The 72089-nt window shown below is 33.6% G+C and overlaps 2 protein-coding genes across 4 annotated transcripts; one reads left to right on the forward strand and one right to left on the reverse strand.

Annotated features, from left to right (window-relative positions):
- Window positions 1-9632: 9632 nt before the first annotated feature.
- LOC115699186 (serine/threonine-protein kinase BLUS1) lies at window positions 9633-18577 on the reverse strand. Of its 2 annotated transcripts, none has more exons than XM_030626466.2 (21): window positions 18222-18577; window positions 16287-17010; window positions 15393-15647; window positions 14689-14813; window positions 14501-14545; window positions 14305-14386; window positions 14140-14208; window positions 13896-14066; window positions 13722-13787; window positions 13488-13556; window positions 13207-13341; window positions 13028-13101; window positions 12441-12647; window positions 12030-12121; window positions 11831-11907; window positions 11383-11508; window positions 11259-11301; window positions 11123-11169; window positions 10643-10704; window positions 10517-10568; window positions 9633-10043 (listed from the first exon to the last, which is right to left on the reverse strand). In XM_030626466.2, the coding sequence occupies exons 2-21, from the start codon at window positions 16452-16454 to the stop codon at window positions 9999-10001; spliced, it is 2010 nt and encodes a 669-aa protein (XP_030482326.2). In that variant the 5' UTR covers window positions 16455-17010; window positions 18222-18577; the 3' UTR covers window positions 9633-9998. The 2 variants fall into 2 exon arrangements, with proteins under 2 accessions (XP_030482326.2, XP_030482327.2); XM_030626467.2 differs by having other exon boundaries at window positions 18160-18562.
- A 30568-nt stretch (window positions 18578-49145) lies between these two features.
- LOC115699111 (probable phospholipid-transporting ATPase 8) lies at window positions 49146-55551 on the forward strand. Of its 2 annotated transcripts, XM_030626351.2 has the most exons (12): window positions 49146-49481; window positions 49602-50370; window positions 50589-51949; window positions 52338-52448; window positions 52544-52820; window positions 53001-53089; window positions 53176-53284; window positions 53359-53574; window positions 53698-53823; window positions 53972-54070; window positions 54343-54534; window positions 54671-55551. In XM_030626351.2, exons 2-12 carry the CDS (start codon window positions 49975-49977, stop codon window positions 55274-55276), a joined length of 3582 nt encoding a protein of 1193 aa, XP_030482211.2. In that variant the 5' UTR covers window positions 49146-49481; window positions 49602-49974; the 3' UTR covers window positions 55277-55551. The 2 variants fall into 2 exon arrangements, with proteins under 2 accessions (XP_030482211.2, XP_030482210.2); XM_030626350.2 differs by having other exon boundaries at window positions 49146-50370.
- The last annotated feature ends 16538 nt before the right edge of the window (window positions 55552-72089 follow it).

The following is a 72089-nucleotide window of genomic DNA, read 5'->3' on the forward strand; positions in this document are numbered from 1 at the left end:
GGGAAAAGTCAGGCTCCCAGTTACCCTGTGCCCGGATACCCCCCAGAGCACATTTAAGTATTGCACCTTCGTGGTGGTAGACTGTCCAACAGCCTACAACGCGATCCTAGGCCGACCGGCCCTCGTCGACTTTGGTGCGATCACTTCAATCCAACATCTATGTCTGAAATTCCCTACCCAGGAAGCCGGAGTCGGAAGGGGAAATCAGGGAGAGGCCAGGCAATGTTATAATGTTGCCACCCACTTACCAGTACTCATGGTCCGGGGGCCCCCTGAAATAGAGAAGGCTGAAGAGGATGAGTTGGATCCTCGCATAGGGTCCGAAAGGGTCGTGGAACCAATGGAGGACGTCAAAGAAATACCAGTGTGCGACGACGACTCCACCAAAGTACTCCGGATAGGGAAGAGCCTGGATCCGGAGGAAAAAGATAAAATAATAAAAACACTGAAGGGCGCCATCGACATCTTTGCATGGCGCCAAGAAGACATGACCGGCATCAGCCCTCATGTCATCACCCATGTACTCAATGTCAACCCGGACATGCCCCCTATAGAGACGCCCGCTCGACTCGGTGAAAGCCGAGGCCTTAGAGAAAGAGGTGGACAAACTCTTGTCCAATGGCATGATCCGTGACGTGTACTATCCGGAATGGCTGGCCAATCCAGTCCTGGTGCCCAAGCCGAACGGGAATCGGCGGGTTTGTATAGATTTCACAGCTCTAAACAAAGCATGCCCAAAGGACTGCTTTCCGCTGCCCAGGATCGACCAGATGGTAGACGCCACGTCCGGATTTAAGCTGCTGTCCTTCATGGATGCCTATGCTGGGTACAACCAAATAAAAATGCATACGGCAGACCAGGAGTGCACTAGCTTCAGGACCGATAAGGGGGTATATTGCTACCTAGTCATGCCTTTCGGACTGAAAAACGCCGGAGCAACCTATCAAAGAATGGTTAACCGGATGTTTAAAAGCCTCCTGGGACGAAACATGGAGGTATATGTAGACGACATGCTCGTCAAATCCAAAGCATGCAACAGCCATGCAAGCGACTTAGAAGAATGTTTCGAAGTCGTCCGGAGATACGGCATGAAGCTCAACCCGAAAAAATGCACCTTCGGGGTCAAGTCGGGAAAATTCCTGGGCTTCATAGTCAGCCAAAGGGGGATCGAAGCGAACCCGGAGAAAATCCAAGCTCTCCTGGACATGCCATCCCCCAAGAAACATAAGGACGTGCAGAGCTTGACCGGAAAGGTAGCCGCACTGAGCCGCTTTATCTCACGATCCACGGACAAGTGCATACCCTTCTTCAACATACTGAAGAAATGCCAAAATTTCGAATGGTCAGATGAATGCGAGGAGGCATTCAAAAGGTTAAAAGACCACATGGCCAAACCTCCTATCCTATCAAAACCCGTCCTTGGAGAAGACTTGTTCCTTTACTTGGCCGTCTCCGAGCACGCGGTCAGCGCTGCACTGGTCCGGGAGGAAGAAAAAATTCAGCACCCCGTGTACTATGTTAGTAAGCGCATGATAGGGGCCGAGACAAGGTACCCGGTCATTGAAAAATTAGTATTCTGCCTCCTGATGGCATCAAGGAAGTTGAGACCATACTTCCAAGCCCATCCGATCAGAATCTTGACCAATCATCCGCTCCAGCAAGTTCTCCAGAAGCCTGAAGCATCCGGAAGACTCCTCAAGTGGGCGATGGAGCTGAGTCAATTCGACTTACAGTACGTGCCCCGGGTTGCCATAAAAGGGCAAGCCTTGGCAGACTTCATCACCGAATGCAATGAAGCCGAGGCAACAGCCAATACACCGGAACCACCAATCCCCACTTGGAGGGTATTTGTAGACGGAGCTTCTAATGAGAATGGTTCAGGAGCCGGAGTGGCTATGATATCACCTACTGGATTGCGGCTCCAGGCAGCACTCCGATTCAACTTCACAGCTTCGAACAATGAAGCCGAATATGAGGCCCTGATAGCAGGGCTAAAATTGGCTAAAGCTGTAGGAGCCAAGAGAGTGGAAGTCTACAGTGACTCTCAGCTGGTCGTAAACCAGGTCTCCGGAGAATACCAAACTCGCGGCGAACGGATGGTCGCGTACGTAGCAATAGTCCGAGAACTGCTCCACGAGTTCACGGACTACAAAATAGAAAGAATCCCCCGAGAGAAGAACGCTCATGCGGACTGTCTGGCTAAGTTAGCCTCGGACAGTGAAATCGAAGAGCTGGGGGTAGTACCAGTGGAACGCTTGGCAGAGCCAAGCATCAAGATAAAAGAGACCACACTAACGGTTGGGCAAGAACCCAGCTGGATGGTCCCCATCATAAAGTACATAACCTCAGGTGAGTTGCCCCAAGAGAGGGCACTGTCTCGAAAGATTCAGTATCAAGCTCATCGTTATGTAATGATGGACCAAATTCTCTACCGGAGAGGACTCAGCATGCCTTATTTAAGGTGTGTATCGGACCCTGAAGCTAGACAAATCATGCTAGAGGTCCATGAAGGGTTCTGTGGAGATCATACGGGAGGACCCAGCCTCTCAAAGAAAATATTGAGGCAAGGGTACTTCTGGCCAACAATGAAAAAAGATTGTATAGACTATGTCCAAAAGTGTGACTCGTGCCAAAGGTACGCGAACATACCGAGAGCTCCTCCAAATGAGATCACTTTGATGACCAGCCCCTGGCCCTTCGCGGTCTGGGGAATAGATCTCATCGGGTCTCTACCTACGGGAAAAGGAGGGGTAAAGTATGCAATAGTAGCAATAGACTACTTCACCAAGTGGACAGAGGCTGAGCCTATGAAGACAATAACTGCTAAGAAGGCATTGGACTTTGTTATCAAAAACATAGTGTGTCGATACGGCTTGTCTCACAAAATAGTCTCAGACAATGGAAAGCAATTCGATTGCGAGGAATTTACTGACTTTTGCAACCAACACGGAGTGGTAAAAAGCTTCTCCGCGGTAGCCCGGCCTCAAACAAACGGCCAGGCGGAAGCAGTCAATAAAATCCTAAAGGTCACCTTGAAAAAGAAGCTACTGGCCTGTAAAAATAGCGGCCCGAAGAATTGCCAAGGGTATTGTGGGCCTACCGGACGACCCGGTAACCACAACCGGTCACTCGCCGTTCTCAATGGCGTACGGTTGTGAAGCAATGGTCCCGGTGGACACATTATTCCCATCCCACAGGAGGACGACTTATGATCCGCCACCAATCGAGCCTTTGCTCCAAGAGGCTTTGGATCAAGTCGAAGAACTCCGGGATGAGTCTCAAATACAGATGGCTGCTTATCAAAGGAAGGTGACCAAGTATTTTAACTCCAAGGTTAAAAACAGAAAATTCGCTATTGGGGATATGGTCCTAAGAAGGGTTTTTCCAGCCACCCAAGAACCCGGAGTGGGGGTACTTGGACCAAATTGGGAAGGACCATATGAGATCGAGGACGAAATCGGTTCTGGCACTTACAAACTGAAAAGAATGGACGGTACCACTGTCCCAAGAGCCTGGAATGCCGATCACCTCAGAAAATATTACCAGTAGCGAATTAAACTTAGATTTTGTTCAAAGGGTTTGTACCGTCCAAATGTATACCTCCTCTATATTAAATAAAACTGAGTGCCTTAAAAACAAAGTTTCTATGCCACTCAGGGGGGTACTAGGGTATACCGCACGGACAAACAAAAACAAACTAAGTAAAATATCCTGACCCAAAGGGCAGGTCAAAAAGTATGCAGAAAAATAAAAAGCATAAGTATAAAAATCCTGATCCAAAGGACAGGTTAAAATATATAAGTGCGACAAATAAAGATCGCATATAAAAAAAAATATCCTAGCCCAAAGGGCAGGTCATATACATATAAATGGCCCGGGGACAGGCCTTAAAATATAATTGTCTCCCCTTCAAATGAAAGCTGCCACCTATATGTAAATTGTTCTAAGGCAGCAGCAAATATGTACAAAAAAAAAGTTGTAAAAGAAATGGGTAGAATCTGGGTCAGTAATACGGCAGCTCAGTCGGCCCGCGGAGGAAGACGAGGTCCAATCCGTGCCTCAAGCGCGGCATCAAGCTTCTTCTTCTTTTCCCGAAATCTGGCAATCATCTCCTCGGGTTTGGGATAAAAAGTAAGCTTGATACTTTGATCATTGGTGGCCCAAGCCATATAGACACCATCATCGAAGCGCTTCGGGCACCGGGCGCAGGAAACAGGAGAAAGGAGCTCGGCCCTCTTGGCCTTCCTGGTGGATTGTTCTTTGAAATCCCTAAGCTCCTTCAACTCCGCAGCTAGAGCGGCCTTGGATTCAATGTCCGACTGGTGAGTCTCCTCTAAAGATCTCACCTTGGCGACCATTTCATCCAAAGCCTCCCTGGCCTCCCGGAGATCTCGCCTGGCCTTCTCAGCAGCCTCGGTTTGAGCCCTTAGTTCCTCCTGGTGCTGAGCCTCCATCCTGTCTCTCCGCTGAGCCTCGTCCCGGATCATGGCCTCCGCCTGAGCCTCCCTCCGTTTGGCCTCCTCTTCCTTGGCCTTGGCCGCTGCCTCCTGGCGCTCGGCAGCCTCTTGGTAGATCTGCCTCTCCGCTGTGAGGTCCTGGAGGACCTTCCTGACGTCATTCATGTCCCCGAAGTCGGACAGAGTGAAGCCATGGTTTATGATGTTCTTGGAGAGGCGGCCAGCCTCAGCAGCAAGCTGAACCATAACGAAGTATAAGGAGAAATTTCTCAAAGAAAAAAAAAAACAAAATGCAAACAATAAAAGGAAACGCGAAAATTGCAAAGTACTTACCACCGTGAGAGAATGGCTGAGGTCTTGAACCTGGAAGATGGAGTTCAGGGAAGCGCAAGTGGCAAACCGCTTGGGCGCGCAACGTGTGAGCTGAGAAGCGAACTCGCCGGTCATCTCCGCGGCAAAAGGAGCCAAGGTAGGCCCTAGGAAGCGACGGAACCAGTCCGATAAGGGGTCCAGATTAAGGTCCCACGGATCCTGGTATTCCGGGTGGTTGATGCTCGCAGAATCCTCCTAAGGGCCTCCACTTCGGCATACCCCCGGGAGTACTCGTCCATAGCATAGTTATGTTTAGCTATGCGAAGCTCCTGCCTCACCTCGTCCCCCGGAATCGGGGTAAGCTCGATGTGGGGAGGAGCAGGATTTTCCTCCATCGGGGAGACCCCGCCGTCTAGGCCATGGGCAGGAGTGTCGGCTCTCCGAGGCCTCTTCGGCTCATCCTGGGCAACCATCTTGCCCTTACGCTTGCGAATCAGAGCCACTTCAGGCTCCTCCTCGTCCTCCTGTGCTACCTCCGGAAGGGCTTGAGGCTCTCCTGCACCCTCAACGGCTTCCTCCGAGAGGTCCCACCTTTTCCCTTGGCCTTCTCCCGGAAGCACCTCCTCGTCATCCACTAAGTCAATAGTGTCGGGGGGAGCGCTGGAAGAAACCTTCAAGGAAGGGGCCGGGGGAGAAGAGGTGAAGGTCGGAGGAGCCACGGGAGTATGAACCCCGGCAAGCTGTTCCAGGATGGCATCCATGGAGATATCTGTTTCAAAAAATAAGCAAGTGTTAGAAGTCCGCGAGGAACCGCTTATACAAGATACAGCAAATAAGCTACTCCTACCCGAACTTCCTAATTCGGCCCTAGCAAAGTCCTGTACTTTAATGCTGGCGGTGTCAACTCCGAGATAACTGTCCGAGGGCCGAAACCAGCTGGACGTTATGTAAGCTGATGGACCTAAGGGAATAGGTTCCGGAGGGCCGGAGCCCATCCGGGACCGACCTAGGTAATCTCCTAAGTTCAAAAAATAAAATTTCTTCAAACGATCCCCCACCGGGTCAACGGCATCTTAAATCTACGAAGACGCTCGTCGAACCCTACGGGCCTATGACTGGTGTATTCATCAACGGAAGGAACATAGCGAATTATCAAGGGAGACTTACCGCCGGCACCGGAGGTGCTAGCACCGGGAGCACCCGAGTTTGGTTCGGGGGCCGAAGGCTGTGGCCGGGAAGTTTGCTTCTCGGAAGAATCTTCAATACGAAGGGGCCTCCTGGCAGGACGATCCCCAATCTCTTCTTGAAGTATCTTGTCAAAAAATTTAGCTTCGGACTTCCCAGCAATGGCTTGGCTCCTTCGCACCACCGGACTCCCCACGCGAAGTCCTCTCCCCGAGGCAGCCTGGGCCTTAGAGTACGCTTTCTCCTGGGCCTTCCGGTAGAGATAATCTTGGTACTTCTTCTCTGTCGTGGCAATAAGCTCGTCCCGGAAGGCCTTCTCCGCAACCGGCGCCCTCACATTGGGGCAGATGACCCGTGAGAGGTTGGAGTCATCCACGGATTGGTGAGAAAGGATAAGTTTGGCCTTTCTACAATTCTCCGTGGTGACTAGGCCCCCGACATCAAGATCGGCGTGGTCATAGGAGGCGAAGGCTTGGGCCCTTCGAAGGAAAGCCTGAGTGGGAAGCGTCCGCTGGTAAGGTGGGATCCGCACCCACTCCGTGAGAAGCTCCGGATGGTCCACGGCCCTGAACCCGGAAGAAAAGAAAAAGCGGTGGCGGTACTCCTTAACGTGAGTCTGCCTATTATACGGAACCACCCCCTCGTTAGCAGGGTGGATCCGGAACCCATAAAAACCATCCTTAAGTTTGTCCCCTTTCTTGGGGACGGATACAAGTTCATAAAAATATAAAATTTCCGCCGGCTAGGAGACCCCCAGCCACGGGCGGTGTAAAAAATAAATAAGCCTGAGAGCAGGCGGTAAGCTTGAGGAATAAGTTGGTATGGCGCAAGGCCGACAAATACAAGAAAATTAACAAAGTAATCTTGGAGCGGGAGCATGGCACCGGCCATCAAATGGGTCTGACTCCAAGCCCCGAAGCCGTCATAGTTATGATTAGGCGTCTCCGAGTCACGAGGAGGCCGGTGAAAGGTCCCTGAGGTGGAGGGTTTGATCCCAGCAACATTAATAATGTTCTCCAGCTGGTGAGGACAAGTCAGGGTGGATCGAAGCTCGGCCGCTTCCCAACCAGTCGCACGGGATTTATATCCCTCCTGGGCAACGGGTCCCAGAGAAACCTCCTCCAGCGTGGCCATATCTTTTCCTTTCTTCTTCGAAGATTTTGAGCCAGAAGCAGACATTTTGTGTTCTGAGAAAAACAAAAAGGGAAAAAGAAAAGTCCAGCAGTTAGGTCCCATACCAAACCCTAAAGCAAGAAAAAGGGAGTGGGGGTCCCCTAACCGCTGGAAAGAGGCCCCCTCCGGACACGTGTCACATGAGAAACTCTGGAGAAAATCCCTGAACAAGTGTCGGGTGCAGTGAAATCGCAGAAAGTGGTTTCGCGAAAAGAGAAAAAAAAGAAAAACCATCCTATGCCCTAAGCAACTGTTAAACGAAAAATGCATGGCTCTCTTCAAACAAAGCTGTATGATTACAACAGAGGCATGATAATGGTGATTCTACAACTAACGCAGTAAACATAAAGCAGAACTCGAAGAACTTAAACACTCACACACCCAGAAGTCTCAAAATACGAACCCAGAAAGCGAACGAAGTAAATGAAAGCATGTTAATAAGGATGCAAGGAACTTACAGTAGATCGCTGAACGGGGGGTACTGAATGTGAACAAGTGAAAATTGAGAAGAACCGGCGAAGGCAAACACTGGAAAACTGAAAGGAGTGTGTAAGTGCTAAGGCAGTTCGTGCTGCTTTGGGGAATTTTCTCTCTAGGAAATTCGAGCAGAAATGGCAAGGGATGGAAAGTAACCGAAATGAAGGGAAAGTGGTGGCTTTTATAGGCAAAAATGCATGAGGAACAGGCGTCATCACCTACCAATCGCACGGCAGGGGAGACGCACGATTCGAATTCCCGAAAACCAACGGATCAGATCAATCTGCCATAAAGGCGGTGGAAACGTTTGAGTATCCGTCTGACACCATTAATGCGCCGCATCAATCATAGGGCGTGAAACGAATCGACCTCTGCAGAAGCGAATCGCTGCATTTAATGCCATTATTAGACGCACCTCCACGCGCCCCAAGTTCGTATCAGAAGACCGAGGAGGCGGCTGGAGACATTCCTGCAAAAAGCAAATCGCTGCATTAAATGACATCATTAAATTTGCCTCCACGCGCTCGAGGCTTGAGCCAGGGAAACGAGGAGTCGACCGGAGACACTTGAACAAGCCTTGGTTTATTTTTACTAAGTAAACAAGGCTTGGGGGGTAAATGTTGCTCCGTACCCGCCCAAAATACGTGGACCGCCGAGAGGGGACACGTGGATCGTATAACTTGTAAACATTTGCTAAGTCTTTGTGCGCCACAAGGAAGCGCCGTTAGCATGGGTCCGGAGGAGGCACCGGAGTACAAGGTACTCCGGAAGCTTGTATAGCGTGAAGGCTCTCCGGATATGTCGTGTCTCTCCCGAGCAATCAAGTCGCATTTAATGCCGCATGGGAGGAAGCGTGTTGGGACCGTAACACGCAATAAAGTCCGACGGCACAACCCCCAAACCAGCCGCTACGGTAATGATCATTTAAGTCTAGCGACGGCTACTCGCGAAGAGTCACGTCAATCACAAGGCAAAAAGGACATTCTTCATAAAAGCCCTACAAAGACACACAGGGATTTGACCATGCATCACCCATGGTATATTCATTGGAAATGCCCAACTTTATGGATACTTACAGATACATGTGTAAGAACAATTCTAGGGATTACCCCACCAAAACACTATAAATACCCCCTCAAAGCTCATTTAATGGGGTCGAGAATCTTGGTTTGCAAAAGAGCAAGAAGAGAAAATACTCACCAAGAACGTTCTCTGTATTTAAGAGAAAGACATTCTCTCAAGTGTGGAATCTGTATTAAATACATCCATTAATAAGAGAGACTCGTGGACTAAGGCTCATTAACGCCCCAACCACGTAAAAAACCTTCATCTCACTTTCTTATAGCTCTTTATTATAATCATATTTTAATAGTTGCCGAAAATCTCGGTCAACAGTATGTATTTTTAGTTTAGTTTTTTTTTTTTTTTTTTTTATGTGTGTTGCTTTGTAAATATAAAAATATTTAATTTATTTTTTTGACATATTTTTTTAAATACAATTTTTTTCATTTTTTTAAAATATTAAAATTATATTGTTGTCTAATTAATTTTTTATTGTTTAAATTATATATTACTCATTATATTATATATTTTACTTTAAAATTATAAAATTTATTACTTTTATTATTAATTATGTAATAATTCATTTAATTTCTAAAAAAAAAGCATAATCTAGCTGTCAAAATTAAATAAAAAATAATTCCATAATACAAAATATTAAAAAATAATTTCATAATACAAAATAAGTAAAGAATTGACATTGATTTGCATATTACAACTAAATTGATGTTTAATTTTATTTTATTTTTTTTTAATTATTTTCTTGTTGTTGTCCATGTGCTTTATAGTTATTTTTAGTTTTTTATTTTTACTGAAAGACAAATATTTTTATAATTTTAAAACTTTAAAATAATATTTTTGAAAACTTAATTTTGTAAAAAAAAAAAATTGACAATAAAAATATAAAAACACCTTTAGTTAAGGTTAATGCCTCAACTTTATGATGGCATAATCACAAGAATAATGCAATTGTTTAAAAATTAGCCCAAGGCTATTGTCACTGCACTTTTCATTTGGGTTTGGGAGAGAACATAATTACAATATCCAGCAAAATAAATTACAGAAGGGGAGACTGAGGAAATGGATCTCAAAATTTTTGGGTTTCTGCATCTAACACACATTCACACATATGGTACAATGAACAGTATAGTAGAAAAGAATGCCCTTTATTATCTTGTGTAGTATAGCTTCGGCGACCAGAAAATTTCCATATGGTCACGCACTCGGTTTATCAAGCAGTTTCTTTTCTTTGCTTGTCATCATTCTTTGCAACCAATTATTAAAATTTTGAACCGTGAAGATACATTGCCATCAAGGTTAACAAGGTCATGTGCCTTATTCTTCCTCTTTGTGGGCCAAAGAATTCAATTGTCTTTCCAACTGCACAAGAAATAGACAAGAATGTGAACAAGTATGCCCCTTCTGACAAGGAATGCTAGGTTCATAATCGAAATATATAGACAGAAATCTTTAAATCATAACTAGTACATGAGCTGTTTTAGAGCATTTTTGCTGGTACAAGTTGTCACCAACCAGTCAGTAGGGGAGGATTGTCTCTATCAAATTTATGTAGCACACTTTTATTATTTTAGCAAGTGATATTATAAGATTCAGTCCATAAGAAATCAAGTAATGTGTGACATTTTTTCCCCAATCAGTTAATTATCTAAAAAGGCCTTATTTCAGAAAGACTTTTCCATTTCAAGAAAAAAAAATGCCAAGTTCAACAAAAAAAAATATTTAAAAAAGGTAATCAATGAACAATCCAGAAACCAACGGATTTTGTAATATGCAAACAATTAACACTAACAAACTAAACAGTCTTGCATTTGAAGACAGGTTAGTGCACAAACCTGGGCATTTTTCATTTTCTGTCTCTGCAATTCCTCAATAAGACTCCCAACGCTGACATTAAAAATGGGTATGAGTCGAATGTAAAGATAAAAGGTAAGTAGAATTTATTTGGTTCTGTTATGTACCTCTGTTGCAAATTGTTCACCTGGTTCTGCAGCTCTCTCTCCCGGGATAAAGCATAAGATGTCTGTTAACAAAGAAACTAGTTTAGCCATTTTAATAAAACATTTAACCTGAGAGCTCAAAAGGGGTTTGCGTATTAGACAGCTATAGGTTTAATTAAATCTAGTAATGTGCTACTACAAAAAAGGATTAGCAGCACCCCCAGAAAGTTTGACCATGTCCCCAACGAAAAAATTAAAAAAATTAACAATGTTAGCAAGCAATTCTAAAAATGCTGAACGATTCTATGCTTGATATAAACAAGCTTTCCCATTCCCAATCTTTTCAAAAAAGGGTCAATTATGGAAATTTTAACAGAAAAAGGTAATGCTACATCAATAGAAATTAAACAGAGGTTTTAGAAAGAAATAACAGTCAAAGCACAATAATAGGCATAGGTGCGAAATTAAACATTCAAAACAGAACGAGAGTTTGATCTATACCTGCGAAAGGTCAGAAGTTCCTACATCAGTGAACTCTGCTTGCTTGCCTATATCAAGTTAAATATGTCAAAAACAATAAAAATTATGGATATGGTTAAGGGAAAAGCATAAACAATGAGAAGATGAGAAGCTTTACCAGAGGTTTGTTCCACGTACTTCATTAATTTAATTATTTCATCCTGTTCAAAAAGAAGAAGAAACTGAGACTTAATTATCACTAGACTTTAAAGCAAGGTAAAATATTACAGTTAGTGACAAACCCTTTGCATAGTGTTCTGCTGCAAAATGCATTGCAGTGATGGAAGAACGGCTGAGGCTGTGAGGTTTGCAGATGCTGGACTGGTTAAACCACCACAGATTGGGTTGAAGTAACAATTTGTAAGACCCTGTAGCATAAACAAGAATGGCAATCGTTATACAGCCATACCTAGAAGATATATTGATCAGATTCGTTTTATCATACATTAGTCCAGCGTTAATTATTAACAGAACATAGCACGGCACTAAACGTAAAACTAAGAATGAAATCAATGTGGCAAATGCTAAGACATAGGACCTTCATGCACGTATAAAGCAATAACTTTATGGTGAAAAAAGTAACAACAGACGTGAAAACCAAAAATCACAGCTTCAGAAAAGATCCAACTTATTATACTAACACTAACAACATCAATCATGATGACTGATAACTTGTTTATGAATTTGTACCTTGGGACTCAATTCCGCTGAAGTGACTTTAAACCGACCCTTATGTTGGACAATCGCTCCGTCTGATGTATCCTCAGCTGCAAAGAGAGGATAAAACAGAATGTAAAATTTATTGTTAGAATTATGTTTGCAATATAATATAGCATTCAGAATTGAATTTCCAATGAAAAAGAAAAAGAAGATACGAGTAAAGACACACCAGATGGAGGATTATTGACATCTCGCCTCTGCCGATACGACAGTGAACCACTATAATTTCGCTCTGATTGAAATTTTGATTGTGGATAATCCCTTCAAAATAATTTTAGTATACACAAATCATTAAATATTATTTAACGAAAGATCAGCAGCAAGCAAGGCTCGGGTAATAAAACAAGAACCAGGTAATACAACAATATAACAAATTACAGTAGCACATAAGAGATAATAAACACAAAGATATTGTTTCATAGCTCCTATCATTTCCCCACAGTACCCTCTCAGTAGATACCTATCACTAAGTTTTACAAATAAACTAGATCGACGACAGACATGTAAGGGGAAAAGGATCTCTGCACTGATTTTCAGAAAGAAAAGAAAAAAAATTAATTTTAATTTAAAGAAAGCTTACCTATTACCTTCACCAACAACCCTTTTAGGTGAAACAACATTATCTGGAAGGAGTGTACCGCTCAAAAACTTTTTATGCTCAGCTACAATATGACGTGGGATAGATGAACTTTGCCCAGAACATTCACCATCAGTTCTACCATTTTCTTGGCACATAGTTCTTGGACTAGTGGCATTCTCATCATCCTCACAAATATCAAAGCAACCTCTGTATCAACAATGGAATACTTATAAGATGAATAGCAAGGGGTTTTGGAAATTACTAAAATACACAAGAAAAGAAAACAAAAATGAAAACTAAGATAGAATGCACATGGTTAACAAATAGAAGAATTTAATCTCCTGCTAACGCAAACAAATTGAAACTAATAATGCAAACATTCTATTGGAAAATTTATGGTGTAAGAACTATAGTAATGGATATGGAACTAAGATCGACACATTGATACTAATAATACATTCTATTGGAAAATTAATGCTGTAAGAACAATAGTATGCAATGTACAACAACTATGACTGCCCCAGACCAGATTGAAATATAGTAATAAAAAAACTAGCATAACAAGCAATGTAGCAAACTCATCATACTTAAGTGCCTGAAGAGGTTTAATAGGAAAGGAAGCAAGTGAACTCTCCAAATCCTTAAGATCATTAAACCCATCCTGAAAACAATGAAATGGTACCACTTGTTAATTCACTAATATAATTAAATATCAGCATAAGGGGAACATAAAAATAAAAATAGATACTTCTGAGAGTCTCTACACCTCCTGATTAGAAGTAGGATTTGATTGGTTGGCCATTTCAGGTGACAGCCTCTCTTCTGGAATCCCAACATCTTTATGCTCATCTATTTGCTTCTTCATCATCTCTTCTTCATTTGACAAGTCATCATCCTGAATCTATGGGCAATTAAGGTGTTTTTACTACATGACAAGAAAAACAGCAAATAAAAGCAAAAACAGCGTATACCAAATTTATTTTAATAAATTCCACTTAAAAAATAAAAACATGTAAACACAACTAGGTAGGTACCAACACCACTTACAAGGGCAGCCTGATTCCTCAAATCCTCAAGGTTAAAATTCCAGGCACTGATTCCTCGGATGTACTCTTGCTGCAAGGTAATAATTAAGTTAAATTCAAAGTAGACAGAAGTTTGGTAAAGTTACACCCCCCCCCCCCCAACCAAAAAAATAAGCCATGAAATATAAGCTTACAAACTTTAAATGAATTAGCCTTTGTACAATAAAATTAAAAAATAAACCACATTGGTTACAACCTGCGATAGGTGCTCCTTATCCCCATAGAGTGCACTATTCTGCACAAGAAGATCAGCTTCCTTTGCCTGAAAGAAGAAAATTTCTTCAGAAAAATAGTAGACAAAATTATTTAATGTGAGAACCAACACAGAAACAAGAAAGTATAAAAGCCTAATCGAGGATCAGAAGAAGACCTTCAATGTCCTAAAACGATCACCTAATGGAGCAAGACCGTCTAGAATGGTGCGGGCCAAATAATCAGTAGAACGTGCATGCTTAAAAAAATGGTGCTTTAAAAGCTTTTCTGAGGTTGGGCGTTTTTTTGGGTCCTTCACTAAGCATGCGCCAACAAGCTCTTTAAAAGACTGCAAAACAAATTCTCTTAATATAATAAATAAATACGTAAATAAAAAGTAAAATTAAGTGAACACCACAGACCTTTGAAAATCTCTTGTCCCTTTCATAGTCAAGACCTGGTGGAGCATTTTGTAAAGTCATCAACAAAACCTGCAAAAAATAATATAAGAAAGATTTGAATTTAATAGATGATAGTAGCCTAATGACTCAGCTTTCAATGTAAAAATCAGAAAATTAGAAATTTACTTTCATTGGTGGATACTTGGAAAAGGGGGCATGACCATGAGCAAGTTCGAGTGCAGTTATTCCAAAAGACCAAATGTCTGCTCTGTGTATGGGATAGAAACGGGGAAAGATCTTATAAAATTTCAATTAAACATATGTATGGGCACTGAAGGACATACAAGTACGTAAACATATATCAAATATGCAACAAACTCACTTAAAGTCGTATCCATGCAATTGCTGCATAACTTCAGGAGCCATCCTGAGAAGAAAGAAAGAACAAAAAATGAGTGGTCACACACAGAATTTTGAAATGTTGAAACAACCATAACAACAGGATCTAGAGTATTGGCAAACCCGTATGAAGAATTAAATAAAGAAAAAGAAGAAGAAAAGAATAACAACCAGCAAGGTGTTCCAACAAAAGTATTTCTAGAACGTTGCCTATCTCCAGTGTCAAACATACATGCTGAAACTCCAAAGTCAGCTAACTTGACTGCACCATTAGAATCGATTAAAATGTTACCAGCCTGCAGAAGAAAACTAACAATTTCAATAAGGCCAACATTTCAGTACCAACCCCAGGATAAGCAGCCGTATATATTTAATCAGGGGAAAGAACAAACATATAACTATCCAGCTTAATATGTAATTGATAATTTTTTTTAAAAAAAAAAGTAAGATACAGCAGACCATCATTGATTAATTAATGATGAGAACCCAACCCATTCCTAAACTAAGGCCAGCATTCATATAAGACAAAAATATTCCTTAAGCATATCTTTAAAAATACTAAAGTGTTAATAGTTCTAAGACTCCTACAGGTAATAGAAATCTTTAAAAATACTCCCTTCAAAAGCACTAATTAGATCAGCTCTGTGACCGTGATTATTATTATTTTAATAAATTCACCTCAAAATACTTATTTAATGTTATTCTTCAAATAACTTGTGTGAAAGAAGCCAACCATACCATTTAGACACTTAAAAACAATAGTTATTATAACATCTAACCTGCAATTACTCCCCTCCCGCGACAAAAAAAAAACATAATAAATAATAATAATAAGCCATGGATAAATAAAAGTTCAGCACATCATGAAATGATACCTTCACATCTCTATGAATGTGACCATGAGCATGAAGATAAACCAAAGCTTTGAGAACTTCACGCAATAATGTAGCAATAACAGTCTCCTCAAAACCCTCAGGAAATGAAGATTTCATTATATGCAAGCATGACCCCCCAGCCATATATGGCATCACAACCCAAAGGTGGTGGCCAGTGGTGAAAGAGCAATGTGCCCGCAAAAGATTTGGATGATCAATCAAGTTCATCATTTGTACCTCTCGCCGAATACCGTCCTGAATAGCAAAATAAGAATGGAACAGATACAAATTAACATTCTTGAGCCAATGATCACAAAATCATGGACAAGTCATCAGAGTCTAAAGACATGTAGTAGTAAAGCTAAAGACTTGAAAAATAATGTTCAAAAAGCTGAATATAACAAAATTCACAAAATCATGGACAAATCAACAGAAATATAACAGTAAAGCTAAAGAGTTGAAAAATAATGTTCAAAATGTTGAATTTAACCCAAGATCACAAAATCATGGACAAGTCTACAGACAGACAAATAGTTGTAAAGCTAAAGACTTAAAATATGATGCTCAAAAAGCTGAATTTAACTACTATCCTCACATTTAAGATTAACTCAACATGAAGAGAATAACACTACAGATTGAGAGCATCACTAACATGGAGTATATTTTTGACTATTTTTACTTTTCTCTAATAAGAATCTGAATTACAGTTTTATTGAAACATATATTTCAACAACATAATCATACATCAATATATGACATGTATAGATGCATAAACTAATCAAATATAAAAAGATAAATTTTAAAGACTAAATGTTGTTAAAAATCAAAAAGAACAATCCAAGACATATTTGAAAAAACACATGAACATCCAGAGTTAAAAGGAGGCATACATACCAGATCATTGTTACACTTCTCCAGATCAAGAACCTTGATTGCAACAGTTTCATTAAGTGGAACGCAGAGTGCTCTGTATACAGAAGCACTGACACCTTCACCAACTTCTTCATATAATTTATAATCATTTGCATCAAGCGGGAATTTCTTCTCTGAAATATACTCCATGCTTTATTCTATATAACAACGTTAAGACCCACTTTGCTACTGTGTTTTCCAGATAGCATAAATACAACGTTTTCCAAGGAGGCAGGCTTCAATATAATGCACAATTTGTTCAAAATCAGTAGCATTTTCTTTTAGTTCATTACAAAGCAGATGAACCCAATGACTTCATCAAGACGTTTCTTTATCAATTGAACCATTCTAAAGCCAAATGGATCTCAAAACATTAGATACCAGCTAATAACAGCTCGAATCAGATCTATCAACCACAAATCTGAAATCAGTTAACTTTTGATCGAGGTAATCGAACCAGCAGTAAACACAATCAGAAAAGGTATGAGGCCATAAAGAGAAATATGATCCCAAACACTTTACTAGGGAGGCAATAAAATTGGAATTAAGTCATTAAACTCTACTCTAGAATCTTCACAAAAGTGATCATCCAACTCTGAACTAGTAACTCTGCCCTTGTATGATAAAATCAAACTAAATGGCCAAACATATGATCCAAGTTCAAAAGAAGAAAACCAAGCCTTTAAATAGCAAATACATATAAAACCTACAAGAAAAAAAGCAGTGATTAGGACAGTACTAAAATAAAACGGAAGCCAGAATTAAATACGATACTCCGAAATAACAAGTTTACCATAAAAAGCTTAATTAATTAACAATGAATAAGGAATGAACATTACTGTAGAAAAAAAAATAAAATAAAAATACAATTTTCTAAAGTTAGTTGGTTCTACAGTCAATACATAATTTTCAACTTCTCCTGATAATTAGGTTCCTCTACATACTACTAGTTTTCATCCTCAATCATGTAAAGAATCTCAATTCTATAGCCCTTAACATCATTCCTGCACTAATATTAATGTGTCGTGTCAGCTGACAGCTCTTACCTTTCTACAAAGTTCAAATGAACGCACTCTCTCAAATTCATCCTACAAATTCCCCTTGAAAAACTTTAAAAGAAATCTACTCTAGAAACTCTCTGCTATGTCCATAATTTCACTATATTTCAACCCAATTCATACAGCATTGTCCCGACCTCATGTTTACATTCCTCCTACACCATGATCAGCTAACTCTGAATGTCAACACCTCATTTTTTTCCCCATCGGACTCTAGAGAGAGACATAATGCAGTTCCTAATTTATAGCAGAAAATGGACATCGGACTGAAAAAAAAAAAATACTCCAAGTAGAATTCAAGATTTTGTTTTCCTTTCACATTAACAAAATCACAACCACCTTCTTTCGCTGCTCTTGCCATAACAATCACAACCCACTTGGAGAACCTTAACACCTTAAATTTTAGACTACTGATGCGAAAATCGTTTTTCCTTAATCATATTTTTAATAACAAATTTAAATATTAACAATAAAATTGCATTCTCTTCTATTGTACCCTAACTTGAATTTATTGTCCCTACCACACAATAAATTCCAATATGAATATAATTGAAAAGAGCTTAAAAAAAATAAAAATCCCAAGTTTCAATTTACATCGAACCAAAATTCTAATTCTTCAATTTCCAACTATACTAAATATAATCGTCATGATCATATCAAGTCCCTCTGTAGTTGAAGAATGATATTTCATAAATAGATATATAAAGAGAGAAATATGGACAAAACTTGTATTCGCTTTTCATGAACAAAGCTTCATAGTAGACAAAGTCATGACAAACTATGGTAAAAATGCGTACAAATTCAATCGCAGAGTTGAGTCAACAACTGGAAAATTCAAGGGTCGGAAGAGAACACGGACCTAGGGTTTTTTCAGCACCGGAACAGAGCTCAAGAGTGAACCAAATCCACCAGTTCAGACTGAAACGATGACGATTCAAGTGGTACTACTCAGTACTTACTTGCTCATCGCATGTTCCGACATGAACGATGCCCATAAAGGTATGCCTCTCCTCTCTCTCTCTCTCTCCTCTCTCTCTCTCTCTCCCCCTCTGTATCCAACTGTCGCCGAGTCTAAGGTACCGATCGAATCACTTTGTTTTGTTTTAAGTTTTAACCCCAAAATTAAATAAATCAAAACATAAAAGCAATTTCCCTTTTTTTCTCTGCTCAGTCTTTTCCTGTTTTATTTTTTTGTGGTAAAAAGAGAAATTTTCCTTTTTAAAAATAAAAATTAAAGATAATGAAACATAATACTAATTTCCAGGCAAAACTCATCAACTGCGCAATTTGGTAGTGGGACCCGCCAAAATATTTGAGTTGGGTTGAGTAGGTGAATATATCGGGAGAAAAACTCAAATTATCGTGTTATAATTTTATGGAATGGGCGAGTCGAGAGGAATAATACTGGCATCACCTGTTGGATACTTAATTCCGTCAACGACGAAGCGTGATTGGCTGGAATTACCACCAGCGCTGTCATCTCATCTCCCTTTGATTTTTAGTTTACCCGCCAGTTATGCCTTGTTTTATATTTTTTTTTTTTTTAATTGTTTATCATACACAAAATATATATACAAATACTACCATAACAAAATTGTGTAATTAGTAATGGGAAAGTATAACAAATCACCTTAAAATATAGTATTATGTAAGTAAATAAATAAATATTCTTATTTTAAAATTTGTAAAAAAAATGACTATTTTATATTATTTATTATTTATATTATTTTTGACACATAAAAAAAGTAATAATTTTTTGGAGAATTACCTCATATGTTATTTTTTTTAATTTTTTTAAAAATTTACAGTTTGAGTTGCTCCAGTAGTTTTTATGTAGGTTGCTATACCGATTTTTGTTACGATTTAAGTTGCTCTGTTAGGCGCTATAGAATTTTCTGTATGGAATTCTGTAAAAATATAAAAAAAAAATTAAATTAAAAACTATTTTGAGTTGTAAAAATAAAAAAAAAAAAAAAAAACCCCTTAATTTTTTTCATATTTTTTCTAGAATTAGAAGCAAATTACTTAAAAATTATGGTATAACTATATTAGTTTTGTTAAAATCTTTTTTATTTTAAATTTATGTCAATTCTTTTAATTTTTATGGGTTATTATAATTTTTTGGTATATTGATTTTGTGGCATAGTATATTTTTATTTTGTTGTATGGTATATTATTATTCTTAGATGATATTTATTTTTTATTTTATTATGTATAATAGTGATATATAATTTTGTTAGTATTAATACAAAATAATTTTCTTATCATGCTATATATATTTAATTATTATTATTATATTTTTTAATTGTATGATATATTATTTATTTTTATTTTATTATATACAATGCTGGTATATAATTTTATTGTCATGATATATATATATACATTTAAATTAGGATATATAATTTAGTTAGTATATAATACATATATATTAGTAATATACATATATTTATTATTATTGTTAGTATATATATTTTGGTGAATGGTATAGATATTTTTTTGTTAAACGGTATATCATTTTTTTTAAAAACAATATTTAAGTTCTATTTTCTATTGTACTTTTGTTGACATGACATGTAATTTAATTAGCATGTTATATATTTTTATTTTTATTTGTTGTTAGTATATATATTTCTATTGTAAGGTATATATTTTTTGTTATATGGTATATAAGTTTTATTGTATAGTATATTATTTTTAGATCATGCATGTTTAGTTTTTATTTTATTATATATAAAAGTTATATATAATTTTGTAAGTATGATATAATTATTTTATGGTTGTATATAATTTTGTTAATATAGTATATATAATTTTTTTACTAATATTACATTATTTTGTTTTTTTTATTGTAGGTATATATATTTTGTTGTATGGTATATGTTGTATTTTTTATTTTTTTATGTTTTGCTGTGTATAGTATATTATTTTGTTATAGTGAAAATTTCTCACCTAGAAACTCGAGACTAGGCTCCCATAAAAATGACACGTGGACTCACTCTCCTCGAGGAGGGCTGAGATGTCAGTAAGAGACCTCTTGAGTGTAAACCTCGCCTGAACCAGACTCAGCCGGATGATGTGACCTTGACAGAGTCTAGGTCGCATTCGAATAGCTCGTTCGAAGCAGGACCGAAGATCGAGTTAAGACTCGCATATACCAAGAAATATGCGAGGACTATAAAGATCTTCCTGTGAGGTGGTAAAGATCGTTTCTATACTCAGCGAGTTGGTTCGGATGACCCAACAACCTCGATAACCCGATAAGGACTCGCATGTCTTAGATTATCGACTTATTACAGGATGTCCATATAAGCGACTCGAACAGGACGCAGACATCTCAGACTCGACTAGTCTTGTGCGCATCTTAAGCCTGCGAGCTTATGCGAGAATATGAACAGACAACTCGTACTATAGAAGTCGCATACGTTACTGTATTTAGTGAATTGGGCAGAAATTGTTCTTCATTTATTGTATTTACATTTTTTATTAATTTAAATGTTATATTCAATGTACAAACGGATTGATAATGAAATCAATCTCTGTGTAATCAAAGGACACTTGCTTTGTATATAAAGGAGTGATCCAACATGAAATGGACATGACAGAAAACTCTTGCAACAGTGGACTAAGCAGACCGTGATCTGACTGAACCACTATACTTCTTTTGTGTTCTTTATATTTCCAGTACGTCTGTGTATCCATAGTTTGAATACTCGCCATTCTAGGTTGAGTACTCACGTAATTCTGTGTATATTTTTAATATATTATTTTATTTAGTGATGTCTGAATTCTTCCAACAACATATTTATTTAATATGATATTTAGTTTTTATTTTATTTTATTATATATAAAATTTTTGGTATGTATACATATTTTAATAACGGTACATAAAATTTTGTTAGCATAATATATATATATTTTGAATATTAATTTAGTAGTTATAATTTTTTTATGGTTATAATTTTATTACTAGTGATACGATATAACACGTATATATTTAATGATCCAACATATTTATTCGTTTTTGTTACAATATATTAATATGCAATACTAAAAAAAATTAAATAAATTAATTTAATTATTATATATTTAATAGGTAGTAAATATATTTTTATAATTTTTATTAGCTAATTAATTATATTTGACTATTTTATTAATTTTTTTAAAAAAAAATGGGCATTAACTAATGACTAATTAGTAATTTTTCCCCCTGAACTTTGACATATACCAAATCATGCCCCCTGAATTTTTTTGGCCGTTAAAAATTCCCCTTAAACTATTGAGATTGTTAAATTTAAGGACTTTTGTCTAATTTCATTCAATTTTACTGTTTCAGGTACTAAATCATGCTCCCTAGACTTTGATATCTACCAAATCATGCCCCTCAAACTTTTATATATATTAAATCATGCTCCCTGAACTTTCATCTATGTTAGAATTTTTTTACTAAAATTGGATAAAAGTCCTTAAATTTAACAATCTTAATAGTTCAGGGGGAATTTTTAACGGCCAAAAAAGTTTAGGGGATATGATTTAGTATATGTCAAAGTTCGGGGGGAAAAATCGCTAATTAGCCTTAACTAATTTAGTTTCTCAATTTAAGGCTATTTTACTTCTCACCAATTAATTATACAGAAAAATATATATTTATATATATGTATATTAATTTTAAGTAGTTTATGTGATATTTTTTTTTTTGAATGATTTGATTTAATGAAATTGTATTTCTATTAAAACAATTTACATGAGAAATGTAATTTTTTAAGGATAATGAATGAGAAATATTAAGAAATATATGTGTTTGATAATATAATTATCTAGTTATATCTTATATGCATAGCACAATAATAATAATATATCTTAAAATTACCTAATTGTGTTTTACTATCAACCTCTTGTTACAATTTTTTAGTCAACTTTTGTACCTGAAAACACATGTTGAAATATTTTTTTTTAATTTTTTTCATAGTGGTGTTTGTTAACATAACAGAGTAAACTCACTGAGAAAATGAAGAGGATGATGGAGCGTCTCCAAAATAAGTTTGAGGACTAGGCAAAGTTCGATGATGACCCATTAGTGGAAATAATGGCTAAAGAACGTGCTCTTGGGCAAACTGAGACCGAAACCTCGAATCCTCGCAAGGATAAAGGTAAAGGCAAGGTAGGTCAGCCTCCACAAAAGTCTGCTCCTAAACATATTTGGAAAGACACGAATTCGCCCGGCCAACCCTTAAGGACGCAAAAGGCCACTAGTGTTTTCGAGCATGGACGCCCTTCTGCTCCTAAACGCAAAATCGTGCCAAAAGGGCAAAGTACGAAAGTATTTAAGTCCAAAGGGTGGAAAAACCAGCCTAGTGATTCTGTCAACCAGGACGGAAGGACGACTGATGGGCATTCTGAGGACAGCTAGTCCACCGTAGACCTTTGACTAGATTGGACGCCAAGTACAAAGGTACAAAAGTGAAAAATCGAGGCCATGTGGAGGTGACCTCTGAAACCACCTAAGTAATAAAATGCGAGGACGTGATCTTCTCAAAAGCAACACAAAAAAGGTTAGAGGAGCATATAGCAGCTCTAACCAAGCTAGTCAAAAAGCAGAGTGGGGCCCTCTCAGATTCTAAAGATGAGGACCCAGAACCTTGTGTGAGGAGGATCATGGAGACCCTACTTCCGGGTAACTTTAAGATGCCACACATTGAGTTATATGAAGGAAGGACGAATCTGTTGTATTCTATGTGTCTTCTGTTTTGACTATGTGGACATGTTGTATTCCATGTGTCTTCTATTTTGACTATGTGAACATGCCACATCAGGCGGACATGCCACGTCAAGTGGATAATAATTGGGATAATAATCGAATGATCGAAATACAAATATTTAGGACTCCAATCCTAGAACAATGAAAATAAAAAAATAACTATAAAACAACAACAAAACAACAAAAAAAATTAATTAACAAAAATCACAAAGAAAAAAAAAAATAAATACTATACCTCAATCATTCTTTTGCTAGTGGGCACTTCAATATCATCATCAGAGGAAACTTTTGACTTAGAAAATTTACCCTTATCCTATAATTTTTTAAAAACAAACACAAATCAACAACAAAACAACCGTAAAAAGCATAAAAATCAAGTACATAATACTAAACACTAAATAGTAAATACTAAACAATAAAACATTAAATTTATTAAAAATCTGAGAGTGATTAACAAAATTAAAAATTAAAAACTGTCAAGGAAAATCCACGAATAAAAACCCTAAAACAACAATAAAATAACATATTCCACATATGTAAAAAACAGATTGAAAACACACACACAACAAAATACATAAACAACAACTTGATGATAAAAAAAAAAAAGACTATTACCAACCCACCCGCAAAAAAATAAAAAAAATAAAGATAATTACCTTTGTAACCTTCTCTAACTCGAAATATTCATCTTCTTGCTCAAAATCAGAATCTGAATCTTCAATGATTCCTTTAGAACATTTGGATTTACTCATTTCCAGAGAATCACTTACTAACTTTCTTTTGGAAGAAATGGGGGATGCAGGGCTAGGGGGATCATATTTATAATTTTTCTTCTTAACAATACCTTCCTTACCCATTGCCGACCTTTTCCAAGTTTTTTGAGAAACTTTCTAGGGTTTTTTTACGATTGGGGAAGAAGAGCAAGAACGAGTCACAACCATTGATGGTAAAATAACTATTTATAGGGGAACAATGATCAAATAACACTACTACAAAACAACCTTTTAGAGGTTGTTTTTTCCACAACTTTTATAAAAAGGGAAGCTAAAGGGTGTAAAATACTCGCCTGTTGAAAATTGACATATAGAGGCAGTTATTTTATAAAAATCATAGCTATTTATTAAAAGCATTTAGAGGCGATTCTTAATTAGAGTAAAAAACCCTCTATGGCGTCAGTTATTTGAAAATAATCGACGACATATGGTCGGTTATTTTCAAATAATTGACACCATAGGGTGTTATATTATTTATAATAATATAATATATAGATTAAATATGTGTAATAAACTAATAATATGTAACATATGACTATATTAGTTGTCATCTTTTTGTAACATTTGGGGAGTTGTTACTATGAGTAACCTCCACCATTATCACCAACATTAAGAGTGTAAAAGATGTTACACACCTTTATTTGAAATTCTTAATGCTATAGGAGTTATGGTGTGTGTAAGAGTTACATTTGAGTCCATAACATCTATAGGGGTTATGAGTTTGAATTTCAAATGGTGATATCCTAAACACTATATAAAGGAGGTCTATGGTGCTCATTTGGGAGTAAGAGAAGAAGTTTTCTATCAAAAAAAGCACATTGCTAGAAAACCCTAAGGCTTGATAATTCCCAAAGCTATTTCCTAGAGAGTTCCCTTAGTGCTTAGAGATAGGGGGAAATAAGCTTTTGGACAAAGGTGTAATACCTTGTTCAAGTCATGGTGATCCCCACTAATCTACACTCAAGGTTGTGAGTGAGTGTTTATATATATTATTCTCTTGTTATATATATACATATATTATATTACATGTGTTGTAATATTCTCTTCTACCTTTCATATATATATGTAATATATATAGTGTATATATATGTATTGTAACATATATTTAATCAATCTCTTATTTTAATCCTTGTATTATTTTACAATAGAGTTGTAATAAATCTTGATTTTCTTCCATTGTTATAAAATCTCTAACAATCAAAAGCTTATCCCTTTTCAATGGAAGAGGTGATAAATCAAGATTGTGAGAATACAAGGATAAGAGATTTTATGTAAAAACCATTCATGAGTGAGCATGGTGGTGTATATTATGTGATTTACTATATTTTATATAGTAGTAATATATATTATGTATAGATGAGTTATATATTTGTGATCATGTGTTTATATCATATTATAGATATGATATTTGAAATTTATATCATGTTATTTTATGTATATATGTGAGATATATAATATATAACATGTATATATATGAGTAATATATATTATATATATGTAGAGCGCATGTGATATAATATATATTAGTGAGATTAAATATGTAGAAATAATTATTTTTATGTATTTATATGAGACATGCATACATAATATATGTTATATATGTGTATATAATATATATCATGTATATTAATGTGTATATATATATTATATATACGTGTGAGGTATGTAACATATATAGTTGTGTAATAAATATATATATTATGTGTATATAATATGTATATTATAGTATATATGTTATATATATATATATAAGATGTGTAACATATATATTGTGAATTTAATATTGATATTATGTGTAAGTTACATATGAGATGTGATTAGTAACATACATATTATATTAATATATGAGTTACATAGCATGATAATAATAAAATAGTGTTTATTACTATTGTGAGAATTATTATCATCTATTTTGTGAATAAAGAATATTTTAAATTCTTTTTCAATTTGGTGGTGAACATCTCACTTTATGAGATAATAAAAGATGGCTTTTGAGAAGTTACATCTTTTATTGGATTATAAGAGATAATCATCTCATATTATGAGATAAGAAAAGTGAACTATATGAGAGTTACACTTATGAGAATTGTCTTGTCATAGCAAGAACAATAGATTAAAAGTGAATCCAAACTTGTGAAATGAGCCATAAATTGGAAGAGCAATTTTGGACTCAAAAGTAAATGAATCAATGTGGATTCAAAAATAGTGAAAAGATAACAAAATTGGAGAAGCAATTTTGAATCTTAAATAATCAAAGTAGTGAACAAAATTGTTGAGAATTTTGTTAACTTTAGTGTAATATTTGGGTTAATCTCATTGAGGAGTTAACTTCAAAATAATGGGTAAAAATAATCACATTATTTTGTGAGTAGTAATGTGAGTTTGGTTTTTAGTTTTGTTGAGAAAACTAAAATTGCCAAATGATATTTTTTAAGGTGACCTTAAAAAGTCATTTCAAGAGGAAATACACAAATGTGATATTTTATATACACTATGCTATAAATGTGGGGGTGAGCCACAATGTGTTGAGACATTGTTGATTAATTTATTTGATTTTGAATTCAAATTCTAAATCAAATTTGGCTATGTGTATATGTAAAATTTTGACATATTTTGGTGTCAAAGTTAAGTGAAAATAATTTCAAGAAAGAAATTAATTAAAAGAGTTATAGAGACAAAGTGGTCTTCTATATTTTAAAATCAAGATATTGTCTTAATAATGAAATGTGAAAGTGTGGGGGTGTATACTCTAATATGAGAATTTGAGACATGCTTGGTGTCTTAAAATAAAGTGTAATTTAGACATATTTTGTGTCTAAATTAGTGTTTAATTTTGATATCCTTGGTATCAAAATTATTGAGAATTTGAGTTGTGTGAAAATTAATCTTTTATGATTGAATTTTCAAAGCTTAAGTACTTAAGGAGAAAAGTGGTCGCAAAGTGAACACTATATTTTGGCATGCATGATTCACATGGAATCAATAGTGAGAGGTTATAACAAATCGCTTAATCTCCGTACAAGATTAAAGCATGAATTTTCGAGGGATGGGACCTAAACTCCCTTAGTGTTTTGCTCATTGATGGTAACCTATCTTAACACTAGTAAACATCTAGTCTTAAGTTCAATAGGTAATAACAAGTCAATAGAGTGAATATGGTACTCAATTGTCTCATCTATGAATGAGTACATGTGGTGAAAATTGAGGGTTAAAACCGAAAGGTTTTTTAATGGAGCTTAAGCTTAAGAAAACTCACTTAAGCTTAAGAAGTGTCTAAAGAGTGGTGAGACACTAAAACTCCACCTATATGGGCTAGAGGTGGTGCCGCCTCTTATGAGAATTGGGAGTATTCTCTAGAGAGTCTATGAATTGGAATTTTGCACATGGCCATTAACGGTGCAAGAGCGAGACAAGCGGTCTCAAGTGAGCATTAGCGAGGGTGTGTGTGTTATCACCGGTTTGTACTAAAGAAATAGTGGTTCAATGCTACGGCAACCAAAATTTCATCAAACTTTGTGGTAACTACACTAAGGTAAAATTCAAGTCGAAAGACATTTTACCTAATGCACCTAAGCAAGACTTCTTAAAAATGTGTATTTAGTCAATCAAAGTGGGGGAATGTTATATTTTGATATAATATTTTTGATTGATTAAATAAATGTTACAAATGTTACAAGTTTATTACTAAAGAGATAATATTTAATCTAGTGGGGGATTGTTATATTATTTATAATAATATAATATATAGATTAAATATGTGTAATAAACTAATAATATGTAACATATGACTATATTAGTTGTCATCTTTTTGTAACATTTGGGGAGTTGTTACTATGAGTAACCTCCACCATTATCACCAACATTAAGAGTGTAAAAGATGTTACACACCTTTATTTGAAATTCTTAATGCTATAGGAGTTATGGTGTGTGTAAGAGTTACATTTGAGTCCATAACATCTATAGGGGTTATGAGTTTGAATTTCAAATGGTGATATCCTAAACACTATATAAAGGAGGTCTATGGTGCTCATTTGGGAGTAAGAGAAGAAGTTTTCTATCAAAAAAAGCACATTGCTAGAAAACCCTAAGGCTTGATAATTCCCAAAGCTATTTCCTAGAGAGTTCCCTTAGTGCTTAGAGATAGGGGGAAATAAGCTTTTGGACAAAGGTGTAATACCTTGTTCAAGTCATGGTGATCCCCACTAATCTACACTCAAGGTTGTGAGTGAGTGTTTATATATATTATTCTCTTGTTATATATATACATATATTATATTACATGTGTTGTAATATTCTCTTCTACCTTTCATATATATATGTAATATATATAGTGTATATATATGTATTGTAACATATATTTAATCAATCTCTTATTTTAATCCTTGTATTATTTTACAATAGAGTTGTAATAAATCTTGATTTTCTTCCATTGTTATAAAATCTCTAACATAGGGTTATATGAGAAACCTTTCAGCTTTGTCTTCCCATTCTTCATCTTCTTCTTCTTCAGCACAAAATCACTAGCAGCAGCACAAAACCCACTCACGACAAAAAATCCTCGCCAACTACCTCTAAAAAATCCCATATCTCCACTATTTTTACACTATTTACCCTATTTTTTTTAAATCTTTTATTTTCGATACCTAAACCTATATACCCAAAAAGTTTCGATTTTTTCTCTATTTCAATGTAAATCGAAGCCCAGAAATAATATGTTGGTTATAACTTCAGCCACCGATTCTAGTGGAAAAAATGTTGAATCTCAACATCCATTAAGGTATAAATATAATTTCTATTTATTTTAATAATGTGCATTGCTTTATTTTTTCGTTTTTGTAATTTTTTTTTTTTGGGATTTTTCTATATTATTAAGATTATTTTGTTGTGTATGTGCATGGTGGCTGAATTTCTGTCAGAATTAGTTGTCGGATTGCGCTTATAAGGTAAAAATTTAAACCTTAATATATAGTATATATGTATGTATTTTGTATTTTATTGAATATATATTGTGTATTGTATCTATAAAAATATTGTAAGTATATTGTATATATTCTAAGTATTGTATATGTATTGTGAATGAGATATGAGAGTTTTAATTAGTTTAGAAATTAAGTTTTTAAATTTTTTAGTGTGAGATATAATTTATTATAAATGTATATGTAATTTTTTAAGAATAGATGAGAAATAATAGTTCTTTTATTTATTTTTAATTTACTTATTGAATTTTATTTTTATTTATGTGTTTTTATATTTTTTTACTAACTAGTAACTAGTTATTTTTTTTTTATTCATACATATTCATTTATTTTTATTACTAACTAGTTACTCATTAGTAACTAGTTAGTTACTCATAAATGATATAACTCGTAAGTAGTTAAATAATTAAAATTTTAATTTTGTTGTATTTTATTATATTGTAGGTTGTGAGTTAATTTTCAAGGTTCTAAAGAATTTAGTGTTGATCATATTTTAGCTAGCTACAGGTATATACATTCACTAACTTTTGTTATTAATTAATTATCAATGTTTTGTGGAGTTTAAATATCTTAATTATTCATTTGTAGTGAAGTAGGTTCTGCGATATATTGTACTGCAGTCAGATGGGTATAATAATTTGCATGTTAGTTGAGTTTTAATATCTTAAATATTCAACCGTAGTGAAGTAGGTTCTGCGAATACATGTACTACGACCGGATGGGTGAATAATTTTTGTATTGTTAATATTATTTTATTTGTTTTGTATTATTTTTTTTAGTTTTGCTTATTAATTTTGACATCTTTAAAATTTTTTGGAATGTCCAATTACAGTCGTTATGCTGCCGAAATTTCGATAGAATTAGGATAAATTTTACTAAAAATGTATAACTATTAAAGGAAAAGTATTACGCATAACACAAATAATTAGTTACTAATTGTAAGAAACTAGTTAGTTAATTACAACATATATAACTAGTAACTATTTACAATGAGTTACTAGTTATCATGTCAATATTTGAAATGAGTAATATAATAATATGATTTAAACTAAAACAACAATTAGAGTAATATATAAATATTAAATAGTTGTGAAAATTCTAGTTAGTTATATTATGTAACTAGTAACTAGTTATAATTAGTCACTAAATACTGCGTATTTTTGTTAGGATTTTCATTATGGATAAATCATAGATGTGTGAGAGACACACTATAATTTTAAGTAGGATTCGATGCATTTATAAAGTTTTTCCTAAAGAATTCTAAAATCCCAAACGTATTCATTATTCATGTAGATTATTTTAGTAGATCAAAAGAAAATATTATGACGATTAAGGATCATGTGTATTTAAGAAGATTTAATAGAAGTTATACTACTTGATATTGGCATGTCGAACATTTAACTAATGATTCATATCCATTAAGGAAGCGGAGGGTAGATAATATTGAGGGTAATAATTTTGATGATCATCCAATGGACTTGCTTGACAAAGCACGGGAGGAATTTCTTAATAATCTTGAAAAATTCGATAATTTTCTAAGTGATGCAAATAAACCCTTGTTTGATGGTTGTAAAAAACTAAGATTACCAATAATGGTAAAGTTTTACAACATCAAAGTAGAAAATAGAGTGAGCAAAAAATATTTTACTCAATTTTTAGCTGCTTTTAAAGATATCTTTTCATTTGACAATTACTTCCCAGAATCTACATATAAAGTGAAAAAATCTTAAATTTCATAGGATTAAAGTATGAAAAAATCAATGCATGTCTTAATGATTATATTTTATATCGTAAGAAATATGCAGACATGGATAATTGTCCAACTTGTAGTTTATCTCGCCATAAAATAAACAAAAGTAAGGAGAATAATAAACTTATCTCCCCAAAAGTGATGTGGTACATGCCTTTGATTCCGCAACTTAAACGATTATATCGTAGTACAAAAACATTCTGAAAATTTGATTTGACACGAGACTAAGAAAGTGAAAGATGGAAAACTCAGACATCCTACAGATTTCCAAGCTCGAAAAAAAGTAAACTACATGAATGATGAATTCAAATTTGAACCAAGACATATTCGTCTCAGTCTATCTACGAATGGAGTAATTCCACATAGATCTCTAAGTAATCGTCATAGTTCATGGCATGTCTTTCTTGTTATGTACAATCTTCCTCCATGGTTAGTGATGAAAAGAAAATTTAATATGCTTTCTTTAATGATATCAGGCCCGCAACAACCTGGACATAATATTGATGTATATTTGAAACCATTGATTGACGATTTAATAAAATTTTATGAGAATGGTGTTCAGGCCTATGATAGTTTTGAAAAATAATTCTTTAATTTGAAAGCAGTGTTATTATGGATTGTTAACGATTTTCTAACTTATAGTAATTTATCAAGCTTAAGCACAAGATGTTACAAAGGTTGTTCGATTTATTGCACTAACACATGAGCTCGTTGCTTAGACAATGGACACAAGATGTGTTATATGGGTCATAGACGGTACTTGCCGAAAGATCATCCTGATAGATGGAAGAATAAAGCATTCGATGGTAGTGAAGAGAGAGAGATATGGCTCCTTTGCCACTATCAGGGGAACAAATTATCCAAGAAGTAGAACTAGTAGATTTTAAGTATGGAAAGAGGCAAAAAAAAAAAAAAACAAATGGTTATTTTCAAAGAAAGTCAATCTTTTTTCGTCTTCCATATTAGAAAATTTTACTGGTTCGACATTGTTTGGATGTCATGCATATTGAAAAAAATGTGTGTGAGAGTATTATCAATACCCTACTTGATATTCTCGACAATAAATAAAGATGGTTTATCTAGTCGTTTAGATCTCGTTAAAATGGGTATCCGAAAATCTCTGGCACCTTAAAAGAAAGGTGAACGATTATATTTACCTTTTACTTGTTTCACTTTGTCCAAAAGAAAAAAATAAATGATTTGCGAATTATTTTCAAGTATGAAAGTACTTGATGGATACTCGTCTAACATCAAAAACTTGATAAATAAGAATGAATTGAAACTAATGGGTATGAAATTACATGATTGTCATGCGTTAATGCAACATCTGCTTTCAATTGCCATTAGATCAATCTTGCCAAAAAAATGTTCGAAAGTGTTTGACACATGTTTGCATATTCTTTTATAATTTATGCGAGAAAGAATTATAAATGGATAAATTAGATACATTACATGAACACGTAGTAAAAACATTGGGCAACCTCAAAAAGTTTTTTTGCCATCTTTTTTCGACATCATGATACATCTAATGGTTCATCCAGTGAGAGAAGTAAGGTTGTGTGGGCCAGTATGGGCGAGATGGATGTATCCATTTAAAAGAAATATGAAGGTACTTAAAAGTTATGTACGTAACCACTATCAGCCAAAAGCATCTATGGTTGAGTGCTACATATCTGAAGAGGTTGTAGAATTTTGTTCAAAGTACATGGCCGGAGTTGAGGCAATTGGATGCTAGAGGTCATTGGGTCAAGAAAAATTATCCATTTAGACCCTATAGATGGCCACAAAATTTTCCAACAAATTCATGCGATGTTGAAAAGGTAATAATTTAATTACTCTTTATGTAACAAATATTTTAATTAACTAAGTTATTTATATATGTTAATTAATGAAAATATTAATATAATTTTCAAAATAGTGCATACAAGAATTTATGGGGATCAAATACGTTTATTGTGGTGTACTCAGGAATTTCACTAGTGAATTGTCCAAAACAAGCTAAAAATAAAAAATGTAGTTTTTATGTATATAAATATATGAGTGACATCGTCGCACGCGTAAATTCTAACAATTATTTAGCCGATCAAAAAGATATAAATTTTAATTATTAATTATCTTATTTATTATATTAACAAATAATCTAATATATATTAATTTAAATATTTAATTAATTTCACAGTTTGGGGAAAAGAAAACATGCGATGTAAAAACTAAATTATTACAGTTACATTGACAGTAAATAGAATAATAGTTGGCGGTGATTCACAAAGGCTTGGATTGATGTTGAATTGTATAAGAATTTTCTTCCCTTGTTTTTTTTTTTTTTTTTTTTTTTTTATGTTAACTTGTAATTTTTATATCTATTATTTTTCTATATTTAATTAGATATATTAATTTGTTGACACTTGGACTAATTTTAAAATATCGTGTAATATATTTAGTTAGAATGAATATATTTAAGTAAATTTTTAATTTATTTTTTAGTTGTATGAAATTAATTTAAATAATATTTAATTTTAATAAATTAAATTTGGTGAAATTATATTAGGTTTTGAAATTGAAAAAATATATTGATTTTTTATAAAAATCACATTTCATATGGCGTCAATTTTTTCTTAATAACCAACTCTATAGGGTCCTATGGTGTCGGTTATTGTATAATAACCAACGCATACAGCGTCGCCTGGAACAACTTCAGTAGCGAATTTTGCAAAAATTGACGCTGAAATAACTTAAAAACTACCTCCAAAGTCCAATTTTGTAGTAGTGTAAAGAGAGAAAAAGGAGAGAGAAAATAGTTTTTGAAAAGAAATATCTGAACTAAGGTGGAATGCAGTTCAAAAATTAGCAACCGTTCATAACTTCCTTTTAATCGAGGATGAAATTATCAAACGAAAAGAGAAAAAGACTGGAAAAAAAAGAAAATTAAGGAGAAGATATATATGTTGAAGATGATGAAAACAAAAAAGAAAAACAGAGAAAGAAGGTCGAAGAACGCGGTAACGTGTTTAAATTAGGAAAAAAAACTAATAATAGTGACAAATGTCACTCAACACAGTAAAAAAGAAATTTTAAAAAAGTATTATAGTATAAATGAAAACTGTACACAGTATAAAAGTAAATTATGTTGTAACTAAAAGTAAATTATGTCGTGTTACAGTATAATTGAAAAAAAAAGCCAAAATAAAGTATGGGATGTAAATTTTAATTTTTTGTTCCATTTTTTATTGTAATTGTGTTGTCACACTTGTTTAAGTTGTCTTCTATGATAATTCCAAAATAAAATTTTAAAAAAAAATTAAGAATTGTCATTTATATTATGTGGAAAAATTTACAATGCACTTTTTAAAAGAGATTTACTGATGCACTCCCATTTATTTCAGCATCTAAGATAATTTTTTAGTCTAATTTTTTTTCATAAACGTTATAGTTAATTAAGATATCTTGTAAAATTTTGAAAAATTCAAAAAGATTTAATACGACAAAAATAGAGTTCAAACAATTTATTTGAATCATATTTTCGGCGTATTAAATTTTTTCAAATCTCTTAAAATTTTATAAAATATCTTAAATAATTACAATGTAGACAATCATACAAAAAAAAAAAATACATTAGTAAAACCTTTTAAACATATATTGTAGAAACACTTTATAATTATTATTCCAAACATAGCAGAATGAGACTTTATGGAGAGACTTTATGGAGAAATACAAAATATGTTCTCACAAATAACTACTTTTTTCATCTCTAATAATAATGATTATAATAAAGAAGTTATTTATTTATAATATTTCAATAATGGATCACCCAAAAAAAAAATATTAATCTTCCAAGTTGTTAATTATAAATTAAATTGACTCTTCAATTAGCAGAATGCATGTTCTACATTGAGTTTGGAGAATGGTCAACTAGTAATGACAAATATAAAAACATAAATATATCTTAACTAATAAGTGGAATATTAACAAACATGTACATGTGTATGAAATTAACATTTAATTAATTGTTAGTCAGATCTCTCTTCTCACGAGTCTAATTTAAGATGTTAACAAGGTTCTGGACTAAACATGCAAAGGGCAAAGTTGAAAACACTCTAATTTGAGTGAGAAATTCTCAACGGTTGACCATTTGGTAGAGGAAGAAAAAGACTACGATGACATTTTTTTTTTGAAATGAACTACAATGACATTAAGTAAGAGCATTTACAACGAGGGAACTATCTATAAATGTCTCATCCAACATAATATTTGATACATTTTTTTACAAAGTTGTTCCGTAATAGATCATCTTAAAAGTTGTCAAAAGTACACACATTTTTTTTTTTTATTTTACTTTATGAAAAAATATTTCTTTTTTACAAAACAAAATAATACAAAAATACTCACATGAATGTTGTCTAATGGTGACAACACTTACATTGATTTTACTCTTATTTTTATTGAAGATTGAATTAAAATTAAATGTGGCATAGATACTTTATTGGGCAACCCCTCTTGAAGAGCTCTAAAAAGCCAAACCAATTTATTAAAAATTAGTTTGACATAATTGTATTGGGTGTTAGATTGTTTTGATAATATAATATAAATTATAGAGTAATTTGCGGCATAAATACCTAAGTTTTATGTCGAGTAGCAGATTAATACTTAAGTCCTATTTTTGGCGGTAAAAATACCTTCCGTCACTACTCTGGAACTTCCGTAGGTACCTGGCCGTTAATTGCTACGTCAGTACTTACGTGGCAGTTCCTTATAGGTCCATATCTTTTAATTTTATTTATTATTTAAAAAAATCATTAAAATCTAGAATTTACTTAAAAATTATTTAAAAAACAATAAAAAAAATAAAAAAAAATATTAAAATAACTTAATTAAAAAAGGAAAACGCTAATCTCTCTATATCTTCCCCAACACTCCTCTCCCTTTTCTTCCTCAGACACCCTCTCTTCCTTTCTCCTTCTTCTCAGCAAGCTGCAACCTTTCTCCATCCTCAGCTGCAACCTTTCTCCATCCTCGGCTGCAACCTTTCTCCATCCTCGGCCTTACTTCTCTCGGCGCCGACAGTCCCGCGTCTCTCTCTCGTCGGTTTCAATGGTGGACCACCAAGCTATTTCTTTGCTCAGGGTTGTGTAGCTGGTTCAAAAATGCAAGCCTCATAGCTCAAGTTCCCTCTACTCAGTTTCTCCCTCTCTTGTCTCCTCACCACATTCAATGGCAAAATCGCTATCCCTAAGCTCCTCTTGCCCTTCGAAGATGAGATCTACAACGAGGTCAGATCTGAATGGGGTTGTTTAAAATAAAGGTTTACATGAGAAAGAGAAGATTATAGAGGTTTAGGGTGATTAATTTTTTTTCCTTTGGCTATTTTCTTCTGTAAATAGAATATTGAACTTATGATGAATGTTTCTATGTATTTGTGTATAAATCTGAGATTTAGTTGTGAAAAATTAGTTTGAATATGAGATTTATTGGTTGTTTGTAATTTTTGGGTTTGTTTAGATTTGAGATTTTGTTTGTTTATAAAATTTGTTTCTTGGATTCTTGAAAATGGAGGATGAATAGGGAAAAAAAGATTGATCCGAAAGAGATAGGGCAAATCTTTTTTGGGTTGCCTTTTTTTATTCTTCTCTGCGTTTAAAGAAGGTATTTGTGGTTCTGGGTGTGGTATTTTTTTTTCTTCAAATTTGATTTGATGATGAAGATAAGAAATTAGAGTAAAAATTTTTAGTTAGATAATTAGTTGTAGGGATTTAATTCCAGATATTTAATTTTAATTTCATTAAAATAAGTTTTAAATCTTTTGGGTTTGTTTAGGTTTAATAATTCAAAAAAATAATTAGTTTTTGATCTTAGTTTGTTAAAAATCTGACTTTAGTTTGTTTGTTTAACTGGGTTTGATTTTTCAGTTTGACTCATTTTTCAATATCAATTCAAAGAAAAATTAATGGGAAAGAAATAAAGGTTAAAAAATAAAAAATATATTATATTTAGTTTTTATAATTTTTAAACATTTAAATAATAAATAAAAAAAATTAATGATGTGGATCAATGAACGAGTGACACGTGGACACTAACCTGACACATAACGGAGAGGTACCTACGGAAGTTCCAGATAAGTGACGGAAGGTATTTTTACCGCCAAAAATAGGACTTAAGTATTTATCTGCTACTCGGCATAAAACTTAAGTATTTATGCCGCAAATATCTCTAAATTATAATATGTAAATATGACATTAAAAAGGTTAATATATATTTAGGAAAATTTACATGGTATACTAACTTTTGTTATTTTTTTACAAAAGTACTGTTAAGCGGTATTTTTTACTTTTTTGCTGTATTTTTTTTATAAGTTTCATACTGCAGTAAACTGTGTTAAGTTTTCACTAGTGTTCTAGTGGTGTTTTTTAGTTGTTCTACTGTTGTTTTGAATTGTTCTGTTTTGTGTTCTACTAATGTTTTATTAAAATATAGTATTTTTGAAAACTTTTCTGTGTAACAGTATTTTTGTAAAAATTAATTCAAATTCTAGTATTTTTGTAAATTTCCCTATATTTAATGGGGAGTATTACACTAGACATAGGCGGACCTACATAGAGCCCAAGGAAGGCTTAAGCCCACCCTCAAATTTCAGATTAGAATATAAAAAATGGATAAGTTGAAAAATACCTCTTTTTTATTTCCATTAATCAAAAATACCTTCATATTGTTTTTTTTATTAAAATATACCCATTTTTTTTGAGTGGATTGCCTAATATACACTCACTCTCTACTTAAGTCTAGCATATAATTTACATAACCTAAGGGGTCTAATGGGGACATCATTCATAAAAGTGGGTATATCTAAAAAAATATGAAAATAGATGTAAAAATTAAAACAAGTAAAATAAAGTGGGTATACAATGTAATTTTCTCTATAAAAAAAGGGTAATTCCATAAATATAGAAAAAATAAAGTTAGTTTAGATAAATATGGTAAGAAAACTTAATAGGAAAAAATATGGTATTTAAAATAAAAACTTAACATATATAAGATTGAATCACCATAAAAGATATTAAAATTCCCTTCATATTTTTTTTTTTAAAAAAAAAACAAATGAAACTATAGTGATCGTCGGAATTGTCACAGGTGCCTGGAGTTTGCTGTCGACGCTGGGAAGGTCGCCAGAGTTGCTGTCGGCGCCGAAAAAGTCATCAGATTGGCATTATCGCCAGAAAAATCACCAGTTTCTTAGTGATTTTTTCGGTAATTTTTTCGACGTCTGCCAATTCCGACGAATTTTTCAGAGTTTGCTGTTGGTACCGAAAAAGTCGCCTGAGTAGCTGCCAGTATCAGAAAAGTCGTCGGAGTTGCTGTCGATGCCATAAAAGTCATCAAAATTGGCATTGTCGATAGAAAAATTACCGAAAAAATTACTAAGAAACTGGTGAAGAAACTAGTTTCTTCATCAACAAATTGGTTTCTTCATCAAGAAAATAGTTTCTTAATGAAAAAACTGATTTCTTGGTAATTTTTGTGGTGACTATGCCAATTTTGATGACTTTTACGAAGTTTGCTGTCCGGTACAAAAAAAAATCGCCAGAGTAGCTGCCAGTATCAGAAAATTCGTCAGAATTAACATTGTCACCAAAAAAATCACTGAGAAAGTAGTTTCTTCATCAAGAAACCAGTTTCTTGGTAATTTTTTCGGCGACAATGCCAATTGCAATTAATTTTCCGGCGTCTACAGCAACTCTTCCGGCACCGACAGTTACTCTAGTGATTTTTTCGGCACCAACAACAAACTTCAGTAACTTTTCCGACACCAGTGACAAATAAAACTACCTAAACAAATAAAAGCATTAAATATGGGATTTGAAAACCTAATTTACATATATATGACATATCAAATACCATAAAAATACCTAAATACAAAAAAATACCATATAAATTGATCAAATTTAAAAGTATCATATTTAACATAAGAACTTTTAAAATCTCATAGTAAGTGTAATTTCCTCTTATAAAAAATTAGAGATAGAAACAATACATAATTGTTAAACAACATAATTCATGTAGGTATTTGTTCGTTACTTGGTAGACCTGGTTTTGAATTTGATTCCTTAAGCTTTATCTTCTATTTTTATTTATTATATATATATAGGGACACGATTTTGTTCCGTTAGTGTACTTTCACGGAATGTATTCTGTGATGTATGGCAGCCGTTAGATGGGGTAGTTATTTGATCTAAGGGCTGGGATTGATCTAGGGGTAATTAGGGTTAAAAAATGGTAACGTACCTGGGACATATTATTACGTACCCTAGGACACATTACTACGTACATGTCGTACAACAAAATACATTCCATATTTGCATTTCTGGGTACAAAATCGGCTGCCTTATAAATCTACCCTTTTGAAAGAGAAAAAAAACTACAAAGTATTAACATAGAGTATTCAAACTAAAAATAACCTATTATGTTAAAAAATTAATATATTAAGAAATTATATTTAATTTATAATTAACACAAGTTCTCACATTAAAAAAATTAAAACAAGAATTATAAAATCTCATATTATTATTTAAATGCTAAAATTTGTTCCAATCTATATAATAACTTTATCTGAGATTTAAGTAAAAAATGTAATAAATATTTTTAAGAAATTATTATTCTAAATTTTAGTTAGTCCACCCTAAAATTATATCCTGGGTCCGCCACTATCACACGGTACCTGAAGCCACTCGGATGGTTGTGCATGGCCAGGGAAAAATTCCTAAGCTCCCATGCATGTGGTTTTGACGTGCGTGGTCGAGTTTCAAGTTTAGAAACTGAGCTCACATGCAATGAACATTACATAGGTATATTATTTACATATAAATTAATTTTCATAAAATTAAAATTACATAAAAAAATTCATATGCCCCAAATTGGTTTATATTATTTTTTAAAAATAATAACAACAAAACCTACACTCAATTATACCATATAATTAATAATTCATCACCTATCAAATATTTATAATAATATAACCATCCATTCATATACATATCACATATATATAAACACATAAAACTCACACAACATTTAATATATACATATTCATGGAACTGCTCTTGATACCAATTATTAGTTTTCTGGTACTAAATCAGATACGTAGCAGAAGGGTTTTGTATTGCTGATTATCATTGTATCATATCCCATTAAATCTCCAGATGTGTGTACATTAAATTAAAACATAAATTAACAAGTTTAGAATATAAACCTCTTGAAGACTATCAGGGTATCCTCACAACTTTTTGTATGTTGTATCCCTTAATCTAAATGATGAGGATAATACAATTTGACTCACACTAGTATCTTTCAAATCGACCTACCACACACAAGGAATAGTATAGGCTATTAGGATAGAGTGTATAATGTTATTCTCGAGTTCTTAACACATGAGAAAGATTAATTGAGAGAGAAAACTATTTCCTTTCTCCTCTCTATATTTCAAAAATTAAAGTGTAAAAGAGTGTTCTAATTCTCAAATTAGACTTCTATTTATAGTAGTTAAAATTCTTTAATTAAATAATATTTAATTATTTAAATAAATATCTATAACTGAATTCGGTTACTGATATCTATGAGAGAATCTCTTAACTATTTGAGAGAATATCTCAACAACTTTAAAATATCTATAACTATTTTTCAAATTCAAATATTTATCTAATTGAATTAATTAAATATTTAATTAACCCAAAAGAGAAACATGCATAGCGATAGGTGCCTACCCTTCTCTATTTAGCACAAAGATTGTGTCTTTTGTCTTGACAAAATTTGTCTCGACAAATTTTGTTTTGAAAAATTTTGTCTTAACAATTTTTATCTTTTCCCTATTTAATCAATTTGAAAAATTATTTATTTATTACAAAAATAAATAATTACTATTTTGCCAATTCAAAATAAATTTTTTTGAACGATATTATACTACTCTTTATCCCAACCCTTGATAGTATTTTCAAGTGGTAATTCATGAACCATGGACTTATAATTCTAAGCTCTAATAAACTAAATTATTTATTGAGGCTCATCAATTAAATAATCATTGTTTATTAATTTCATGATTACTCCACTAAAAATATGGAATTGAACTCTTAGTAATTATAGAATTATATTTACTGAGTTTCACTGTAGTGTCCATTAATATAATTAATGCTAGTGATTAGCCCTTCATGTGTTGGTTCGTAATTAGTTTTGGTCAAATTACCATTCTAATTACTTCTTTATCCTTTAATACCATTAATTTACTAGTGAAAGTATAATTTAGATCCAATCTAAATTTGTGCACAATATTCTAGTTCTAGAATTAACACTTAATGATGGGAACCAACATTCGATCCGTCAGAAAAGTCAGGATTCCATAATTGTAAATTATTTTCCCAGCCATTCACATTATTAGCTTCCCAAAATAGAAGTTGTAAGAATCATCTTCTCTGAGAAACTTTAACGAGTGAATCAAAGAAACTAGTAACATGAATAGGAGTTCATGATTACTCAAGATTTAGGCTGATCTACTATTAATTATCGTTATGATATGAATTAAGTCTTTATAGTAAACAACATGTTAATAAAGAAAACTTCATTCATATAGATCATTATCATATATAATCCATATTATATACAATACCTTCACTTTGATGTCATACTACATCAGTAATCCAAATTGAGATTACTTGCACCGAAGAACAGGCATCACTGAACCGTACTAGCAACCATTGATTAAGGATTCCCAAACTTTTATATGCTGTTGACTGTTTTAACAAAGTGGTCTTAATTCTTTGTACAGCTACGAGCCACAACCTTATATATGAATAAGAAATTTTTTGATATTTAATAATAAATATAAATAATTTAACATTCATGCATATATCAAAAGTTCAACTCTTTATTTAATAATTAGAAATGTCCTTACAGGCTTTTCAGGACATAAGCCCTAACATTGTCATCCACCACTGTATTAGAATTACTGTCGTTGTCTTCTTCCTCCTTGTTCTTCTTTTTCTTATCTCTTAAACCCAACATTGTATGATTAAGTGACCCACTCTGCAACAATGATGATTGTTTACCCAGATTTTTCAAAAACTAATTAAATGAAAGCTTTAGAAATTAAATAATTGATAAATAACTAAGACAAAGAATTTTACGTGGTTCATGCATTAATTATCCCGAGTCCATGAGTAAGTATATTGGCCTTATAGGCTTCTTGAACATATTACAAGTGGTGTTTACAAAGTAAAACCCTAACTCTGCTTCTCTAGGTTTCTCTTAAAAAAAGAAGAAACCTTATAGGATATTTTGGCAGAGCTTCGACTATCATTTTTTCGATCCCCCCTTATAAAGAAATGAAGGGGTTTATATAGGCTAAATTTTAGGCCCAAGTATACCCGTGACCTGTGTAGGGTTTTGTAAAATTCTGCTCACAATTAGGGTAAAATACATTATATAGTATATACATGACTATTGGACCCCTTAGAAGGTTTTTTCTCATGGGGTGACGGTTTTGTACAACTAGAACCACTGTATGCAGGGCACGTGTCAGGAAAAAGTCATGTCTGGCAAAAAAAGTGCTCTAAGGGGCTGTAAAAAAAATGGGATATTCAGAAGAGGTGCGCACACTACCATAGTCTGACATAGGGGACAAGATCAAATCCTATGTCAAAAAGGTAGCACGTCGAGGGAGACGTCTAGCTTCCACTTCGTAGTAGGCTTCCAATATTCCCTGTATACAAGACATCCGTCTTATCTTCAAATGGCTTCCAGGTATCTCCATGTAGACTTAGTAGGTTTAATCTTCCTGAATCCTGGAAGGCTGGGAAGGCTTTCGATCCTGGAGGGTTGCTTTATCTTGTGGCAAGGTGCTAAATCTCTCCCAAACCTAGGTCTCTTCCAGGTTATCTTAGTCTTTCTGCGACCTTTTGCAATTAAAGAAACTTAAGCGATGATTATTCAGGTCATCATCTTCTATCTTTTGTCACGTGCCCCTGTTCCGCAAACACGGATAACAATGACATTATCTGGTTTCCCTTGGTCTTGACTTGGATCTTGAATTTCCTTTTGAGTCTTGAATTGTCACTGGATCTTAAGCCATCTTAATCTTGAATTTCCTCTTCTAGGATGTCTACCTCGAGCCATTAAAGCTTCATCAGACCCTGACTCTTGCTTTATTGTCTTTTTCTAATTTAATTCAACATCCCTTGATTTCATAGTGCTCATTACATCCTCCAAAGTGAGAGTGTCCCTAATATACAATATAAAAACTATCATTTCTTTAAATTGATCAGGCAAACCATTAAGAACAATAACAACTTGATCTTCTTCTTTAATGGCTCCCCCCATGTTAGTAAGAGCAAGAGCAATTCTATTTGAATCATCTAAATTCTATCCTAATAAGACAGTAGCATTCATCGTAAAACCATAAAATTTCCCTTTTAAGAAGATCTTTATTGCTGTGGATTTTGCCATTTAAACTTGATCAAGTTTGCTCCAAATTCCTAGAGCAACTCATTGTTTGCAAGATTCATGGTTATTATAGATTGCACTTGCTTCATCACAGTATCACTTTCGTTCTTCTTGGCTGCATCGACTTCTTTCTCTATTTTCTTAACACCTTCTTCAAGTACTGAATCAAGTTTTTGGTATATCAATATTGTTGTCATCTTCTCCTCCCATAGACTGAAGTTTCTTGATCCATCAAACCTCTCCAGATCAAATCTTGTTGAAGATGAAGCCATGTTCCAATGGTTCTTGAATCTTGACAGCTTGCCAAGATTGAATTCTCTTTCTCGAAATTCTAAGCTCTAATACTATTGTTGTAAATTCTAACAACACAGAACTCAAACCAAGAACATTTCAACAAATCAAAACCGAATAAACAATGAAAAATCAATAAGAAAATTAAAACATAAAATAAAATTGCAAAAAACTAAAGTAAAGAACATCAAATTTTTATCAAGTTCGACCAAACCAAAGGGCCTACTTCCAGTTATTCTACCGAGTGATCTTCTCCATTAAAATGATGAATTATTAGCTTGAGTTGTTGAGTGCACCTAAAGAACAATTACATATGAATACCCTTGAAACTCAGCTTGAGTTTCAACTCAAAGAGCACTAATCTTGGTCAAGTTTTCCAACTCTCTTCACTCTTTTTTTTCTCTCTTTCTATGTCTCTCTCCAACTCGATCTCAATCTCGCTCAATTCAGTATAAATTGTGTTACAATACCAAAATAACTAAAGGCCTTTAAATAGGAAAAAGAAAGAATCAACTAACTAATGGGTGCATTAACTAACATAACAGAAGCGTACAACATTTCAGACAAATTTTACTGAACGAATGATGTAGCATTCGAACTCACTAACAGTTGTTTATTAAAACTATTATAATTCAATTTTTTTTCTATGAATTACCAAACAACACTATATTTATAATGTTAAACACTATCTATATCACCCAACAATAATGGTAGCATTCCTATAGATGATGTATAATAGCAATAGTTAAATTATTTAGGTAAGATATAAATAATGATGAAAAATATTGCTCCATCAAATGAGCTATTATAATTAAGGTGGTGTTTGGTTGGAAAGAATGAAAACATAAGAATAAGAATGAGAATAGAAAGAGAATGAAATCAACTTTAAAATGCATAAAAAAAATTAAAAAAATATATTATATTTTTCTCATCTTGCATTAGAATGATATTTCTTTCTTTTTTTAAAATAGAATAGTCATTTTACCAAAATGATGGAAAAATCATTCTATTAGAATGACATTCTAATATTTTTAAATGTAACTAAATAAAAATTATTTCATTTCTATTTTATTACGTACCTTTAGCCAAACGCCACATAAAAGATTTAGCTCATGAATAGTGCTTAGCTACATGTCAAGAAGCACTATTCATTGAGCTATAAATATTATATCAACTTTTTAAAATATTTTTATAATATATGTGTGAGATATTTATTATATTTATTTATTTACTTATAAAATGTATAAGATATATTAAAATAAATAATTTTCAAATAATATAGAGAAATTAAAATGTAGTAAATGTATGGGTTAACATAGAAAAAATGACAGTTTTGACAAAGTATTTTAAAAATAGAGTAGATAAGCTAATGCGAGTGCTCCTTCTACTGCTATACATTAGTAAGGGATTATTTCATAAATGACAAAAAATTTATAATTTTATAATTTTTTTTTTTTTTTATATTTTTACAATTTTTTTTTTGGTCTTATAAAAACATGGAGTGTTGTTTATTTTGGTGTTGCTGCTATGATTTTTTTACAATAATATAAATTTGTTATTATTCGTTGTTTTAAAATAATATTATTTTGAGGGTGTTACTGGGTAACGTAAAAATAATATTTTTCTTTAAGAAAACAAGTGAAACTTGAAAAAAAAAATCATAAAAGTGTAAAAAGGAATCCATTTTTAAATATATCTTGTAAATTTGAGTAAATTATATTGTATACCCACTTATCTTTATTTTTATATTCTTTAAGATATACCTACTTTTATAGATGATATCCTCATTATACCCCTTAAGTTAACGTAAATTATGTGTTAGAGTTAAGTGGAGGGTGAAGATATATTGGGCAACCCACTTATAAATTATGTGTTAGAGTTAAGTGGAGGGTGAGGATATATTGGGCAACCCACTTATAAAAATGAGTATATTTTAATAAAAAGAAATTTTATTTACACCCCAAAAATGTCTAAAGACCTCATTTTAATAATTTTTATTTTATATAAAATTTATATCTTTAATTGTACTAAGTTTTTTTTTTTTAATTTTTTTCTTCTAATTCATATTCTTAAAAAATATACCTATCAAATAAAAATAAAATTACATCTTAGATATTATGAAAAAAAAATTAAAATAAAAAATTATATGAAATTTGCTTAGAAAAAAAATAAAAAAATATATACCTAAGTCAGAAAGAATTATGAAATTGAAATCAAAATAAGAATTGAAATTAATATAAAATAATGTGAGGATTTTTTTAAAAAAATATTGGGAGTATTTTTTAAAAATTATTGGGAGTATTTTTTAAAAATTATTTAAGCTTATATTTTTTTAATAATAGGGTGTATTTTTTATTTTATAGGGTGCAAATAGAACTCCCCTTTAATAAAGGGAAATTTGATTTTCTATACTTATTAAACTTATTTTTTTTTTAAAACCAATACATTTTACACTACAAAAAATATGCCAATTTTTTGAAAACCTCCAAAATACCCCCCTCATAACTCAAACTCTTTCTCTCCCTGAAACCGAATGAAAAAAAAAAAAGCCCAGGTACGATGGTCGGACCATCGAGCCACTCTCTCTCTTCCTCTCTCTGAAAACGATTGAAAACCAAAAAAAAAAAAGAAAAGGCCTTGGTCCGATGGTCGGACCATGGGGTCCGATTGGTCGGACCCCATGGTCCGACCATCGGACCGGGCCTTTTTTTTTCAATTGTTTTCAGAGAGAGGAAGAGAGAGAAGGGGGCTGGGGCTGGGGCTTCGACCGCGGTGGAGAAGAAGGCTTGGGCTTCGACCGTCGTTGGGGTTGGGGCGGCGATTCGTGGGTGCCGTGGGTTGAGCGGGGGTTGGGGTTTTCGTGGGTGCCGTGGGTTGAGCGTGGGTGAGGGTCGTCGGGGTTGGGGTTTTCGTGGGTGAGGGTGGTGGCTGCCGTGGATTGCTCGTGGGTGAGGGTGGTGGGTGCCGTGGGTGGTGGGTTGGTGAGTTGAGAGAGTCGGCTGAGAGGGGAGGAGAGAGAAAAGGTTTGAGTTATGAGGGGGGTATTTTTAGGGTTTTCAAAAAATTGGCATATTTTTTGTAGTGTAAAATGTATTGATTTTAAAAAAATCAAATTTCTCTTAATAAAATATAATATAAAAATATTTTTGATTAATAAATAAAAAAAGTATTCTTTAATTTATCCTTGTAAATTTCCTACTAGTAAAGCATGCCTCATCTTTATCAATGGGCCGAGCCCATCATGTCACCACACCACTCACCAAAATATTTTGCTTGCTTACCATGCAAGACAACTACTCCACCCCTCCTAACTTTAATTTTGATGTTTCATTGTTCCTATTAAATTAAATATAGAGATTCTTACAAAAATATTAAATTGTGGGTACAATTTTACAATTTTATTGTCACATAATTTTTTTTATAAAAATACTGTGTTCTTATAAAACAACCGTAAAATAATAAACAAAACAATTAAAAGCAACAATGGAACAACTAATAGACAATAGCGGAACAACATATAAAACTTAACACAGTATAAAAAATACACAATATTTTAAAAAAAAATACAGTATTTTTGAAGAAAATTCCGCCCTACAGTCCAAAGAAAAGTTGAAAATTTTAGTATGTGGTGTAAAAATTCCTTAGGTATATATATATATTTTCAAAGAATGCCAATTGACAAGTCGTACTTGTTATTTTTTTAAGATTGTTTTTTACTTTTTTTTTTTAATTCTATTTTTTTTAATTTTGTTTTTTAATTCAATTTTTTTTGGTAAATAAATTTTTTGTACTTGTTATTAGTACTCTTAATATGCTTGAATCCATGCCATATGGTGTGGTACTAATTTTTTTGTATTTTTTTAAATTTATTTTAATTCTATTTTTTTGGCAAATAATTTTTTGTACTTGCTATTGGTTCTTTTAATATGTTTAATGTCATATCGGTATAGTACTCAATAATTGATTTGTAATTTTTTTTTTTTTATCTTTTGTGTTTTTTTTATGTATGGATGATCTTTGTACTATTTACTATTATTTTTGGCAAATAATTACTAATTAGTTAGTAATTTTTTATGAATGATCTTTGTACCATTTACCTTTTTTGTTATCTTTTATGTTTTTTTTTTATTAAATGGTTTTTTGTACTTGCTATTGGTACCCTTAATGTACTTATGACATGTTTACTTAAAGAGAATGAGAATTAATGGTATGGTATTAATTCTCATACAATTGTTTACTAAATTTTAAAAATGGAGAAAATAGTGGGGCCCACACAAATTAGAGAGAAAACAAAGAGAAAGATTCTCCCCTATTTTTATAGGAATACTTTTCCATTTCCTAACTTAGTTTATTTTAATTTTAATTTTATTAATTAAAAATGAAAAAGACAAATATGCCCTTTAAAAATTTATAAATAGAAAATAATTACATGTTCTAATAATGGTAATTTTATCAAATTAAAGTATTCTAATTACGTTTCGTAGTTATGTAAATAAAATTATATGATTATGATTTTCCTTCTGTACAATTTAGTAAACAGCATAATAAAATATTATTTCCGATTATTTTCTATTTTAAACCGATTTATTTCTCCCATTGATTATTCTGATTCAAATTATAGTTTAGTAAACACACCATTAATACTATATGAGTGTGGTACCCAATAATTGATTAGTATTTTTTTTTTGTTTTTTTTAAAATTTTACTTTTTATGAATAATTTTTGTACTATTTTTGTTTTGTACTATTATTGCTATGTAACACGCCATTAATTGCAGTTTTAAATTATTTATTAAATTAAAATTTATAGAAATTGATATTGAAATGCACTAATAATCGTATGCTATTATAATATTTTTTTTATTAATAATATGTACAAATCTTTATTAACTTAGAATTTATTTTTTATACATTTTATCTGCTAATTTAATTATATATTTTATCTGTTTTTATTTAAATATAGTTAATAAAAATAAAAAATATGATTAAACAATTAAATTTGACGGAAAATACCTTCTCGAACACCTAGTATAGATAATATATGATTTCTGTTGCTTGATTGTTCATGCAATTATTGGATAACCAAGTAAGTCAATGAAATCAATATAGTGAGTTTTTAAACAAGTTTAAATTGACAGTTGAACTAAAACTTATAATACAAGGCACAAAACAAATGGAGGTTGATTTTGATCATCACATTCGATTGGAGGCTATATGGGCAATATATATAATTGAATATTTTTGTGTGATGTGGATAACTCTATAATAAGTTATTTTAAAAAAAAAATCACTTGTTGAAAAAATTTAACCCATGTGGTGTGAAACATCATGGGATGCATTAATTTATTTTGTCACTTCAAATTAAACACAAAAATACGAGATACTAAAATTAAAGCAAGTGCATCATGTGATTACACAAAAAGTTAAAGAAAAAGAAAAGATGAAAAATACCAAAAGACCAAAAGAAATGCTAAACAAAGTTACATTATGCCACGCACACAATATTCCACCAAAAAACTTTTCAAATAATAATAAAAAAATTTGTAAAAATTCCAATAAAAGCAAAACAATTAAAGAAGAAGCAGAAGGCGTGAGATTGAGAGCATATTTTTTAAGATGAGAAGAAACGACGTAGTTTAGTTCAGTCAAGTGTGACATAGTAAAAACTCATAGTTAGATCGTTTGATAGAGATTGTTTTGCCACGTGTTAGATAGGGATATGCGACAGATCTTCTTCCCAGTCCTACGTCAGCTTTTCCTGGTCTTAAAGACTCTGCGTGAATCATGAGAGAAGAGAAACTCCATGAAAGTGTACGGGTTTTTATCACCTGCTTCGCTTCCTATTTTCACTTATGTACATATGTTTTTTTTTCTTTGCTTATAAAAGCGGTAAAGGCACAGAGTTAACTACTTGTACACAAAGCACGTACCATTCCTCCCTCCCTCACTACAACTCTGCAAGACTCACTCTTTCTCTCTCTAGATTTCAGCTGAAACGACAAGGAAGAGATCTCTGCAACTTGGTCAGCAAGAAAGGAATTCATGGAAAAACTCAACTCTAGGGTTTCTGATAATTCTTGACCAGCTCGTTTAAGGTCATTTGAAGTTGATTTCTGAGTTCTTTTTCTTTTTTTAATTTTTATAGCTTAGTTACAAAGCCGTAAAGGTTTCGTGAATCTTGATTCTATTCTTGGTTTGGCTGCGAATGATGATAGATATAGTTGGGACTCAGAAGCAAAGCATTTTGGAGCATATGTGACTGCCAAGTTATGTTGCTTCTTCAGCTCACCTAATGGTTTTGGATTTTTGTGAACCAAAAATACATATTAAGGAAATGGAAGGGTTGTGAATTTTCTTTTTGTTTGTAGTGATTCTTGAGTTTTCTTGGTATTTGGATCAATTGAAAAGGTTAGAAAAATTGTCGGTTTGAGGGGAAATATATAGCTGTGATTGTGACTTGTTTGGTCGTTTGTTGATTAACCTGGAAGAAAATGTGGGTGAGAATTTGAGGGGTTTTAGTCTTGAATTAGGGGAAAAGAAGCAACCTCTTTTATATTGTATTTTCTCTTTTCTCTTTGGGGTGAAAATATGGTGGAAGGAAGGAGGAGGAAGAGGATACATTTTAGTAAGCTTTACTCGTTTTCTTGTATTCGATCGTCGTCGGGAGACAGTCATGATCAAATTGGGCAAAGAGGGTACTCAAGGGTTGTGCATTGTAATGATCCTGACAATCCCGAGGTCATTCAGATGAGATATAGAGGAAATTATGTCTCAACAACCAAATACACTGTGATCAATTTTCTTCCCAAGTCCTTATTTGAGCAGTTTAGGAGAGTAGCGAATATATACTTTCTTATTGTAGCTTGTGTTTCATTTAGTCCGTTAGCACCATATTCAGCAATCAGTGTTCTTGGTCCGTTGATGTTAGTGATTGGAGTTACCGTGATCAAAGAAGCTGTGGAAGATTGGAGGCGAAGAAAACAAGTAATGTTAGAAATCTTTATTTATTTAATTATTTATACTTTATTTGAGCTACAATATTTATAAATTGGATACTTTGCTTTTGTGTTCTGTTTATGTTGTCGATGCATCTCCCACTAAATTAACCCATGCTCCTGAAAAAATGAAAAAAGAAATCTTTAGAGGTAATTTACTATTTTATTGATTGTTCATTTCTCATCTGAACCTTGGAATGGTTTCAGGATATAGAGTCAAATAACCGAAAGGTGAAAGTGTATAAGAATTATGCCTTCCACGAGACTAGATGGAAGAAACTTCGAGTTGGTGACATTGTGAAGGTGCATAAAGATCAGTACTTTCCTGCTGATCTGCTTTTGCTTTCATCAAGCTATGAAGATGGAATTTGCTATGTTGAAACTATGAACCTTGATGGAGAAACTAATTTGAAGTTAAAGCATTCTTTGGAGGTGACATCCAATCTCCACGATGAAAAATCATTCAAAGACTTCACATCAGCAGTAATCAAGTGTGAGGATCCCAATGAGAACCTTTATTCGTTTGTTGGAACGCTGCACTATGATGGTAGACAACATCCACTATCCTTGGAACAGATTCTCTTAAGAGATTCAAAGCTTAAAAACACCGATTACGTTTTTGGTGCTGTCATTTTTACTGGGCATGATACAAAAGTGATGCAAAATGCAACTGATCCTCCTTCCAAGAGAAGTAAAATTGAGAGGAGAATGGATAAGATCATCTACATTCTCTTCAGTTCTCTTATTTTTATCTCTTTTGTTGGATCAGTGTTTTTTGGTGTTGAAACTGAAAAAGATCTTAAAGATGGAAAGTATATTAGGTGGTATCTCCGTCCAGATAATACTCTTGTGTTCTACGACCCCAAAAGACCATTGCTTGCTTCCTTTCTACATTTCTTGACGGCTCTTATGTTGTATGGATATTTGATACCAATATCACTGTATGTTTCCATTGAGATTGTGAAGGTGTTACAGAGTGTTTTCATTAATCATGATCGAGACATGTTTGATGAAGAAACAGATAGGCGAGCTCATGCTCGCACATCAAATTTAAATGAGGAACTTGGTCAGGTTGATACTATACTTTCTGATAAAACTGGTACATTGACATGCAATTCAATGGAGTTTGTGAAATGTTCAATAGCTGGCACTACATATGGTCGTGGTATGACAGAAGTGGAGGTAGCACTGGCATCCAGGAGAAGGGGTGGACTGCCTGAAACTAATGATATGATATCTGATAATCCAAGTCATAACGATGATGTTGCAGGCACTGAACAATCAATCAAGGGTTTCAATTTTAGAGATGAGCGGATAATGAATGGGATGTGGGTTAATGAACCTCATTCTGATGTCATACAGAAGTTCTTTCGGGTTCTAGCAATCTGTCACACAGCCATTCCCGATGGAGATAAAGAATCAGGAGACATTTCTTACGAGGCCGAGTCACCAGATGAGGCAGCTTTTGTCATTGCTGCAAGGGAGCTTGGCTTTGAGTTTTTTGACAGGTCACAGACAAGCATACATGTGCATGAGTTGGACTATAAGAGTGGAAAAAAGGTTGACAGGTTAGTTCTTTCTCATTTCATAGGTTTACCTTTTCAACTACTTTTAGCTAATTCATCTCAAATTTTAACTTGAAACATGATTTTATCTGTTGTCACTAGAACATTTGGCTAGAATTGTTTATCCTAACTTTTACTTTTCAAAGTTTTCAACTTCCTCTAACCCCTGCCCCCACCCTTTGTTATTTATATCTGAGACAATCGTTTTCTTGGTACTACAACCCATCATCATAAAATTAAGCTGTTTTTTCTCATCATTTATGAATGTGGTTGTATATGTTGGTTTGCTAAATTTGATATTTAATCGTAAGTTAGACTCTTTTACTCTATTTTTTGCTTTAGTTTTCCATTGCAATTCAGTACATCTAATTTTTGTCTTTTTGTGTGCCAGAGTATACGAGCTACTTCAAGTCTTGGAGTTCAGTAGTGCCCGTAAGAGAATGTCAGTGATTGTAAGAAACATGGAAAATCAGTATCTTCTTCTTTGCAAGGGTGCTGACAAGTGAGACTCTTGACATCATTAGTTTATTGTTATTTACAAGAATTTGCTAGTTGGTCTATCATTTTCCAAGTATTTATTTATCCGAATATATGCAGTGTAATGTTTGAAAGGCTTGCGGAGAATGGGAGAGAGTTTGAGGCTCAAACCAAGGATCATATTAATAAGTACGCTGAAGCGGGTCTGAGAACCTTGGTGATTGCATTTCGTGAGCTTGATGAAGAAGTATATATAAATTGGGAAGAAAAGTTTAGAAAGGCCAAAACTTCTGTCTCTGAAGATCGCAATGTATTGGTTGATGCAGCTGCTGATGAGATCGAAAGAAATTTGATTCTTCTTGGAGCCACAGCTGTTGAGGACAAACTGCAAAAGGGGGTGATTATTCAACTTAAAAACTCCCATGCATTACTTCTTGAATATGGGAACATTTATGCCATTTCCAATATTTAGAACACACTTGTTGAATTTGGGAACTGTTACTGGATGCCCTTTGTAATGTTTAGAAAACATTTTTATGTGCCTTAGAGGTTTAACTTTATTTTTGTTTTTGTGCAGGTTCCTGAGTGTATTAATAAGCTTCACCTGGCTGGAATTAAGATATGGGTATTAACAGGTGATAAAATGGAGACAGCAATTAACATAGGGTACGGAAGCAATTCTAGTGGTGGATTATGTATTTTTTTTTCCAAGAAGTCGCAGTCCACAACTAATTTAAATTTTACATTTACAGGTATGCATGTAGCTTACTAAGACAAGATATGAAGCAAATTGTCATTACACTTGATTCACCAGATATTATTGCAATAGAGAAACAAGGGGATAAAGAGGCCGTTGCAGAGGTAGAATTTTCTGAATTACATTAGAGAACAAATTTTGATTTATTTATTTTTTCCTGAATCCTTGACTGTTTCAGGCTTCTATGGACAGCATAAAGAAACAAATTGTAGATGGAATTTTACAAATTCGTTCTGCTAAAGAGAGTTGCAACTCTATCACATTTGGCTTAATAATTGATGGAAGGTCCTTGGAATATTCACTCAACAAGAATGTTGAGAAGTCATTTTTTGAGCTTGCTATCAATTGTGCTTCAGTCATATGCTGTCGCTCTACACCCAAGCAAAAGGCTCTTGTAAGTTAATTGTTCTTGCTTGCTGGCATTCACTATTCTATGATAATTAATTAAGTTTTGTTCATTTGGAGTTTTTAGTGTTCATCTACAGAATAATCTGACTGAAATATAGAAGATTTGCAGGTTACAAGACTGGTTAAAATGGAAACAGGTAAAACAACACTATCAGTTGGTGACGGGGCGAATGATGTTGGTATGCTTCAAGAGGCTGATATTGGAGTTGGCATAAGTGGTGTTGAAGGAATGCAGGTCATTATATTTTTGTTTATGCGATCGTTGATTTCTGCAGTGTCCATCTCAACTTGTTTTTCTGTTCATTAAACTATTGTTGTTGTTGGTGATCCTTTCCGCATTAATAGTATACCAGCTCTGATGCCCATCAATTCTTTTGTTGCAGGCAGTGATGGCAAGTGATTTTTCAATAGCTCAGTTCCGATTTTTAGAGCGTCTTTTGCTGGTACACGGGCATTGGTGCTATAGGCGCATATCTATGATGGTAAAGCCAGGCCTCCATGTTCACATTGCCTTTACTTTTTAACACAAAAATGAAACTTGCCTTCATCGTTCCCTTATATTTTTTCAGTTTCCCTAGGAGAGTAAATAAGTGAGGCACAATGGGGATGAAGTAAATGAACTGCATAATTTTTATCTTCCTTAGTAAAATGATCTGTTCAATTTGTAAAAGTCGGTGTGGGTGTTTAGGGAGCCTGATTATAAAAGCCTCTCACCCTTTGCTAAGATGTGCACTTTGTTCTTTTATGAATGCAGATATGCTACTTCTTTTACAAGAACATAACATTTGGATTTACTCTATTTTGGTTTGAGGCCTATGCTTCATTCTCTGGTCAATCTGCTTACAATGATTGGTACATGTCATTTTACAACGTCTTCTTCACTTCGCTTCCTGTAATTGCTCTTGGTGTCTTTGACCAGGACGTTTCTGCAAGACTCTGCCTTAAGGTAACAGTTTGATATCCTTGTAGAAATTTGTAATCGCATTAAAAGGCCTAACATAAAACTACTTTGACAAACTGTGCTTAATAAATGTCATCTTGATTGCTATATGACAACACGAGTTCACTAATTCTGTTTGCAGTACCCAATTTTATATCAAGAGGGGATACAGAACATCCTCTTCAGCTGGCTCCGGATAATTGGTTGGATGGTCAATGGAGTTGTCAGCTCTATAATCATCTTCTTTTTCACCACCAACTCCACCATTTATCAGGCTTTTCGGAAAGATGGTCAGGTTGTTGACTTTGAAGTCCTCGGAGTCACAATGTATACATGCATAGTGTGGGCCGTGAATTGTCAAATGGCACTTGCTATAAACTACTTCACATGGATCCAACATTTCTTCATTTGGGGAAGCATCACATTTTGGTATGTGTTCTTAGTAATATACGGTTCTCTCCCACCGATTGCGTCTTCAACATCATACAAGGTTCTTGTTGAAGCATGCGCTCCTAGTGCCCTGTATTGGCTAGTTACCCTTTTCGTAGTGGTTTGCACTCTGCTACCTTACTTTTCATTCAGGGCTTTTCAGGCGAGGTTTCAACCGATGTACCACGATATGATACAACAGAAATTATTCGAATCCCCCCAGACAGAGAATCTGGATGACTTGTCTCTGCCAGTGAGGGACAAGGTAAAGCAACTGAGGCAAAAAATGAAACGTAGGGAGCCATTAGCCATGAATTAGAAGCTTATAGTTTTCTTATATTTTTCTTTTTGTGTATATGTTTTAAAAAAAGTCATATGAAGAGTAGTTTGGAGATATGATCTTGTATACCGCTCAATTCCATTCTTAGATAGCCATGTAAAGTTCATGCATATATACGAGAGAAACAAAGCAAACTGCATTTTGTTCATATGCTTTCCGCTGTGTGACCTCTCAGTCAGGATATACATATTATATGTTTAGGAGCTTATCTAAAGATCAGTGACAATAATGGAGTTAGTATTTAAATTTTTTAAGTCATTTTATTTCAAATTCTAGGGGCTATTATTATTATTATTATTATTATTATTATTTTCTAACTGTGACTGGCTTCGTTACTGGTGTGACGCTTGGCTTTTTAGATATTGGGATAACATTATTGTAAGAAGCTAACATCTTCGGCTGCTTGGAAAATAATATAAAAAGCGGGTGAATGGATGGTGTTGTGTTGATATATTAGTATAAGATATTTTAGCTAAAGGTGGGTTGTTGAATGATATTAATGGAAGAAAACAAGTTGGGCCGTAAGACAGTTAGATGGGTCTACATATTTATGGATTATTGACGTAACACAAAGTCGTCACAAGAAACAAATACTAAGAATATTCTCAGCAAAAAGAGCTATAAGAATATGGTGTAAGAACTTTGGGATTTGGGTACAGTTCAGACTCCAGACCTTAAATATACAATGGTTCCATTTACCACATCTTTTTTTTATCTTCTTCTGACTGAACTAGAATGTGGTTCAGAAGCTAAAAGGGGTAATACTAATACCCCTACCTGACAGACCCATAAACTGAAAACCCAACATTTTAGATAAGGACAAATTTTATTGAATACATTGTACCTCATGCATTCTATTTTAAGTTGAAACCAACCAAAGTCTTTCATCATTATTTCTTCATGGTTGGCCTGATTAAGGTTTACTAACTATAATGTGGAAAACTAAAACAATGGAAATTATGCTAGTGTATACAGCTACAAGAATATTGACAATCAATAGCAATGGGTCTTTATCAATGTAAATCGACATTTTTCTTTCCACTCACGGGGAACTTCTGAAACTTTTTCCTCCTCTTAACTTTTACTTCTTTCCTTCTTTGAAGAGTTTTTCTTAAACATAGTGGAAAAAGAAAAACACTCGTGAATTATGAAATATCTTTAGGCACTTTAACACTTTCCAGCTGATATTTTGTATTTTTATTTTTATGAAAATCTATAGTAGGCATGCCGCATGCGGAATTAGTAATTGCCAGTCATAGCAGCCTAAATATTATAACTTTAGAATATTTTATGTTCCAATCATTTTAACTACCCACTTATTTTCAAGCGATAAACATGAAATTATTAGCTTTGGATTTCTTAATGATTTCGAAAAAAGAAGAAAAAAGATATAACTTTATTAATAATAGTTAAAATAATAGTTTGTAACGCAAAGATATTTTTTTTTTAGTGAAAATACAACGATAATTAGAATTAGGAAAATGAGTTAATTAATTAGCCACTTAGTTCTCAAATCGTTTGATAAAAGAAATTAAAATAAAATTAGATGAAAAATATTGTAGTATCACTTAAGAACACTTATATTTAATTTTTTTCATCGCTCAAAAAATACAATAGTAGAAACTGTTGCAACAAATTCATTCAACCCCTTCACTTGAGCACTCAACTATTGTACAAAATACGTAAGTGCACTAGTAACAACTCCTTCCACCATAGAGAACTTGTTATTCTCAACCACTAACAGTGATTTAATAGCGAGCCATTGAAAATCAAAAAAGACGAACTAATAACGAAACAAAACAAAACAAAATAAAAATATGCCATAAAGATATAGTCAATAACGAAACAAAACAAAACAAAATAAAACTAGCTATATCATAGAGATAAGACTAATTGCAGTAACTTAAATAAAAGACACTCAAAATTATGTTAGATTAACAAGATTAATCACAATAACAAAAATCTAATCGCATTAGCAAAATTACAAACCCCAACCAAAGCACGCCTAAGCCCAACAGGCCTGGCAATCTTAAGGAATTAAAAACAAAAAAAAGAATAATTACATAAGGCACCATTTTTTGTAAAATATTTACATTTTTACGTTCAAAGAATATTTTTTTTTTACATTTTTACGGTTTTTCAAAAAATAATACGAAAATAACATAAAATCAACAAGAAAACAACATAAAAGTAACATGAAAATATCATCAAAATAACAACAAAAAAAAAATAAAATAAAAAATAACATACAGATTACAAAAAATTAACAACAAATGAACAAAATTTCAACATAAAAAGATCGTATTTTATGTAAATAAAATCAAAAAAGTCGTAAAAATGTTTAAAATTCCGTGAAACCGTATTTTTGTTATTTTTTTGTTGTTTTAGTGCATTTGTGAAATTATCCCAACAAAAAACCCTAGCAATTTATATAAATTGCATAAATTGGAAATTCTAAAAAAGGTAACAATGAAAAAAGTAGACAATATAACCAAAAAAAAAAAAAAGTAGCAATGGGAATTGCATAAATTGTAGACGATATATATTCTTTCTATTATCACCAATGAAAAATGTAGTACACGTTATAACAAAAAGAATACATGTGTTTGTGGTGGCTAATTCCCATTACCACAAATTATTTACAACTCAATGCTAGTATGACTCATTTTAGTCATCATTATATATACAATGTTCATCATATTTCAAATAAACTCTTTCGTGTACATTAAGTTGGACATTATAAGTTTTTGTTGTTCATTTTGTGTTGAACATGATATTTTGAGACATGAGAATGATATTATTCATATTCAAGGAGAGTTGGACATAAAAAAATATATCATGTCCAGTATTGCTAGATGTAACGTGGGTGCCAAGATGGCACGTTACAAGCTTAGTGATGCCCACAAGTTGGCTAAGTGGTGGTCAAGTGGTGACGCATGTTGAGGTGGATGCTGGTGGCATGCTGATGCTTAGTTTGTATGACAGTGGCATTTTTCGTACATATCTTCAATATTGTCCGGATTGGGACGAGACTTGGTATTCGCTATTTATTTGAGTCTACGAATACAACGGTGCAATCGGATTGGAGAAACTCTGTGATTTGGTATATGGTTCGACCATATGTCTACAGAGCCAAATTCATGTATGTTTCTGGTAGAAGGCTAAAAGCTCAGAATGCTCTTTAAGGGGGTACCCTGGTGTTAGCTCTCCACCACCCCCTGATACCTTGGTGCTAAGTGAGTTACTATTAGTCAGCGGGGCTAGTAGGGTGGGCATATGAGGACCACGAGGGGACTCATATGTCTCCATGAGTTGGAGTACTCATGGACATTATCGGGCTGACCCGGTAGTGCGTTGAAGAAGCTGCCAGAGATTAACGGGTACGTTTCCATTGGCTTGCTAGTATGCCGCTTGCACGAGACGTGGCCCAAACCTCCCAGAGACGTTGTGGTGCGCCTTGGCCACGAGTCTCAACACGAGATGACACGGGTAGTCATTCCTAGGGTAGTTTGTATACGCGCATGGGATGGATGCACCATGTTGGAAAGAGATAGAGGTCTAACGTATGCTACTAGTTTGGTGGCTTGTCTCGAGGGCCTGCCAACATGCGTGGAGGCATGACGCCTTGAGGATTGGTCCATGGACGTATGGGAGTCCTTGGGCGACGAGGGAGACTGTTCGGACAATATCGAATGGGGCATGATAGAAGCGTTGACACGTTGGCTTGGTGTTGGCATCTTGCCACACATGCTACCTTGGTCACGAGTAACAATGTGAGCGTCAGTGTTGGGATTTACCTTATCATAGTGGGAACCTATGGACAGTGCGAGTATCTTAGCTAGAGAGCCTTGATGCATGGATGCTGTAACGCCCTAATCTATAAGGACGCCACGTGTGTGATTTTATAAACTAGTTTAATACTAATAGAATAATTAATTATTAAAAACCGTGATAATATTAAAAACTTGACTAAAATAAAACACTAAAAATGGACATTATAACGGCATAAAAAGTGTGTTCCGGGAATCCCTGTTGTAAAAAGTTTTGCTAAAGAAATATGTACGACAACCATTTAAACATAAAATCAAAATACACAGCAGATACAACCAGTCTAAAACAACTCCTGGCAACTCGGCACGCAGGCCGGCGAGGTCAATATGTACATTGCTGGAGAAGACTGCCACCTCATGGTTGATCTAGCTTTTCTTTGCCTTTACCTGCACCACATAGCACCCGTGAGTCACAAGGACTCAGCAAGAAAAGTAATAATAACAATCATATAGCTTATTATTCGAATATTGTCATTTATACACAATAAAAATCAAACCATCACACTTTGTTCATAAGATGAAATCCAAATCACTACTGGCATCTGCCACGAATAAACATTAGTATACAGATATTTGGTAATACAAAACCATTATACCAATAATGGAATTCATATTCATTTAATCATATAAATAATATATATGTTACCTCATAAAGCAACCCTCTTCATGACATCATGTTGCCTAATTAGGCAAGTCGATGCTTTAATCTGATGATCTTGTATTGTATCGCCTAATCAGGCAAGCCCATGCCATAGCCTGGCACCCATATGTCGCATAACTGCATCACCTAATCAGGTGAGCCTATGCCCAAAATCCTGCACCCATATATCATACAATTGCATCACCTAATCAGGTGAGCCCGTGCCACAATCTGGCACCAATATATCGCATCGTCTAACTAGACGAGCTCGTACCTACGCCCGTACTTATCATGTCACCGACGCCCGTACTTACGCCCAAGCACGTTGCCGGAAAATCGCATCACCTAATCGTGTGAGCCCGTACCTACACTCGGTACTCATCATATATCACTAACGCCCGTACTTACGCCCAAGACGTTACAGTGAAAATTGCATCACCTAATCAAAGGTGAGCCAACATATCACATGCATAATATTATCACATTATCAATACTCAACCAATCAATCTTTTCAATATATAACAATATTAACTATATCTCAATATTAATCAATTCATAACAATACTAATTGTATTACATACAATGTACTATGCAAGATAATATACTTTTCAATATATAACAATATTAACTATATCTCAATATTGATCAATTCATAACAATACTAACGGTATTACATACAACGTACTATGCAAGACAATATACTTTTCTATATATAACAATATTAACTATATCTCAATATTGATCAATTCATAACAATACTAACGGTATTACATACAACGTACTATGCAGTACAATATACTTTTCTTACCTTTAATCCAGGTTCATACATTTCAATCAATCCAAGTGGAGAACTATCCTCGATGATCCCGGCCCTATGTCACAACAACGATAAACTAATAAGTGTTTATCCTAAAACACTGCTTATATTCACATAAGACAATCTAGGGTTTTCTACCAAACCCCGCGGTATAAATACACTAAAATAAAACTTATATTTCAGCTCTAAAACATACACCATATTGTAGAGCTCGTCTCAAGCTTCGAAACGGTATATAGAATATCCAAAACGGACACCCGAGTCAAAAGTTATGACAAAAATACGATTTCTGATCTCTTAGGAATTTCTATAAACTGTGAAATACGAAAATTTCAATTTTCGCACTCACCGAAACACTACCAAAACTTATCCAAATCACTCCAAACTTCACAGGGTGCATGTATGCCATAAATACTACCATCCTTACGTAACAGAAATAAAAATCGACCCCTTAAATGAAAAACGCCATTAATGTTCGGACTAAGCTTTAAAAAGTTCCAAACTCGATTTCTAACTCAAAAATCACTTCTAATTCAACAAGAAAATATCGAAACTAGTCCCATGACTACCCGAGAACAATTCTATAAGGTCAGAACCTTCATAACTATTCTAATTCACAAAACCCCTATACGAAACCAATTGTTTTTAAACTTAAAACGAAATTAAACCATACCTTAAGCTTCCCTCTTCAAAGATTTGCTATCCTGCTACTACCAGAGCTTAGATCGCTAAGTTTTGGATTGAAAATTGAAGAAAATAGATATAAGGGGAGAAGGTTTTATCGAAGGAGGGAGAACGAGGGTTTCGTTCGTCGTTCGTTCTGTTCTGTTTCACTGATAACTTAATATATATATATATATAAAAGTTAACTTACGTTAACTTATATATAAATAATATTATAATAATATAATAATAATAATAATAATAATAATATAATAATATTAATAAAAACTTTATTATTAATAATTATCTTATTATTTCTTAGCCACTAAGAAATCTCTATTTTTAGGGTATTTGGTCAACTTCGAGTACCCTAAAATACCCCAATATTTCTAAAATCAACTTATCCCAATAATCCCATCAATATTTCTAACTAAAACTGTTGTGACATTTTTGGCCTCCAATCGGGTCTCCAGGGTCGCCAAACTTGAAAATATTTTTATTTCACAAATAACTCATATTATATCCACGTATTTCAAATAAATCCCCGTAATTAACAAATTACGCTTATATATCCACTTATTGAGTCTCCGGGGTCGTCGAACCTGAAATATTTTTATTCCACATATAGCTCATATTACATTCACACATGCTATATAAATCTCCGTAATTAACAAATTACGATTATTTACTCACTTATAGCAAAATTTAAATTTTATGCTGAAATAAATTAGTAGGATCATAATCCCACTTATTACCTGATTAATTCATAATATCAATATAAACCCTAATTATTTACCATTTAACTTATCGGGATATTACAGATGCACTCATGGATGCTTGCCAGCATGACTGGACAGGAGTTGTTCGAGAGACGGAAGTGTGCAAGAGGCACACGGTCGTGCGAAAAAAATGAGCCCATTGTTACTCGAATGGTTGGAAGGTTGACCTTGGCTTAGAGAAGTCAAGGTGCCGCACGGGTGTTCCGCTGCCTGAAAAGGTGAGCCCGTGACCCTAGACATGATAGTAGAACCCACAAGAATACTTGTTTCATGCCCAGCTATGAATTTCCATTTATTTTAAAAATAAATAATAAATAAATTAAATATTGTAAATTTAATATTTATTAGAAACATCAACTATGAGATCCCAAACCCGGTAAACCCCACCACGACAAGACCCCAACACCAAAAAATTCCCACCCTGGTGAGATCCAAACCCTAGTGAGACCCTGAGAACCAACAATACTTATCACAAAAAAATAATACAAACTACACATATTCAAACTAAAAAAGATAGACCTAAATAAATTAAATTAAAAATATAAATTTAAAACATGTAGATAGGTAAATACAACAAAAGAGATACAAAGATGAAAGAACAAAACAAAAATTAAAAATTAAAAAATTACATGAACCCAACAAAGGTAGACAGAGCTTCGGGATACGCTAGAATCACATCGAAGAGACTGTCAGGTAAACTTCTGAAGCTTTGGGATCTCGTCCCCGTCGAACGACCCAGCAAGACCCCAGATCTAGGCCATGGGCTTCAGATCCCTTCCCATCGAACATCTCGACGAGACCCCAAATCTGGGCCATGGGCTTCGAATTTATCCTTGTCGAATGCAAAAGAGAGAGAACCGCGAGAGTGGTGGTTGGAAAAACCCCAACCCCATCCTCTTTTACGTCCTCTCCGGCCACCACTTGCAAAATATGAAGAGAGAAGAGAGAAGAGAGATTTGATATGTTTTTTCTAAGTGCTGACTGAATAAGAGAAGAGAAGAGAAGAAAGATTATATACTAGGGTTTTATTCTTTAGGTTTATAAAATGAGAGAAGAGAGTAGAGAGAAGAGAGTAGGTTTAAAAGTGTCGGCTGTAATTTTTCAACTTTTTTTTAAAAAAATAAAATAATAAGGGTCACGTCTAGCATTGCTGGACTTTCCCCAAAACACTTTGTCCAACAAAGCTAGACATGAAAATGGCACTAATTTTTTTTTTTTTAAAAAAAATTAAAATAATAGTAATTATTTATCACGTCCTAACTCACTTTACATGTCCAACATTATTGGACATGATAATTTTTTTTTTCATGTCCTTCAATGTTGGATATGAAATCTCCCTATAACTTTTCATATCCATCATTATTTTTGCTAGACATGAAAGGGCTTTTTTTTGTAGTCTCTATTTCCACTAAACATGTATAACCTTTTGTTGACGGTAAGAATTTTTCTTTAACTGAACTTTAGTTAGAAAATCAAATGCAAAAGGCTAAAGTTGAAAAGCTTAAGAGAAACTAAGAAGACCAATAGACTAAAATAATGTTGTATTGAATCTCTAAGCTCCATTACAAATGGTTATTTTCCAACCACTTCTTCAATGAAAGAGAAGGTATTTATAGAGAGCTCTAATGGCTCGAAAAATATCAGTGGTCACAAAAGTTGGGAGACAAAATTATTTTTGTACCATGAAAATTAGCGGGTCAGGGCTAGCAAAAAAGTGGTAGTGGGTGTCAATTTGTACCTCGAGTGAGACAAAATGGGGTGTCCCCACTACTTGTATGTTTGTATCTGTCGTACGTTTGCTCATTTCTCAAAGGCGTGCTTATTCTGGGGACTTGTCCTTTATCATGTATTCTTTTGACATCTCTTCCATGATAGCTTAGGCTCACAAGGCTCACAAGGTGGAAAAAACACTAAAATATTTAGTTAAATATTGACACCTTGTAGAGTGGGTCTTGTTGTGTAGACTTAGTAGGAATTCCCTCTTAAACCCCTCTTGGTGGTCACTCCCTCAAAACATATATATTCTAAGTATTGCTCCATTGTGTGGAACAAGTAGCGTAAGATGGGGACTGTGTGTGGGAGAGTAAGGGAGCAAGAAAGTGAAAGAGAGTGGGGAGAGGAGGAGAGAAGGAGAGTGGGAGAGGAAAAGAGAAAAGGAGAGTGGGGAGAGGGAGAGAAAAAGAGAGCGGGGAGAGGAGGAGAGAAAATGAGAGAGGAGGATGGAGGAGAGAACAGGAGAGTAGAGAGATGGAGAGAAAAAGAGAGCGGGGAGAGGAGGAGAGAAAAGGAGAGAGGAGGATGGAGGTGCTTCATGTGCGTAGAAGGCAGGTTGCGGGGAGCTCAACTCGCAGTTGATGCCCCCTCGTGCTGGGGTGCCTCCTCCTTCAGGGTAATCCTCTCTTTTTTGTCTCTTTTACACACTTTTCCTTAGCACACTTTGGGATCTTTCATCCATTTAATATTTTGACCACAGAATTTACATTTAGTAATTTTTGAGGGTCAACACTTGCCCCTAGTCTATAAGAATTCTTTCAAGTATTCTTGTAAACTAAGTTTGGTGTACTTTGTCTCCATCGCTTGGTCCCATGGGCCATGGTTGTTGTTGTGGGCATTTATGTCTCGATTTCTTTTTAAGACCCTGAGTGTTGGCTTTATGAGTTATCTTGACCCATTTTGTGGTGGGTACTTATCACATTAAAGGAGTGTTAGCTCTTTGAGCTTTCTCAACGTCTTCTATAAGTTGTCATTATTTTATTAGGGAGCCTTCTGTCACTTGGGCTTTCTCAGCCTCTTCACTTATGTAACATTTCCATTAAGGGAGTATTGACTCTTAGATTAGTCTCCACCTCTTCTCAGTACGTAACTCATTGGATATAAGGGAGCTTTTGGTCCCTTAGGTGACACTCAATCTTTTTTTGATATATGATTTTATAGGGGGAGCTTTGGCCCCTTAGGTAGCATTCAACCCCTTTCATGGTATAATATTTGATTGGGGAAGCTTTTGGACTCTTAGGCCTTGAACAACCCCTTCTACCGCATTCATGGTGCTTAGAGCGTAATTTTGAATGTTAAAAAAATTATACTCCTTAGAGAGGCATCCCTTTCATAGTCATACTTTTTTTTTTTTTTTTTTTTCATTTTTCCCTTATGTGGCCATTCAACACCGCTAGGTACTTTTATTCACTTTGAAAATTTTAATTGATTGGTAAACAAGTTGAATGGACGCGTACAGAATGATGAATGCCACATGTAAATTGAAATTTTAACATTTCATTGATATGACAAATGTATAAGTGCCTGGGTACATTTTCTATTTCTGGAGGCCAACTTAGGTGCCCTTTTTAATTTAGTACAATGTATTAAAGAAAGACTCGCCATTATCAGGAGTGCTTTCCTCAATTGATTGTTTGAAATAGAAAAACTTTACTTTAAAGAATTTCTTGGATGTTTAATGTTTACGGGTTGTGGGATGGAGGCTTCACTTGAATGTATAAGCTTATAAGCGTTAGGGGTAAGCATACCTTGTAAGGGTCTAACGAGCTTCTCAAAGAACACTCACTTGTATCGGTTCTCAAGACTCTATTACCCTCCTCCACACGAATGTACTTCTCTATTCTTTCGTAGAAGTCATCTAGGCCATCTAATTCTCTTTTTCAGCATGTTCCCCGATAGTCCACTTCTAGGGCATACTACACCGACTACGACGATCTTGAGTTCATCTTTAGACACTTTTCCTACTTTCATAACTTTGATGTTAAAGCACTGGATGTAGCTTCACAAAATTTATTGCTCTCCTTGCTTCACATTAGTGATACTTGTGATAGGCATGATGTAATAATTGCAACATGATGTTGTTGGAGGAACTCTTCCAATAATTGCTTCCAGGATGTGATTGTTCCTAATCCTAACCTTTTGAACCACTTACATGCAACTCATTTTCAGTGTAATTGCGAAGCATTGGCACCTTGCCTTGGTTGATACTTTTTTCATCTTCAATAGCTCATTAAAAGCAGTGAGATGATACTACAAATCAGTTGTATCATCATATGGTGTCATACACAACTCCTTGAAATTGGGTGGAAGTAGTTCAACTTGAATCTCCCTTGATAAAGGGGATTCTTCATCAAACTCATCATCATCCAAGTCTCCCTTCGAGGAGGTAGCTATCTTTTGACATAGATCTTGCATCTACGCTTCCATCTCCTTCATCCTTTTGCGCAAGTCAGCGAGTGGAAATTGGGTCCTATTTGTAGTTTTCATAAGGCTGGCATGTAAGACGTACTCCTCTTGTCCCATCAACATGTGGTTTCCCACCAAGTTTGAAGGATAAGGCCTTACGTTTACTTTGCTTTTGAGAGGGGGCCATAGGCAAGGTGCCCCCTAGCACGAGACCCTTTGAGTGAAGTCTCCTCATAAGGTTATGGGATGTTTTCCTATCTCGCGATGGACCCCTTCCACCCTGACCTTTGGGGGTGCTATCAACTGATGATGTGGAGTCCACTCGGCCAACATATGTGGTTGGGACCCCCTACTCCTGTCAGTGGCTTTTGTACTAAAAATGTGAGGCTTGGGTTTTGCCTTTCAGTATGCTACTCAACACCTTTTTCATGCCAACCACTGTAGTTTTTAGCCTTTGGTTCTTCCAGTAGAGGTCGTTTCTATCCTTTTCATAGTGATGAGTTTAGGACCTTGAGCTCACCAAATACACTTGTTTCTCCTTTACAGGTCCACATCTTGAAGTGTTGGGGGTCTTGTGACACAAATGGTGGAGGGTTCGCACCATAGATGGCATTCTCAGTGCTTGAATGCTTCCATTGACAAGATTAGCCATCGTTGATGTCATCAAGTCATGTTGTGTTGGGAGCTCTTTTTGAGCATTGACTTGGTGGTTCATACTTTGGTTATTCTCCCTTTGGTCTTCTTTAGCGACGGGAGGTGGAGGTTATCTTATGATGATGACCACCTGGTTTTCATTTGGGTGAATTCCATTGTCTTGGAGATATTGCGAATGACTACGCATAGCGGTTGGTTAATACTAATGGAAAGACGTGGCTATGGATTTGCCTTTTTCACAGACGGCGCCAAACTATTGACGGTAAGAGCCCGTCAACTAAACTTTAGTTAGAAAATCAAATGCAAAAAGATAAAGATAAAAAGCTTAAGAGAAACTAAGAACATTAATGGAGTAAAATAATATTGTATTGAATCTCTAAGCTCCCTTACAAATAATATATTCTAACCCCTTCTTTAATGGAAGGTAAGTGTATTTATAGGGAGCTCTAATGGCTTCAAAATACAAGTGATCCCAAAAGTTGGGAGATAAAATTTCTTTTGTACCCAAAAGATCAACGTGTCAGTGGGGTAGTGGAGAAGTGGTGGTCGGGTGTCAGTTTGTAATAGGGAGCTCTAATGGCTTCAAAATACAAGTGATTTCAAAAATTGGGAGATAAAATTTCTTTTGTACCATGAAGATCATCGTGTCAGTGGGGTAGTGGAGAAGTGGTGGTCGGGTGTCAGTTTGTACCTCGAGTGAAACAAAAGGGGGTGTCTCCACTACTTGTACATTCGTTCCTGTCGTACATCCACTCCCTTCTTAGAGGTGTACTTATTGGACTTGTCATTTATCATGTATTCATTTGATATCTCTTCTATGATAGCTAAGGCTCACAAGGTGAAAGAACACTAAGGTGGCATTTGGTTGGAGGTAATGAAATGGAATGGAATGGAAAGGAAATAATTTTTATTCTATTCCTTTGTTTGGTTGCATTTAAAACCATTGGGATACTATTCTGATGGAATGACCTTTCCATCATTTTGGTGGAATGACTATTCCATTTTGAAATAGAAAAAGAAATACCATTCCAATGCAAGATTTGAAAAATTTTAATAATTTTTTTTAATCAATTTTTTATGCATTTTCAATTTTATTCCATTCTATTCCTATTTCAATTCTCATTCCTATTCCTATTCTTACATTTTCATTCCTCCCAACTAAACGTCACCTAAAAGATTTAGTTACGTGTTGGCGCCTTGTGGCATGGGTCTTATTGTGTATACTTAGTGCTACCAGGAAGAATTCCCTCTTAAACCGCCCAAAGTGGTGGTCATTCCCTCACAACATATATATGGAACAAGTAGCATTAGATAAGGATTATGTAGCAGAGTGAGGGAGCAAGGGAGTGAAAGAGAGCGGGGAGAGGAGGAGAGAAAAGGAGAGTGGGGAGAGGGAGAGAAAAGGAGAGCAGAGAAAAAAGTAGAGAGGAGGGGGGGGGGGTGCCCCGTGTGCGTGAAGGGCGGGTTGTGGGGAGCTCCTTGTGCGGGGACACTACAAAAAAGTTTACTTTTCGTCACAACAAAAATTGTGACTAAATTTAAAAAAATTGGGACTAATTATAAATTATCATTTCTATGTTGTGACTAAAAGGTCCGTGACTAAAAGTATTAGTCACAAAAATTACAATTTATTGTGACTAAATGTGTTTTTAGTCACAATATTTATTGTGACTAAAACTAAATTAGTGATAACTTGTAGCTAAATACTATGTTTTAGTCACAAGTAAATTTTTGTTGTGACCAAAAGTTACATTTAGTCATAAAAAATTTATGTTGTGATTATAAAATTGTCACTAAAAGTAGCAGTTTTTTGTAGTGGGACCTCAACCCGCGGCTGATGCCCTCGTGCCCGGGGTGCCTCCTCCTAAGAAGTGATCCTCTCTTTTTTGTTACACACTTTTTTTAGGACATGTATTTGGGATCTTACATTCTTTTAATTTTGTGATCCTCAAATTTACATTTAGTAATTTTTAAAGGTCAACACTTTTCAAGTTCAAAAAAAAAAAAAAACATCTTTCAAAAAAATAAATAAAAAAACTGAGAAACACGCCTATAGAGTCTCACATTAATTTATTACCATATGCTACATTTTTTTTCTTCAAATTATTTTGTTATCCTTGAAAGTGTTATCTTTGGACTTTACATTACAATATATAGTTCCCATTGTGTAGACTTTTCATAGATAACATCTGGGTTTAGTTTTTACATCCCACACCAAATATTAGAAGCTTCCCAGGTCTCAATGAAAGTAACTGCTGAACTAACTAATATACATTATTTCTAAAGAGTCATTATGTCATAGCTTAATTAATATACAGTTATACATATATACTGTTTACTGTATACACATTCATAATTATTCCAAATTCAGTAGTTGTACACCACACGCTGGAGGCTGTTCATTAAATTTAAATTTATTGCCTTTCTACACCCTTTTTTAAAAATAAAAGAATAAATTGCAACAATTTTAATAATAACAAGAAATGCTTCCAAATCAAAAGAATAATAATTCTGACGATAGATTTTTTATAATTATTATTTTTTATGATGGCTTTTTTTTTATTAACTAAAAATATGCAGATTATAATTTATAATTATTGGGAAAAAAATATAGGGTAAGCAATTACGTATGCAGTGAAGTGATCCTAACGATATTAAACGGCACTAAAAAAATCCGTAAATATCTGTATTTCTTTCATTTATAAGTAATGACAATAAAAAGAAATTTGTTCAGCCAAAAAAAACAATAAAAATATTTTTTGTCAGATTTTTATACTTTATTATTATTTATTTTTATACCTGATTTTAATACTTAAAATACTGGGATAGTTATGCACCAGTCCAACGAACATTCACATAATTAATACATTTTTCTTTGATGGAACAAATTAATAATATTTTATATAATATATTTAGACATCAACTTTGCATGCCTTTGCTCTGAACTTGAAGATCAAGTTTTGCTTTCCTTGCCAACTAAGTATATCTTAAATAAATTAACTATGAAGTCATGATTTGTCTGATTTTCCTTTTATAATTAAAAAAACGATCTTGATCTTTCTTCTAGAAAGTCCACGGATTTTAACTCATTGATCTAAGCCAAAAATGTTTCATTCCCTCAAATATATATAAATAATTAAGTTGGAAATAAATTTCTACCTAAATTTGTGCTTTAATCTTTCGATTCTTTCTTCCAGACACGACAAACGGTGGCCACTTTGTCAGTATATGCATAATACTTCATTTATTCATTATTAATATTATAAGATGAAGATAAATAAAAAATAATAAAATAAAAATTAATAATGTAATGTTTGCTTACCATTATAATACATTGTAATACATCTAGAACGTCGATCATCATCATCACTGCCAGATGCAGATTTTACAGTCAATTAATACCAATATATAATAATCTTAATTAGTTGTAATAAATTATAATAAATAGTGAATGGGTGGGTAAATAGTTAACATTAATTATGGCCATTGCTTTTTTATGATAAAGTACCTAGAAGCTCGACCCATTTAGAACTAAAACACCACGTTGCTAATGTGGTACTTTTAACAAGTGTCATCAATCTAAAAAGATGTAAAAAAAAATCGTTCTGAGTCAAAAGTACTACTAATCTAAAATGTCCAACTAAAAGAAAAAATAGATACTGTGTATATATAGCTTGAAAGAAGATATTAAAGAGTATCATATTATTAAAATATAATAAATAATACTATATATAAAATGTAAAAATTATTCTACTAATTGTTAATTAATTTTGAAATATAATATCATACCCTATTACCTCATTGAAACACTTTAAATTATACACTTGTTTTACTTATATATTGATTTGTAATTAAGTTTAATTATACAATTAAAAATAATTATTGTAATATCTGTGTACAATTTTAATATAATATATATGGGTAATGTATATTATAGAATAATTGTTATTTTATCTTTTAAATTTTTTAAACTATCAAGTTGTGACTCTTATAATATATCTCTCGAAATATAATTTTTACTCTAATATAGTATTTCCATCATATTCACACGGTAGTTGATAGTTGATAAATAAATATAAATTAAATACTTTTCACATTTTATTTAATGATTAAAAAACTAAAAATATAAATATAAATTATTATAAAAAAATCTTTTATTTTATCGTTTATAAATATAAAAACAGTAAAAAGTATTTAATTTATATTTATTTATGCAACTATCATTCACTGCTCATTTCATAATAAAATTAAATAAAATATAATAGAAATCGTTAATAGCAAATCGTATATTATAATAGGCATAATTTAATGGTTTAAAAAAAATTATGTGAAAAAAATGCTAATTATTTAATATTATTATATAATATGATACCATATTATAGCCCCATATTTCTATATTTGTATCAAAATTGACCTAAGATGTGACCACTCGAATGATAATGGGTTGTTCAAAATGCACATCCACCGATCAAAAATAATGTCGAGAAAGGTAATTAGTCACACTTTATCAAAAATATATATATTTTGATAATTTATATTTATATATGCATATGCAATAATGTTGGTCTGTGTTAATGTTAATGATGTTTGATACTAAGACACAACAACTTTTGTAACAAAAAACAAAAAAAAATAAAATAACAAGAAACAAACAACAACACCACAACTAAAAAATATCATAAAGTTTACAATTATAGATACAATTAACAAACTTGTTTACAAAAATTTCGGTTTCATGTTAAAATAATTAAATAATAAAAGGCAACCAAAAGTTGTTGTTTGTTATTGTTGTTTTTTTAAGAGGAGATATCAGTTAAACAAACCAAAAAGACGAATCACCTAGTGACAGCTGATCTAATATTTTAATTTTTTAACACGAAATTGAGTACTAAAACGGTTAAAACTTTATATGAATTATATGAAACATATGATATTATATATAAAATACGGAATTAATCGAATATATACATGATGTAACTAAAGGATCAAAATACCTCCAACCACTGATTTTTTTAGCTTCACTTCCACACAAGTTTTGGATCAACAAAAGAAAAAAAAACTGATTAGTGTGGATAATCGAGTTTTCAAGCTCTCTCTACTCTCTTTAGATGGATTTACTAGTGTTTCACATAATGAGTAGTGAGTTCGGAGACCGGTACCCTATATTTATATAGGTGAGATCTTCCATCAAAGTTTCTGCCACAATTGATTGTCAAAATATTTTGACAAT

This window comes from Cannabis sativa, chromosome 8 (assembly GCF_029168945.1).
Source record: "Cannabis sativa cultivar Pink pepper isolate KNU-18-1 chromosome 8, ASM2916894v1, whole genome shotgun sequence".
Taxonomy (NCBI): Eukaryota; Viridiplantae; Streptophyta; class Magnoliopsida; order Rosales; family Cannabaceae; genus Cannabis; species Cannabis sativa.

What these genes read in the sequence shown, in the direction of transcription:
- LOC115699186 (XM_030626466.2), bottom strand. Translation starts at nt 16,454, where the DNA reads ATGGAGTATATTTCAGAGAAGAAATTCCCGCTTGATGCAAATGATTAT. An exon ending in AAACCTCTTCAGGCACTTAA is followed by an intron (nt 12,648 to 13,027) that starts GTATGATGAGTT and finishes TTGTTGATACAG; the next exon opens with AGGTTGCTTTGATATTTGTG. An exon ending in AGCAGAACACTATGCAAAGG is followed by an intron (nt 11,302 to 11,382) that starts GTTTGTCACTAA and finishes CTTTTTGAACAG; the next exon opens with GATGAAATAATTAAATTAAT.
- LOC115699111 (XM_030626350.2), top strand. Translation starts at nt 49,975, where the DNA reads ATGGTGGAAGGAAGGAGGAGGAAGAGGATACATTTTAGTAAGCTTTAC. An exon ending in ATTGGAGGCGAAGAAAACAA is followed by an intron (nt 50,371 to 50,588) that starts GTAATGTTAGAA and finishes GAATGGTTTCAG; the next exon opens with GATATAGAGTCAAATAACCG. An exon ending in GTGGTGTTGAAGGAATGCAG is followed by an intron (nt 53,824 to 53,971) that starts GTCATTATATTT and finishes CTTTTGTTGCAG; the next exon opens with GCAGTGATGGCAAGTGATTT.